Source organism: Triticum urartu, chromosome 4 (assembly GCF_003073215.2).
Source record: "Triticum urartu cultivar G1812 chromosome 4, Tu2.1, whole genome shotgun sequence".
NCBI classification, from domain to species: domain Eukaryota; kingdom Viridiplantae; phylum Streptophyta; class Magnoliopsida; order Poales; family Poaceae; genus Triticum; species Triticum urartu.
The window spans coordinates 603868103-603938486 of record NC_053025.1 but is presented as its reverse complement, the minus strand read 5'-3'; the positions used below and the strand labels follow the sequence as shown (position 1 = coordinate 603938486).

Sequence of the window (70384 nt, the reverse complement as noted above, 5' to 3'; positions counted from 1 at the left end):
GTCTTCCCCTTCTTGGACCCTTCGGCCTCCCCAGTTGGGGCGGCCTTCCTTTTCTTCCCTTCCCCCGCTGGAGGGGGAGAAGTCTCTTCTTCCTCCTCGTCTTCATGGGAGGAGTGCGCCTTGGAGTCGTCGGATGATGAATCCGACACCTCCTGGCACCGGGCACTCTTTCGAGTCCCCGTGGCCTTCTTCTTGGCCTTCTTCTCCGGCACCACATAGGGTGCCGGAACCAGCAGCTTCGCCAAGCGAGCGTCCGCTGGGCCTTCGGGCAAAGGAGCCAAATAGTTGATCTGTCCGGACGTCTCCTGCCAATCCTGTGAAAGGTAAGGGAGCTTAGATCCCGCATGGAGTCAAATTATGAAAAACTAATACCCTGTAAAAGGTAAAAACAGCTTAGCGCATGAGCATGACGCTGCGTGCTGAATCTGCGATCCTCGGTAGCGGATGCGGGGGCCTCGGCGCCCTTGAAAAGCACCTTCCAGGCATCTTCGTACGTCGTATCGAAGAGCTTGCTAAGAGTTTGGTGCCGCGCCGGGTCGAACTCCCACAGGTTGAAAGCCCGTTGTAGACACGGGAGGATCCGGCGGATGAGCATAACCTGGACTACGTTGACAAGTTTGAGCTTCTTGTCCACCAGGGTTTGGACGCATGTTTGGAGTCTGGTTAGCTCTCCTTTTTTACCCCACAACAGGCCTATCTCTTTCTAGGAGGCAAGCCGCGTAGGCGGTCCGGATCGGAACTCGGGGGCTGCGACCCATTCAGGGTCGCGCGGCTCTGTGATGTAAAACCACCCTGACTGCCACCCCTTTACGGACTCCACGAAGGAGCCCTCGAGCCATAGGACGTTGGGCATCTTGCCCACCATGGCGCCTCCGCACTCCGCCTGGGTGCCGCGCACCACCTTCGGCTTGACGTTGAAAGTCTTGAGCCATAGGCCGAAATGGGGGCGGATGCGGAAGAAAGCCTCACACACAACGATAAACACCGAGATGTTGAGGACAAAGTTCGGGGCCAGATCGTGGAAATCCAGGCCATAGTAGAACATGAGCCCCGGACAAATGGGTGGAGAGGGAAGCCCAGTCCACAGAGGAAATGGGGGAGGAACACCACCCTCTCATGGGGCCTAGGGGTGGGGATGAGCTGCCCCTCTTCGGGAAGCCGGTGCGCAATGTCATTAGACAAGTATCCGGCCTTCCTCAGTTTTTTGATGTGTCCCTCCGTGATGGAGGAGACCATCCACTTGCCTCCTGCTCCGGACATGGCTGGAGAAGGTTGAGGTGGGGTGTGCAGACTTGGGCGCTGGAGCTCGAGTGCGCGGAAATGGATAGGAAAAGGAGGAAGAAGGTGTGGATGAAAAGGTGGATCCTTATCCTCTTATATGGGCGGACGTGACTATGCATCCCCACTAGCCTGGTAAAACTCGCTTATCTCCCAAGCACCGTAATCAATGGCGCGGTTGGGTTACCCATGCCCGTATTGATGAGAATCTCGGAATAAGGGGACACGACCTCTGCTTTGACAAGACGTGCCAAGGAAACCGCCTCGCTAAACGCGCTGAGGTAGAACAATAAAATGATTTGAATAAAGACTTGGCCGTGGTGTGATGTCACGCTACGGAATACGTCAGCAGATTAGATTTGTGTAAATATTATTCTCTCTATAGCAATATGTGGAAACTTATTTTGCAGAGCCGGACACTACCTTTTTGTTCAAAATCTTCTATGAAGTACTTGGAGGAGGAACTCGCCTTGCAATGCTGAAGACAATCTGCGCGCCGGACTCGTCGTCATTGAAGCCTGGTTCAGGGGCTACTGAGGGAGTCCTGGATTAGGGGATGTCCGGATAGCCGGACTATACCTTCGGCCGGACTCCTGGACTATGAAGATACAAGATTGAAGACTTCTTCCCGTGTCCGGAAGGGACTTTCCTTGGTGTGGAAGGCAAGCTTGGCGATACGGATATGTAGATCTCCTACCATTGTAACCGACTCTGTGTAACCCTAGCCCTCTCTAGTGTCTATATAAACCGGAGGGTTTTAGTCCATAGGACGAACAACAATCATACCATAGGCTAGCTTCTAGGGTTTAGCCTCCTTGATCTCATGGTAGATCTACTCTTGTACTACCCATATCATCAATATCAATCAAGCAGGACGTAGGGTTTTACCTCCATCAAGAGGGCCCGAACCTGGGTAAAACATTGTGTCCCCTGCCTCTTGTTACCATCCACCTAGACGCACAGTTCGGGACCCCCTACCCGAGATCCGCCGGTTTTGACACCGACAATGATCATGTAGTTGACATAGTATTTGTGGCAAAGCCACCGTTCATAATTTCTTCATACTTGTCACTCTTGATTCATTGCATATCCCGGTACACCGCCGGAGGCATCCATATAGATTCATACTTTGTTTTAGAATCGAGTTGTAATCATTGAGTTGTAAATAAATAAAAGTGTGATGATCATCATTCAATAGAGCATTGTCCCGAAAAAAGAGAGAAAGGCCAAAGAAAAAAAGGCCCAAAAGAAGAAAATAAATAAAAAGGGCCAATGCTACTATATTTTTTTCCACACTTGTGCTTCAAAGTAGCACCATGATATAGCGAGTCTCATATATTGTGCTTCAAAGTAGCACCATGTTCTTCATATAGAGAGTCTCATATGTTGTCACTTTCATATACTAGTGGGAATTTTACATTATAGAACTTGGCTTGTATATTCCAATGATGGGCTTCCTCAAAATTGCCCTAGGTCTTCGTGAGCAAGCAAGTTGGATGCACACCCACTTAGTTTCTTTTTGAGCTTTCATACATTTATAGCTCTAGTGCATCAGTTGCATGGCAATCCCTACTCACTCAGATTGATATCTATTGATGGGCATCTCCATAGCCCGTTGATACGCCTAGTTGATGTGAGACTATCTTCCCCTCCTTTTTGTATTCTCCACAATCACCATTCTATTCCACTTATAGTGCTATATCCATGGCTCACGCTCATGTATTGCGTGAAGATTGAAAAAGTTTTGAAAAAGTTAGAGTATGAAACAATTGCTTGGCTTGTCATCGGGGTTGTGCATGATTTAAATACTTTGTGTGGTAAAGATGGAGCATAGCCAGACTATATGATTTTGTAGGGATAACTTTCTTTGGCCATGTTATTTTGAGAAGACATAATTGCTTTGTTAGTATGCTTGAAGTATTACTATTTTTATGTCAATATAAACTTTAGTCTTGAATCTTTCTAATCTGAATAGTCATACCACAATTAAGAAGGTTTGCATTGAAATTATGCCAAGTAGCACTCCGCATAAAAAAATTCTCTTTTTATCATTTACCTACTCGAGGACGAGCAGGAATTAAGCTTGGGGATGCCTGATACGTCTCCAACGTATCTATAATTTTTGATTGCTCCATGCTATATTACCTACTGTTTTGGACTATATTGGGCTTTATTTTCCACTTTTATATTATTTTTGGGACTAACCTATTAACCGGAGGCCCAGCCCAGAATTGCTGTTTTTTGCCTATTTCAGTGTTTCGGAGAAACAGAATATCAAACAGAGTCCAAACGGAATAAAATCTTCAGGAACGTGATTTTCTCACCGAACGTGATCCAAGAGACTTGGAACCTACTCCAGGGAGTCAAAGAGGAGGTCACAAGGGTGGGGGGCGCCCCCCTAGGGCGCGCCCCCTGCCTCGTGGGCCCCTCGGTGCTCCACCGACGTACTCCTTCCTCCTATGTATATACCTACGTACCCCCAAACGATCAAAACAGGAGCCAAAAACCTAATTCCACCGCCGCAACTTTCTGTATCCACGAGATCCCATCTTGGGGCCTGTTCCGGAGCTCCGCCGGAAGAGGGCCGTCATCACGGAGGGCTTCTACATCATCCTAGCCCCTCCGATGAAGTGTGAGTAGTTTACCTCAGACCTTCGGGTCCATAGTTAGTAGCTAGATGGCTTCTTCTCTCTTTTTGAATCTCAATACAAAGTTCTCCCCCTCTCTTGTGGAGATCTATTCGATGTAATCTTCTTTTTGCGGTGTGTTTGTTGAGACCGATGAATTGTGGGTTTATGATCAAGTCTATCTATGAATAATATTTGAATCTTCTCTGAATTCGTTTATGTATGATTGGTTATCTTTGCAAGTCTCTTCGAATTATCCGTTTGGTTTGGCCAACTAGATTGGTAGTTCTTGCCATGGGAGAAGTGCTTAGCTTTGGGTTCGGTCTTGCAGTGTCCTTACCCAGTGACAGAAGGGGCAGCAAGGCACATATTGTATCGTTGCCATCGAGGATAACAAGATGCGGTTTATTTCATATTGCATGAATTTATCTCTCTATATCATGTCATCTTGCTTAAGGCGTTACTCTGTTTTTAACTTAATACTCTAGATGCATGCTGGATAGCGGTCGATGAGTGGAGTAATAGTAGTAGATGCAGAATCGTTTTGATCTACTTGTCACGGACGTGATGCCTATATACATGATCATGCCTAGATATTCTCATAACTATGCTCAATTCTGTCAATTGCTCAACAGTAATTTGTTCACCCACCGTAGAATACTTATGCTCTTGAGAGAAGCCACTAGTGAAACCTATGGCCCCCGGGTCTATTCTCATCATATCAATCTCCATCACTTTAATCTTGCTTTGCTTTTTTTACTTTGCTTTTACTTTTTACTTTGCATCTTTATACCAAAAATACCAAAAATATTATATCTATCAGATCTCACTCTCGTAAGTGACCGTCAAGGGATTGACAACCCCTAATCGCGTTGGTTGCGAGTAGCTATCACTTTGTGCAGGTACGAGGGACTTGAGCGTGGCCTCCAACTGGATTGATACCTTGGTTCTCAAACACTGAGGGAAATACTTACGCTACTCTGTTGCATCATCCCTTCCTCTTCGGGGAAAACCAACGCAAGCTCAAGATGTAGCACTCGTCCGGTTTAGACCAGGGCACAACCGCAGTAGTTCTCCCTTTACTACCCTAGCCGATGGAGCGGAACATAGGATAGCAAGCACACGAGTCGGGCAACCCAACTATTGACCCAAGACAATGATTCGGAGCTGATGCATATAAGGCCAAACTTGCGACGCCGAAGTATGCTATAGAGTTGTTCGGACTTTTACTGGCAACTCATTTGTTCCCACGCCAAGCCCCTGGCAGGTTATGCCAAGGTATTTCTGTGAAATAACTGTAGGAGCCATATTTGTTGGGGAAACAATGTGTGTGATTAGTTCGAATATTGTTTAATGGGAATTGAGCGATATGCCAATGATATATATATATATATATATATATATATAAGCGATCCTCCCGGCTATTTGACATGCTCGGGGTTGGAGGCGGAGGAACATGCATAGTACAGGCTCGAGAAATAGAGAGTGCGGTCTACAAAAAGTTGTTTTGGACCTCCTATTGCATGTCCGCGCCACCAGTCCTCGGTGGGGGGAATCCTTGATGGAAATAGCCCCTTAGGTGAGTGTACGGATCCGGACTCCGATAGAGCCAGTTTCTAATGTTTTACCCTGTTCGTCACCTGTTTTTAAAGGATAACGAAGGAAGACATAAAAAGAAAATAAATAATAATAATAAAAGGTTACTGAAGTGCTTGCAGGCTTGTCAGTATTGTGCTTCCGCCAATGCCCATGGTATCTTGAGTGCGTAATGATGTATGCGCGGTACAAACTTTGTAGGTGTACGGAGTGGGTGGCAGAAGCCGGGTTGCTATTTCCATTCTAGGAGTAGTTGATCCTCGGGTGGAGACTGCTTCTGACCCCCGGTTTTTTGTTGTTGAACCTTTCCGTCATCCATGTCGCTTGGCGGCCTCCTCCCCCTGTGTTCGGTGTTGATCTTGCCGGCTTGTTTAAAGACCCAGCAGTTTCTGTTGGTATGATTAGCTGGTTTATCGGGGTGGCCATGAATCTGGCAAGGTCGGTCCAATATCCTATCGAGGTTGGATGGTTCGTCTTGATTCGCCTTGAATGGCTTCTTCCGCTAACCGGGCTTGGGGTTGCTGAATCCGGCGTTGACCGTTGTGTCGCCTGATCTTTCATTGTCATTGCGACTGTTGTTTTTGCTTCCTCGTGGCTTGCCATTGGCGTCTCGGATTTCGGAGGTGCCCTGGTTGCTGGCGCTATTGCTTCTACGAGCGAGGCAGCTGTCTTCTCCCGCGCAAAAGCGAGTCATCAGAGCAATGAGGGCTGTCATGGATTTAGGTCCTTCTTGGCCGAGGTGGCGTGCAAGCCATTCGTCCCGGACGCTGTGTCTTAAAGTCGCAAGGGCTTCCGCGTCCGGACAGTCGACGATTTTGTTCTTTTTGACTAAGAACCGAGTCCAGAGATCCCTGGCTGATTCTCCGGGCTGTTGGACAATGTGACATGGGTCATCGGCATCCGGTGGCCGGACATGTGTTCCTCGGAAGTTATTGAGGAAGGCCTCTTCCAAGTCCTTCCAGCTGCTTATGGAATTTTCAGGCAGGCTGTTTAACCAGTGCTGAGCTGGTCCTTTTAGTTTTAGTGAGAGGTATTTAATGGCGTGGAGGTCATCCCCACGGGCCATGTGGATGTGGAGGATGAAATATTCTATCCATACGCGGGATCGGTTGTCCCGTCGTATGATTCAATATTGACGGGATTGAATCCTTTGGGGAATTCATGATCCATTACCTCATCAGTGAAGCAAAGAGGGTGTGTGGCGCCTCTATGTTGGGCCACACTGCGACGTAACTCCAAAGGAGTCCCTTTGCGGTTTTCGGATAAGGCGTGGCGAGGTTTGACACATCCGAATAGGTAGCCATCGTCGCGCATCGAAGCATGCTTTTGCGATCCGTAGATCGGTCTTGCGTTTCCTGCTCTATTGTCCAAGTCCCTCTGCAGGTTGTCTGGGTAATTGTGACCTGCGTTCTTCTTGCCTTTACGGAGAGGTGGGGCGGTCTGGTGTTCGGCAACCTGCCGCATTGTGTGACGATGGTATGGGCTCCAATGCCCCGTCATCGGACTGGTATAACAATCTGTGCTTTGGGTAGCTTTTGGCTAGGCCGCTAAGGCCGTATTCTTCGGCGACCAGGACTTCGGTCCATCTGTCATTAAGTAGGTCTTGGTCAGCTTGAAGCTGCTGCTACTTCTTTTTCAGGCTCCTTGCCGTAGCTATCAGCCTGCGCTTGAAGCGCTCCTACTCGAGGGGCTCTTCGGGTACGATGAAGTCTTCGTCGCCGATGCTTACCTCATCTTCGGAGAGCGGAAGGTAGTTGTCATCCTCCGAACCGTCGCTGGGCGGGGCCTGTTCATCGGGGCTGGCTTGCCCGTTTTCCTATTCCTCCTGTCCGGATATTGCTCCCACAGGGTCTTCATTGCTTTCGGCACCGTCCGGAGTACTATTTTCTCCAGCGCCATCATTGCTGCGGCGTGACTTGGGGCGGCGTTTGGGGCGCCAGAACTTAGACCGTGTCTCAGGAGTTTTAGCTGGATCTCCCTTGTCTTTGCTGCGAGGCTTTTTAAGTGTATCGATCATGTACACGTCATATGAAGAGGTGGCCCTCCCATGCCTAATGACTGGCGGGTCTTGGCCTTGCTCCTTATCGGCATCGTCGTCTATGCCGTCAATGTCTTCGTAGCCAGAAGCGGGCATGTCGGTTAAGTCCTCGACAGTGGATATAAAGTGGGTGGCGGGTGGGAAGCGAAATTCTCCCTTGTCAGCCTCTAGCTCGAACCGGACATAGTTCGACCGTGAGTCTCCCATCGGGGTCAGGTTTTTCAACGAATTCAGCATGTCTCCAAAGGGCGAGTGTTGGAAGACATCTGCAGTGCCGAACTCGGTGATTGATAACCGATCCAGCTCGGTGTCCGGGAGCGTGCAAGGTTCGGAACTTATAGTCGGAAACGAGTCCGAAATTCCGTTGACGCTGATATTGCATGGTGTTGAGTTTGTGTGCGTCTCCAATGCCGCGAGCTCTGTGGCCTTGGATGTCACGATCTGCTCCGGTTCTAAGGCCGTTGCAGCAACAGGGACCATCTCCTGGATGTGATCCGATGATAGATTTAAGTCATGTTCATCGGGGCGAGGGGGAGCGATCGCTGCGGTCTCAAATCTATTGAAGATCAAGTCTCCACGGATATCCGCGACGTAGTTCAAGCTTCCAAATCTGACTTGATGGTCACGGGCGTAGCTATCGACTTGCTCCAAATGGCCAAGCGAGTTGGCTCGCAGTACGAAGCCGCCGAACACGAAAATCTGTCCGGGGAGGAAAGTTCCACCTCGGACAGTGTTACTATAGACAATTGAAGGGGCCATCAAACCTTTCGTTGACGGCACAATGGAACTCTCAATGAAAGCACCAATGTCGTCAAAACCGGCGGATCTCGGGTAGGGGGTCCCGAACTATGCGTCTAGGATCAATGGTAATAGGAGGCGGGGGACACGGTGTTTACCCAGGTTCGGGCCCTCTCTATGGAGGTAATACCCTACGTCCTACTTGATTGATCTTGATGAATATGAGTGTTACAAGAGTCGATCTACCACGAGATCGTAATGGCTAAAACCTAGAAGCCTAGCCTGTATGACTATGGTAATGAGTATATCCTTTCCGGACTAACCCCTTCGGTTTATATAGACACTGGGGAGGGAATCTAGGGTTACATAGAGTCGGTTACATAAGAAGGAATCTTCCTGGTCGGTCGCCAAGCTTGCCTTCCACGCCAAGGAGAGTCCAATCCGGACACAGGTACAGTCTTCGGCCTTCATGTCTTCACAACCCATCAGTCCGGCCAATGGATAACAGGCCGGATGCCCGAGGACCCCTTAGTCCAGGACTCCCTCAATAGGTTTACAAGATAATAAAGAGCACGTAAATAAAATCTAGGGGCTGTTTAGATAAAGACACAACTAAGTTAGTTTTAGTAGAGCTTTTGTCAACAAGAAAGTTATTTGTCCCTAGGCAATCGATAACAAGTACCGGTAATCATTCTTGTAATTTTATATGAGGGAGAGGCATGAGCTAACATACTTTCTCTACTTGGATCATATGCACTTATGATTGAAACTCTAGCAAGCATCCGCAACTACTAAAGATCATTAAGGTCGTGAAACCCAACCATAGCATTAAGTATCAAGTCCCCTTTATTCCCATACGCCATACCCCACCTACTCGAGTTTAAGTTTCTGTCACTCTCGCAACCCACCATAAGCAAACCATGAACATATTGCAACACCCTACAGCGAGGGCCCCTCACGTTTGCGCGAGACGAAGGGCATCGTAGGACAACACCATAAATAAAATATACAATCATACCAACCAAGATCACGATTAACCCATATGACAAAACGGATCTACTCAAACATCATAGGATAACCATAGATCATTAGGAAATAATATATGGATTTGAGCACCATGTTTAAGTAGAGATTACAACGGGGGGAAGAGGTGCTACACCGCTGCATAGAGGGGGAGAAAGTTGGTGTTGACGGTAGCAAGCTTGTTGATGTAGATCGCCGTCCCGATCGTTGCCCCGGCGGCACTCCGGCGCCACCGGGAGAGAGGGGGAGAGAGCCCCCTCCTTCTTCTTCTTCCTTGGCCTGCACCTAGATGGGAGGAGAGTTCCCCCTCTGTTCCATGGTCTCCATGGCGGCGGAGGGGCGGGAGCCCCTCCGAGATTGGATCTCCCTCTCTGTCTTCTTCTGTTTCGCGTCCCCCAGATCTGGTCGAAAACCGTTTCTTATATTTCCGGAGATCCGTAACTCCGATTGTGCTGAGATTTGAACATGGTTTTTTTTTCCGGATATAAGCTTCCTTGCGCCCGAAGTAGAGCTCCAACAGAGGTACGAGGTGGGCACAACCCACCACGGCACGCCTGGCTCCGGGACCGCGCCCTGGTGGGTTGTGCCCACCACGGGCCTCCGTTTGCGGTGATTCCAACTCCCAAAAATCACATATATTCCAAAATAATTCTCCGTGAAATTTTATTGCATTTGGACTTCCTTTGATATGGATACTCTGCGATACAAAAAACATGCAGAAAACAAGAACTAGCACTGGGCACTGGATCAATAGGTTAGTCCAATAAATCATATAAAAAGTTGTCAAAAGTATGTGAAAGTGATATAATATTGGCATGAAACAATAAAAAAATAGATATGACGGAGACGTATCAACAGACTGCAGTTTCTCGCTCGAGTACCGAGGCTGAGTTGCGAACCATGGCTATGTTGACGGCTGAGGTGATCTGGTTACGGTGATTACTTGAGGACTTTGGTGTGTATGCTGCTACCTCGACTCTCTTACCGTCAGACAGTACAGGTGCTATCAGTATTGCATGTGACCCGGTGAAGTATGAGCTCATCAAGCACATCAGTGTGGATGCCCACTTTGTGCGTGCTGCTGTGCAGGATCAGACTCTCGCCCTCCACTATGTGCCCTCTGAGTTACAATTGGAGGACTTCTTCATGAAGGCACAGACTCGAACGCAGCATGGTTTTCTTCTCTCCAAACTTAGTGTTGTTGATCCACCATGAGTTTGAGGGGGGGGGGGGGGGGGGTGTTAGATGTGTATAGTCCCTTTTCGGTACATCCCCATTGTATAAGGGGTTTCTTGCACTTTACCTCACATGTATATGTAATGGCATTTGGCCCTCAGTGAATACTAGTTGCTCATTATCCAACAGGGACAAATGTTAATTTGGCACAAATAGAACAAATCAGATGGTTTGCGCCATTTAAATACTATTTGTTTCTAAATACATGATTTTATAAAATCTATTTGTGTGATTCTTGGTTCGTTGTTCGCTTGGTTTAGTGAATGTATAAACCTAGTACAGAAATACCAACCATATGTTGATCGGGCCAGGCCGAAGGGGAGCCCAAATACTTTACCATCATGATTAGTTCTATATACTTGGGCACCCGGCTAGGTGCTTTGTTTCTTTGTTCATATATGTCGCCTGGTGCACAAGTATTGTCATGCAACAAGTCAACATTTTGACTTTTTCTAGACTAACCACAATGGGTAGTAACATAGACTAGTAACATGCCCATATTACTAGTCTATGTCACTACCTCTATAGTGGAGAGTAACATATGTGTCGTAACATGAAGCACTTCATTTATTAGGCTATAGACACATCTTGTCTTGATATGTGTGATATTACTCATATTAGTACTAACTAGCTATGTTACCACATTCATCTCTTTCTTCATTTATTAAATGCCACATCATCTATTTAACCTATATATGTGTGATGTTACTACCTATGTTACTCCCACTATGGGTAGTCTAAATCATCGATTCACTTTGAAAAAAGATGTCCAAAAAACAACAAACATGTGATAAAAGTAAAATTGATTTTGGAGGTATAGAATGAATCTCTCAATAACTCCGTCTATGCCTTCTAGGCATAGCCGATCCCAAACCCGGGTAAAGAAGTTGATAGGTTTGGCGAGCCAACGTAAAAACTAGCCAGTCCAATAGATATGAAACCCATTTGATCGAGAAGAGTACTAGGATGGATGACCTCCTGGAAAGTCCTCATGAAAGGGTTTCATATCTAAGGGTTGTGATAGGCTTGACATGATCTTTGCTTTCGTGCTTGATTATTCTATAGGGGCGAGCCGGCTCTATTAGCGGAGCGGTGACAGCGGCGCGTCGGCTGCTCGTTCTAGCGGCAGTAGTGGTCGTTCGATGGTCTTAGAATGTCAATATTTTTTTTGTTACATTTGAGGTGTTTTATACTTCCGATGAACTTTTATTAGAACTGATCCTTTTTGAAAAAAAAAGTATGAGATTTGATGAAGCAACTCAAATATGTGTTTGTAACGGCAAAATACTTCGATAGTTTGCCTTCTTATATGTCGCTGTAAGGTGGACCCGGGCACATATGGAAGTGCTAAGAGAAGGAAAAAAATGCATTGCTAGCGTGGCGATGCGCGCCGCCACTCCGTACTCCCGCCGGCGGAGAGCACGGGCCGGCGTGGGCGATGCGCTCGGCAAGGAGCGGCGGAGCGCCGTTGCCGTGCGAAGGCTCCTCTCGATGCCGTGCAGGGCCAGGCCACGGCAACGGCAGCGCCCAGATCCGGCCATCAGCGTCGATTTGGGGGAGGCGGCGGCGGCGTGGCGAGGGAGCCAAAGCAAAACGTGACCTGAGTGCGTTCGCCGCAGGTGAGAACTCCCGCTCATTCTCCTCTCCATACAGTAACAGTAAGCCGCAGCGCCTCGAATCAGACCTCTAGCTGGCTGTGTAATCCGGTATATATACTGGTAGTCGTCCACCGAAATTTCCCGATTTTGGGCTTCGGATTCTTGTCCGTGTCCAAGCTCTCCATGTCCTAGTCGGATTAGAGCACTGCTCCTCGACTCCAATACGAGGTCAGCAAAGCCTTTAACCTGCCGTTGTCGTGCGGGTGCAGGTGTGTGTTGCAGACGCAGAGTCGGACCGGAGATCCAGTGGCGTGGCGTGGCGTGGCAGGCAGTTAAATATTGGGGCGAACTAGCTAGGGATTTTGAGGAGCAACTACTAGAAACGTTACGAGCGATTCGTTTGTCGGGCTCAAATAACAAGGTTTCGAGCAACCATGGCCTGCTGTCGCCTCGCCCACCCCAAGGTCCTTTCTTTCTTTCTTTCTGTGTGTTCATCCCAGCTTGCGTTACTTTTGTTGCTCTGTTCGATCAATATTGGTGTTGATGAGGCTCTTGTATAGTTGTATATAAAAGGGACGATTGTTGTTCTTTCTGTAGTTGATTGATGCAACATCGGTGCTGAAACCCCGCAACTGTCGGCTTGAGTTTCAGATTGATGCCGGTCACCTTTTTTAGATGTGGGGTTGCTTGGTTTACTAGCGTTTTGGATTGGGCGTCAATGCCATGCCGCTTTACGGACTGCCAAATTGCTAGCCCTGCACAAATAACACCCTGTTCTGCAAGACTGAATCCGTGCGCGTGTTTTTGTCACAGGCTGCTGCGACGCATCGACCGGCAAACACGGTTAAAAGGGAGGAAAGCGCGACTCCTTTCGGAGCACCTGCAGCTGCTGCAGATGCAACCACTACAGGTGCAGGTATATATATGGTTTGCTTCTTTGCCCGACCCTTAAACTGCAACTTATTAGTGTATAAGACGATCTATGCATGAAATATTTATGTGGTGGACTTGATTTCCTGTTTTTGACTTAGACAGTTGTCATTCACTCTTTCATAAGTTTCTTTCTGTATACGTAGGTGGTGGTATGCTTACAAATCGACAAGATTCGCGCCCATCAGGATTTGTTGCCAAACTTAGGAAGCAGCTTGCACGTACCTTCTTGGCTTGTGGCTTTGATGGTTTGAAAAAAGAGGTGAAGGATTCTATTAGCACAACAAAGTTCAGTGATGTCAAGGGGGTGGATGACGCGAAAGCCGAGCTCGAGGACATTGTACTGTGCCTGCGGGAGCCCAAGCGTTTCGCACACCTCGGCGGCAAGCTTCCAAGAGGTGTCCTGCTGGTCGGCGGGCCTGGCGTGGGGAAGACAATGCTGGCAAGGGCGATGGCCGGGGAAGCCGGCGTCCCGTTCTTCACGTGCAGAGGCAGTGAATTTGAGGAGGAGTACGTGGGTGCTGGGGCTAAAAGGGTGAGGGAGCTCTTCAGTACAGCAAAGAAGCGATCTCCTTGCATAGTGTTCGTCGATGAGATTGATGCCATTGCTGGGAGCAGGAGCTCACAAGATTCAAAGTCGCACAGACACACCGTCAATCAGCTGCTCGTCGAGCTAGATGGCTTGGAGCAGAATGACGGGGTGATCGTGATCGCGGCAACCAACAACCTCGAGTCACTGGATCAAGCCCTTGTTAGGTCTGGGCGTTTCGACCGTCACATTCAGATTCATTATCCAAATGTCGAGGGCCGACGTCAGATCCTCGAGGCTCATATGTCAAAGGTTTGCACTCCATCCTTAAAAATATTATTAGGCGTCGTCTTGGCAGCCTCTAATGACAAGCTTTTCTCCATGAAATTTTCGACGCAGGTGTTGAAAACCAAGGACGTGGATCTTCTGACCATCGCGAAGAGGACATCTGGGCTCTCAGGAGCAAGCCTGGCAAACTTGGTGAACGACGCCGTTCTCAAGGCTGCCAAGGACGCGGCAGAAGCTGTTGCGACGCATCACCTGGAGTATGCCACGGACAGGATTCTAGTGGGCGGTGAGCGCAGATCGGTGGCGATGCCTGATAACTGCAAGAGGATGACCACGTACCATGAGGCAGGGCATGCCATCGTTGCTATCCACACGGATGGCGCTGATCCTGTCCACAAGGCTACCATTGTTCCCAGGGGTGATTTTCTCGGCATGGTGTGGCAGCTGCCGGAGGAGGAGGATGAGTTTATATATTCAAAGAAGAAGATGCTCGCGGGACTAGATGTTCTCATGGGAGGCCGGGCGGCTGAGGAGGTTATCTTTGGCGGGAGCGAGGTGAGCTCCCTCGCCCTGACTGACCTGGGCGAGGCGACCCAGCTGGCGACGGACATGGTTGCCAGGTATGGCATGAGCAAGCAGATCGGCCCTGTCTCCTACGACAACAACGACGGCAGTTGGAATGCCAAGACCATGAGCTGGAACTCGACAACCATGGTGGACCAGGAGGTGAAACAGTTGTTGAGCAAGGCTTACGAGAACGCAAAGACGATCCTCGCGGCGAACAAGTGGGAGCTCCATGCGCTCGCTGTCGCCCTCCTGGAGCACGAGACCCTAACTGGAGACCAGATCACGGCGCTCCTGAATGAAACTCTCGCCAAGACCAGACCATGAAACCGGCATCGACTGGCTGCAAGAGGAAGAAGAAGAAGTAAATGAATGGTCTACTCGGCAGAATCAGGAAACACGGCCTTGGTCATCCTAACAGTTGAGACACAAGACAAACAGTTTTGTCCTAGCAAGGATTTTCCTTCCTTTTTTTGGTTCATTATTTGTTGCATATAACATAAATGTGAAGATTTATGCTCTGGATTTCTCTGGTTTTTTCTCCTTTCCTACTACAGAATGTGTGATGTGTTTTGGCATATTATTGTTTTTCAAACCAGTATTTCTTTTGGTGGGAATCCTCCTGACTAAAACTGTTTTGAAACACAAACCACATCTTTCAAAATCTTGCAAACATCCCCCAACCCAAATCGGTTAAGTGAACAGGTTGCCCAACTTTAAGATCTCAGTGTGTACTTAATATACACCCTCTGTTCCAAAATACTTCAAGTTCTAAGTATGTTCTATGTCAAATTGCATAAGGTTTGACCAACTTTATGGAAAAATTGGTGAGTGCCTAGCTGTTGGATTTCAATTGTCCCAAGTCCGGAGCAAAATCGGCTTACACTCAATTTTTTTTCTACAGGAACCTTACATATAATCAGTCCCAATTACCCTCTTTAGGGAAAATCTTCATGACTAGCTTTATTATAATTTGATGAAAAGAGACACATTGTCCACAATTAAGGCTATTACATAATTTATAGGCAGATTCTCCATCCATGCACTCGGAGGATGAATCATTGCCAACTTAGCAAGCTCATGACCCACATGATTAGCATCTCACACACAATGTTCAGAGGTGATACATGTCCAACGTCCATCGTCATGTCTAGACAATCTTCAATTCACACTGCCGACGTGGACGAAGATCCTAGCCCAACCCTTGATACATGCAACAATCTCCAAGTGTGGCACCAAATCCTTTCACACTGCATTGGTCCATTCCTATTTAACGCATGTGCCACTTTAAATCTTGTGAACTCCTGCTCCCAGGATCACTTAGTTTCTGGCTGATGCGTGCCATGCTAGACGACGAAGAGGGGAAGAAGATGACGAGGCCAGTTGCATGAGGGACAGGCCTTTAAAAGGAAGACTTAAGGCCGCCACCTAAAAATACTTCTTGCGTATAAATTTGCCAAAGGTTTTCAAACACTTTCTCTCTATTTTTTACTAAAACATTTGAAAAAAATTATAAATCGGCACATAAATTTTTTAGTAGATTTGTTCTTTAACAAAAAAAAAGACGGCCAAAATGTAGCAAAATTGCCATGGTTTCTACAAAACAAAAATAATTTGTGTGGGACACATCACACATATTGATTTGCAATGGTATATACAATATAATACAACACAAAAATTGCAAGAGCTAGCAGAGAACGGCAAGGGGTAGAGCATAAATATGATTGTTTTGGGGGGGGGGGGGGGGGGGGGGCACAGCCCCCCCAGAAGTGCACATAGCTCCACCATTGATTGGAGCCACTAAGAAAAAAGCTCCGTCATTGATAGGAACACATTATTAAATTGATGGGGACACATGTTAAAAATTTAGCATTTCTTCTTCCTAGATACAAATTCAAAAATGCCATGTGGACACCCCTGTATAGCATGTTCAATCACATCCAAAAATGCCATGGAATTTCAAAAAACTTGTGTGAGTGGACTAATAATTTCTAAAACTGCAATGGTTTAAAATTCTGTATTCCAAAAATTGTCATGTCACCACTATCACAGTGTGTTCAATCGCATACAGAAAATGCCATCCTCTAACTAATAAAGATATCATGTTACCTTAAATAAAAACGTCATGTTCTCAATAGTAAAAAATGGCATGGTCTAATTACTGAAATTACCATGGTACCTATAATTAATTTGCACATGGCAAAAATAGCATGAGTCAACATTTATATGATGTTTTTGGTGATTACCTACAGAATTGCCACGAGAAAACAAATTTATCATGTGAACAATTCAAAACAAACAAACAAACAAACAACAACAACAACAACAACAACAACAACAACAACAACAACAAAGCGTTTAGTCCCAAGCAAGTTGAGTAGGCTAGAAGTGAAACCCATAAGATCTCGCGACCAACTCATGGCTCTGGCACATGGATAGCAAGCTTCCACGCACCCTTGTCCATAGCTAGTTCTTGGTGATACTCCAATCCTCCAGGTCTCTCTTAACGGACTCCTCCCATGTCAAATTCGGTCTACCTGACCTCTCTTGACATTCTTTGCACGCTTTAACTGTCCGCTATGCACTGGAGCTTCTGGAGGCTTGCGCTGAATATGCCCAAACCATCTCAGACGATGTTGGACAAGCTTCTCTTCAATTGGTGCTACCCCAACTCTATCTCGTATATCATCATTCCGGACTCGATTATTCTTCGTGTGGCTACACATCCATCTCAACATACGCATCTCCACCACACCTAACTATTGAACATGTCGTCTTTTTGTCGGCCAACACTCGGCGACATACAACATTGCGGGTCGAACCGTCGTCCTATAGAACTTGCCATTTAGCTTTTGTGGCACTCTCTTGTCACAGAGAATGCCAGAAGCTTGCTGCAAGTTCATCCATCTGGCTTTGATTCGATGGTTCACATTTTTATCAATACCCCCATCCTCCTGCAACACTGACCCCAAATATCAAAAGGTGTCCTTCTGAGGCACCACCTGCGAATCAAGGCTAACCTCCTCCTCCTCCTCACACCTAGTAGTACTGAAATCACACATCATGTACTCGGTTTTAGTTCTACTAAGCCAAAACCCCTTCGATTCCAAAGTTTGTATCCATAAACTTCATATTTACCCTCGTTCGACTATTGTCAACTAGCACCACATCATCCGCAAAGAGCATACACCATGGGATATCTCCTTGTATATTCCTTGTGACCTCATCCATCATCAAGACAAAAAAATAAGGGCTCAAAGCTGACCCCTGGTGCAGTCATACACAAACTGCAATGCGAACGTTTCCTAAACATTCATACTATTGGCCCATAGGAAAAGAGATATATACACTATATACACTTTACAATACAAGTTTTAATCGCAATAATTATGGAGCTACCATGGCAAAAAAACTGACAACGAAAAAACAGGATTTAGATCACGATAATGAAAATTTTGAGCTGACATGATAATATATTTGAGTTTCCATTGCAACATGATACTTCACAAAACAAATGCCATGTGGGCTCGAAATTATTTCTGCAAATTGCCTACAAATTCCCATACATCTTAATTAGTATCACATCTTAGTCATTTAAAGTTGCCACACACGCATCTCAACGAATTTGACATGTTTTGTGAATTGGATAAAGTAGACATTCAGATATGTGTCGTTAAATGCGAAATTCTACTCTAGAAAAACTGGAAAAAAAATACCCAGGGGGACTTGGATCATACCCACACCGTAAGCAGACACCGTTGATGCGCACTGCTGCCCGGTCTTTGCCTCGTTGTCCTCCACGAGCACCGATGCAGCAGTAGATGGTGACGTCGCGGTGCTGCGAAATCTGGGAACATGGCCCACGCCGGCTCTTCGTCTTCGACACCTCGCACACTACCGCCGCTGCAATCTCAGCCGAGACGCCAAAGCACGAACGTGCCCTGATATGAGCACGTTGTCGGCGATGACGAGCACGGTCGACTCCTCTTGGAAGCCACCCCAATAGGAAGGCGATGGAACCACCTTGACGACCTTCGCCATATCCACGCCACCGTTGCCTTCCCGCTGCAACGGTGCAAGCAACCCAACAGTGGTTGCTGCCGAGATGTGTTGCCGTGTCCACCTCTGGCTCGAGCTCCCCGCGGGAGCCAGTCCAACACGCTGAGGTGTCGCGCCACCATCACCCTGACCGCGGTCGCCGGCCAGGAGGAGAGCTGTGGGCGCGTGTGGGTGATAGTATAAGGTCGTGTGGTGTGACACTACGGTGTGAGAGCGTTCATGGGAGGAAGCACACAAAGCGAACGTTTGCTTCCGGCTGACGTGCCAAGCGGCCTACTTCAAGATTCGTGCAAAACGATCCAACGGACGTCGAGTAGTTCGCTGGGAATGTCTAAATATCATCGTCGATTTGGGGGAGGCGGCGGAGCCAAAGCAAAGCGAGGCCTGAGTATGAGTAGTTCCGGCGCAGGTGAGCGAGAACTGTCGCTGATTTCCCTGTCCGTACACCACCGTGTCACTCAGCGCTGGTGGTTCTTCACTGAGAATTTCCCGATTCTTGGTTGGATTCCTCTCCGTGTCAGCGCCGGCGGCGGCCGTCAAAGCTCCCGATGTTCGAGTCCGGTACGAGGTAGGCGAGCCTTTGGCGTTGCCGTGCGGGTGCCGGTGTCGGTGTGCGTCGCAGAGTCGGACCGGAGGTTCGGTACGCGGTTAGATCTTGGGCGTGTATATATATGCGAACTATATATGTTATTAAGGAGCAACCAAAAGCTTTCGAGCGATTCTTTTATTTTCTCTTCTCGGGCCGAGACAATTATATTAATCCAAAAGGTCTCTCATAACCATGGCGTGCCGCCGCCTCGCCCTCCCCAAGGTCCTTCCTCTCAATCTTTCGCTCATCATTTCATGGCTATTACTCTTCTTCCCAGCGTGATTCTAATTGCTTTGCCCGTCGCATCGATGGGGATGGTCTAGTAGTCTTTCTTTCTAAGCTGATGCTCATCGACGCTGAAACAGTGAAACTGCAACTGCTGCAAAGCTTTCAGATTGACGCCACCTTTTTTAGATTCGGGGTTGGTTGGTTAGCGTTTTGGATTGGGTGTCAATGCCATGCCGCCTTATGGATTGCCAAATTTCTAGCCGTGCTTGCTTCTCAGTTGCTGTCAGAATCAAATAACACCCCTGTTTTGCTGTCGACTGAATCTCCATGTGTTTGTGTCACAGGCTGCTACGACGCATCGACTGGCACTGGCGGAGAACGCGGTTAACAAGGAGGAAGCTTCTTTCATAGCACCTGCTGCTGCTGCAGATACAAGTACAACCACTACAGGTGCAGGTATGTGTGGTTGCTTCTTTGCCCACCGCTTAAACTACAACTTGACAGGGTAAATCCACTTAATTTCCTGTTCCTGAATTGGAGTAATACTAGTAGTACTAGATCTTATCGTATTCTGTACTAGCACCCATGCATTGTTGGTTGATTCTTGCCATTCCCAAGTTCCTTTCTATAAGCTGGTCTGCCTGGTGCATGCTTAACGCAGGTGGTGGTGTGCTTACAAGTCGACAAGATCGGCGCCGATCAGGATTTGCTGGCAAGCTTAGGAAGCAGCTTTCACGTAGTACCTTCTTTGCTTGTGACATTGATGGTTCGAAAAAAGAGGTCAAGAATCCAACCAGCACAAGGTTCAAAGATGTCACGGGGATCGATGGCGCGAAAGCTGAGGACATAGTACAGTACCCGCAAGACCCTGAGCGTTTGGCTTGTGACTTTGATGGTTCGAAAAAAGAGGTCAAGAATCCAACCAGCACAAGGTTCAAAGATGTCACGGTTATCGATGGCGCGAAAGCCGAGGACATAGTACAGCACCTGCAAGACCCTCAGCATTTGGCTTGTGATTTTGATGGCTCGAAAAAGGAGGTCAAGAATTCAACTAGGACAAAGTTCAGCGATGTCAAGGGGATTGATGGCGCCAAAGCCGAGCTCGAGGACATTGTGCACTACCTACGAGACCCTGGGCGTTTCACACGCCTCGGTGGCAAGCTTCCGAGAGGCGTCCTGCTCCTCGGTGCGCCTGGCACTGGGAAGACAATGTTGGCAAGGGCGCTGGCCGAGGAAGCCAGCGTGCCCTTCTTTGCGTGCAGCGGCAGCGAATTCAACGACGACTATGTGTTCGTTGGGGCAAAAAGAGTGAGGGCGCTCTTCGCCGCGGCGAAGAAGCGATCTCCTTGCATAGTGTTCATCGATGAGATCGACGCCATCGCTGGGAGTGGGAGCAGGAACTCATATAGTTCAGAGTCGCAGATGCATACCCTGAACCAGCTGCTAGTTGAGCTAGATGGCTTCGAGCAGAATGACGGGGTCATCGTGGTCGCGGCGACCAACATCCCCGAGTCGTCACTGGATAAGGCCCTTGTTAGGTCTGGGCGTTTCGACCGTCACGTTCAGATTCCTTATCCAAATGCTAAGGGCCGAAGGCAGATCCTTGAGGCCCATATGTCAAAGGTTTGTTTGTACTCCATCCAAAAATGTTAGGCAGTCTCTGATGGAATTTCTTTAACAACCTTTTCTCCATGACACTTTCGATGCAGGTCTTGAAAGCCAAGGATGTTGATCTTAAGACCATCGCCAATGAGACGTCTGGATTCACAGGTGCAGACCTCGCAAACCTGGTGAACGAAGCCGCTCTCAAGGCTGCCAAGGACGGGGCAGAAGCTGTCACGACACAACACCTCGAGTATGCTGCCATGAAAAGGATCATCATGGGCAGCAAGAACAAAACGGCGGCGATGCCTGAGAGCTGCAGGAAGATGGTCGCGTACCATGAGGGAGGGCATGCTGTTGTTGCCATCCACACGGACAGCGCTGCTCCTCTTGACAAGGCTACCATTGTTCCCACGGTGGATAATCTTGGCATGGTGACGCAGCTGCCAGAGGAGGACGATAAGTTTTTATTGTCAAGGGAGAAGTTACTGGCACAACTGGATGTCCTCATGGGAGGCCGGGCTGCCGAGGAGGTTATCTTTGGCGAGAGCAAGGTGAGCTCCCTCGCCTTGTCTGACCTAAGAAAGGCGACTAAGCTGGCGACGGAGATGGTCGCCAGGTATGGTATGAGCAAGCGGGTCGGCCCTGTTTCGTATGACAATGACGGCGATGATGACGGTTGGGATGCCAAGACCATGATCTGGCAATCGAAGTACCTGGTTAATGAGGAGGTGAGAGAATTGCTAGGCAAAGCTTACAATAACGCAAAGACGATCCTCACGGCACATAGTAGGGAGCTTCATGCGCTGGCCAACGCCCTCCTGAAGGACCAAACTCTCACTGGAGACCAGATCACGGCCCTCCTGAAGCACGAGACTCTCGCCGGAGGCCAGACCACGAAACAAGTATTGCCTGCCCGCCAAAATGAGTTAATCGTGTAGTCAGCAGAGTTTAGAAACATCTTTCTTGCTCCTAACAGAATAGAACTACTTTTTGTACTGTTGTTGGTAGCCTGTGGTTTTCACGGCGTCATGCCATTTTTTGGCTTTGCAAACTGCAAAGTAGTGCTGTAAAAAAACAATGCCTCCCTTCCTGTCTATGTATACTGTACCACACATGTAGATGAAAGTTTATTTAGATTCTGCAGATCAAACACTGCCAGAGTTTCTTCCGAGTTATATCAAGGAACCTCCTTGCCTAAAGTTTTAGTCATCTGTAATCTGTTATTGGTCTGGTGCTAAGTTACCACTTAATTTCCTGTTGGGCGTCTGAAGCCGTTTTGCCATAGATAACTGAAGTTCAGTATGCATTGTGTCACTAGAACTATATGACATAACATGAGTTTACTTGCTAAGCACAGCCGTACAATCTCTTATTCTGGATACTTGATCTGGTCATAGAGATTTGTTTTTAAAGTGATCTCTTTATGGAATTTCATGGTTAGATATGACCTATGGTAACATTACCTGAATGGTTCAGGCTAACACAATTTTCTGATATGGTTCAGGCCATGCAAGTCATTTTAGTTCTATACATAGAGTGAACATGATGTGAGCATTATGTATGTGTATGGTGTGGATAGGGATCAGCTCAAGTTTATTGGTGGATCTTCGGCTTATTTAGGATATTTGCAACATATGTATATATGTGCTTAAGGCACGTGTATGCCTTTACTGCAGAATACACCCATGGCCAAGAATATACACCCAAAATACACACATGTAACTTCAGGCCTTACGTTCACCGTCAACAAATACAAAACTTCGGGCCTTACTATAGTCAATTCCAATTCTTTTTTTATGGAAAGCCTGCACGGTGTCCTGAAGAGGCGGGCACTACAACATCCCATTGACAAATTCCGAAATATCTCCATGCACCACAATGTTCTAGATGGAATTGTAGTCGTGTCTTTTTTTTAGGGAATCATGACTTTCCATGGTGTGGGCGTCAACTACCACGTTGGATGGCACAACACGTCCGAACAGCACGGTCCGGACATTGCGGGCGGTTTGAGGATCGGCGTTGAAGATGCCCTTACACGGCTTGCTGGGACATGGGCTGATCTTGGCTCCGCTACTAACAACAAGGTCACCCACTTTATCGCGAATAATAGAACCACAAGATCGTGTATCGTCTTCATCACAAAGCATGAGCGTTCGATTTAGCCATACTGGCTGGTGGCTTCATCTGGTTTTTTTTTTGGTTATCGGATCTGCTACAGTGCTTTCGGGTGGTGAAGTAAATCCTACATACTCCCTCCGTCCGGTAAAGAGTGTATATTTGGCTTCAAAATTTGTCCACAAAAGAGTGTATTTCTATCTTCCCAATGCATTTTAAAGTAGAAAAAAATACTTCTCTCTCATCACACGGTAATCAAGACAAATAAAAATCTACACATGGTCTTTTTAATTTCTACATGCACTTAGCTCATTGGGGGTTCGTTAATTAAAGAGAAGAGAGATGGTGACTTGCACTTTTTCAATGCATTTTTTACTTGACTCCATAATTTGTTCTAAAATCTCTAAATGTACACTCTTCACCGGACGGAGGGAGTACATTAAGTGAAAGCGGTAAAGTTTACATTATCTATGGTACAGGCGGGGAAAATTGACACAGGAAGAAGAAGCTCATAGCGCATCTCAAGTTGGCATGGCAGTGAGATGCTTTGCAGCAAATTACATTATCTACTATACCTTGATCAGATGTTTGGTTGAAACCAAAATATGGTTATGTAAACTTAAGCGTGGGTGTGGGGTTTGAAAGTGACACACTCACAACATCAGTTGGAGCATTTATTTAGGACCATAATGGGAAATTTATAGCGGCCGTTAATGTAAAGATATATCTATCTTTTGACAGACTCACAATAGAGGTAATTGCGGTAAGGTTTGGCTTGAACCTTGCTATGGAGTAAGATTGAAGTGAATTCAGATAACACGAAGGTTGTGAATGTGTTGATCGATGGCCATTCATCTTCAGTTGCTTCTTCCATCATAGATGACTGATTTTTCATGTCTTTAGATTTTTCTCATGTCACTTATGATCATTTAATAAGGAGTGTAATCGAGTAGCTCATGAACTATCGAAAAAGGCTTTTGCCTTGCTTTATAAATAAAGCAACAACCAGTACATATGAGCCATACAAACACACACCAACACCAACTCTTTTCGGGATACCAGATATACAAGAGAGAAGCTCAGATAACCGAACCGGGAACTAAAAACAGGGATAAAGCACCCTAAACAAAAGGAGCTTGCTTGATCCTAGCAATGAGATGTAAGTCTTCCCGGAGCGCCACGACACCACTCATCAAGCAGGCCATTGGCCACCGCACCCACGACACAATCCAATTGTTGGGCCAGCAGATATAGGATGATACCATCAATTTGACAGAGGAGGGGTCCAAAGAACGACAGTTTCAAGAAAGAGAACGGCGTCTACGGACGCGACATCATCCGCCTGAGCAAGGTCAAGCATGACATTTGCCAGCACTCCACTAGCCAAAGGATATACTGCAGGCATGACATTTGCCAGCACTCCACCAGCCAAAGGATATACCTCAGGCCGCTGCTCCTGGATGGCTGCTGCTCATGAACTAGCCAGATTAGCTAGATTTTCTCCTCCTAGTGTTTGGATGGATGATGCTCATGCCCCTGATGAGGTCATCCCTCTCCTTGTAAAATGTTTCTACACTAAAGCCCTGTTCGGTAGTCATCAACTCTCGGAATCTATGAAGCGGGGAAATTGCAACTCCGCCAACTCCGTTTCCAGAGTTGTGGAGCGGAGCGATACCGAACAGCCGCCCGCCCAGGCCTCTGCTCCCAACCCTCGCAGCCGGGATGGTGGGCGAGGAGCTGAGGAGCGCCGCTGCTTCCGCTCGTGGCAGCCGGCCTGTGGGGAAGCCTCCCTGCCGGCCGGCCCTGCTCGGCCCAGATCCGGGAGCCGCCGACGTCCATCCGGGGAGCGGCCCGTCGCAGGTGAGTCTTCTTGTCCCCCAGCTGACACGGTGCGCGTTTCCAATGGCCGCAGCTGGAATGGCCTGCTAATCATCACCGAGATTCGTTGGTTCTTTCGGGGGTGGTGTGGTCCGAACCGAACTGAAACCTCGTCCGTCACTCCGTCCGGATAGGATACTGCGATGGCGGCCGTGTTGTGATCGATTACAACAGACAAAGATTAGCGAGTCGGATCGATCCATCTTCATATATATAGGTACTCCGATCATAACAACAGCAATCCATCGCCGAGCAACGAAACCAAATTTCAAGCGATTCTTCTTTTCTTATCTCCAGCACAGCAGCACGCCCTGTCCGTCATGGCATGCCGGCTCGCCCTCTGCAGGGTATTTCCCTCTCTCTTTTCTGCAGTATATTCTATATAAAATTTCCTTGTGCCACTCTTTCATCATCATCATCATCATGATCTCGCCCTCTTCGTCGATGATGTACTTCTTACCGACGCTGAAACCGCAGCACAGAACGCACGCACAAATTTCCTTGTACTTCTCTTTGTCTTACTTTTTCTGCGTGCGTGTTTGTGTCACAGGCTGCAACACATCTTGCAAAGCGTGGGCTGGCAACTGTGGTTTACGGCGAGGCAGCGGCGACCGCAAAATCATCTACTGCCGCAGGTATGTATGCATTGCTTGCTGCCCCACCCTCCGCCGCATTCAGGAACTACTACAGCTTCAATCGAATTACTTATGTGTCAACTGCCAACAACTAGCTAGTACTAATCCCCGGTCAAATCGAAAAAAAACACTGACAAGATTAGCATCACCCCCGCGCAAGGATGGCGCGCACAGAGAAATATAAGACTTGATTTTTCCGAATGTCCTGCTTTCGATTGTATAGGCATCATTACATTACTGAATTCTGCGCCTTGTTGGCCGACTCTTTGCCATGGAGGAACTAATTAAGTTTGTTTCTCGAATCCGATGCCTAATAACGCAGGCCGCATTCTTAGAAATCTACAAAGGAGACACGGATCAAGCTTTCTTGGTCAGAGGGTACGGGGCCACTCTCACGCAGCAGGTACCCGCCGTTTCTTTTCTTTTCGTTAACTCTTACTCCCTCTGCAAAAACCTTGTAAATAAAAGTTCACAAAGAGGGAGTACTATTTTCCCATCCCATTGCCCAAACAACGCACAATTTGCTTTACAACTTGTTTTCTGCAGGAGGAACTGCTAGATCAGAACCAGTCGACACAACGCACATTTTTTTCCGCAACCTGTTTTCTCGAGGAGGAACTGTCAAGTCAGAACCGGTCCGACATGTTCAAAGCGGCGAATGATCGAATGACAAGGGATTTTTGGATTTTCATGTTGTCCATGGGAGCTATCGCAGGTTACGGTGCGTGTAACAATAAAAGATCGGATAAGCTAGGCACTGTAACCTCTGTCAAGGGATCGGATTGGGAGGATCCAGATGAAGAATATCGTAAATTTTATGATGTGAAGAGAGCGTCGATTTATTCAACCACGGCGTACACTGATGTCAAGGGGGTCACCGGAAAAGGCCTTAACTTGGATGAAGTGAGCAAAGCGACCACAAATTCAAGCATGGATTCCAGTTATACTGACGCAAAAAAAGATACATTTAATGCAGCGAAAGACGTGTCCATGCAATCAACCACGAGATTCCGTGATGTCAAAGGAGTTGACGAAGCCAAAGCTGAGCTCGAGGATATTGTACACTACCTAAGAAATCCCAAGGTGAGAGATATCAACATCATCAATTAAAATAAACATGTATGCAGCCTGGTGTTTCAATTCAGCTCTCCTTTTTGTTTCCAGATTTTTATTGAATTGTTAACCTAGCATGCTTAACTGTTTTGCAGCATTTCACGTGCCTTGTGGGCAAGCTTCCAAAGGGTGTTTTGCTTGTTGGCCCACCGGGCACGGGGAAGACCATGTTGGCAAAGGCTGTGGCCGGGGAAGATGGTGTCCCGTTCTTTGCGTGCAGCGGCGGCGATTTCGAGGAGAAATATGTTGGTATTGGTGCTAAGAGAGTGAGGGATCTCTTCGGTGCTGCAAAGAAGCGATCCCCTTGCATAATATTCATCGACGAGATCGATGCGGCGCGGCGGGCGTGGCGAGCGCGGCCGACGCGGCGACGTGCTGGAGAGGAGCGGTGTTGAGGATGCCGGCCGCACCATCGACCGAGGAACGAGGGGAGAGGACGGGGTTGTCGTCCATGGCGGAAGCGGAATCGGCAACCGGAATAAAGGGGTTCTGGTCAGGGGTATTTGATACCATGTTAAGGAGAGGAGAAGGAATAGGATTCAATACTCATCGATTATGCTCAGAGGCTGGGTTTAAGTACAGGTTGCTATCCTCAGCCGAGCCAAGATCATGGGTATGCCACTACCTCAGGACGTGCACCACTAGCTATACAACTGCTGCACGATCCGTACTATACCGTATAGTAAACTATACAAGGTACATATAGTATAAAACTACCTAGTCTAACACGGGACTGTGATGTCCATTCTCACTTTGATCCGCATGAACAACGCTCCCGTGGAGTCGGCATTCTCGCCTCGATCCACCTTGAGAACCCTCCCAACCTGCTCGCCAACTAGCTCCCCGGTCTCCCTGCCCATCGACCCGCCCGGGACGCCGTACGCCCTGACCCAGATCGGCACCGTGTCGAAGCTGCACTCGTCCACGGTGGTGGCTCTGGGCGCAAAATCCTCCACCACCAACAGATGGCCGGCGAAGCTCCAGGGCCCGACATCCAGAGCCTTCTCCTTGTCGGCCTCCTGGCGGAAGGTGAAGAGGAACTGGTTCCGGCCGAGGTCTTCGCATTCGACGCCGGAACTGGGGCTCCAGACCGCCCCCAGAGGCGTCCCCACGTGCTGCGCTCTCGCCAGCTTATCCGAGAGGAGTTTGCCCACCGCCTGGATCTTGCCGCTCGCCTGCGGGGAGGGGCATGGCTGCTGCTGCTGCTTGCCGGTGATCCGAACCCCCTTCTTCTCGGCCTCGGTGAGCTGCAGGGTGCCCAGCTTCCCCTGCAGAAATGCTCTCCTCGAGCCCCCCATTGCCGCGGTGCTGCTACGAATCCGCCGCCGCCGCCACCACGCACCGGAAGCTAGGATTTTGGTGGTGGGTTCGCTCGGATCCCCGCTCGATCCCTAACCCTAGATTCGGATTTCAGATGGGGCAGAGGCGCTGGAACTTGAACACCTCTTGAGAGGGATGAGAGGGATTTTGGTTTTTTATTTAGGAAATCTTCCTGGAGGCTCGATGTGGGCCAGTGCAGTCCAACTCTTATGGGCCTTTTGTGTAAGGATGGCGCCTTCTTCTGGGCTAATTGGGCTTCACGTTGCCGGGCCTACATAGGACGAAAAGAAGAGAGGTTTTTCGGCCCAATCTTCCGAGCCCAGCTCCTTCCCCTTCTTTCATTCCCTCCCCTCTCACTCGTCTCTCCCCTGCCAGCCGCCGCCGCCGCCACCCGGCTCCTCCGCGACCTCCACCTCACCGCCGCCCAGATCCAACTCCGCCGACGAGCCCAACCGCCTCCGCCGTCCCCATCCGCGCCGTCGTCGCAGAGCGAGCCTCAACGACGGCCCCGTCGTCCTCCGCCTCCAGCGGGTCCCGCCGCCCCTGCTGCTCCGTCCCCCGACACCTCTTGCCACCGGAGTTGGCCCTCCAGGTAGCTTCCTCCCTTCACCACTTCTAGCGCCTCCCTCTTGGATCTCCAGTATGCATGTCCTTAGTAATCTCAGAAATCGATGCCTCTATCTATGTTGCAAACCTGGGCTGCTCTTCAACTTGGACCGGCGCTTCAGATTAGATTGATGCTTGACTGCCACTCATTTCGGATGATCAATGACTGACTGACTTCTCAGAGTATTAGATTGATGCTAAGGAATTAATTGATAGAATTCTAGTTCATCCGATGCCTGTGTGTGTGTGTGTGTGTGTCCTGGTGGCGATTGCTGTTTGTTTCTTCAGGAAATTGCTAGCCCGTGTGATGCTGCCATGTAAGGTTAAATGTGTAATGTTTCCATGTTCTGCACAGTGTTCATTTGATCAACTGGGCTACATGATGTACGTATAACATAGTGACACATTTCTCTTCAGAGTATTACAGTTGCAGTTTCGGTGGTTGCTGTTTTTTTAAGGAGAAATTGGTTGCCACAATTCTAGTTCATGTCATTGCCTAGGTGTGTGTGTCATAGTAAGGGATGCAAGCGGTGGCCCGCATATCCTGCCTGCAAAACTCTTCAATCTTCATTTAGCACATCACTAGCTGTAAAATTAAGACTAAGTTTGTGGTATTGTCCCCTGCTTGCATCCTTGGTCATAGCGGTTATTGCTGTCAGTTTATTCAGGAATGCTACTTCATATGATGCTTCCATGCAAGGTTAAATATATTGCTTTCTTTGTTCCGCACGCACAGCATGAAGTTGTTTCTCATTCTAAACGAATTTCATCTGATGAACCGAGCTAGATGATATGTATAACACAGTGACACATTTCTGCTTTGTGCAGCCAAGGTGGTGCAATGGCCTCAGGCATCATGTTCCGACGTCTTTCCAAGACACTCACCATGAGCCCAGCAACAGCACTGGCATCTGGTATGACCAGCCAGCACCACCAGCTTCAGCAGCGTGCACCGGTGAGTGGCACGTCCAAGGGCAAGGCGAAGCTCAAAGCTGGGATGCCTCTGAGGCGTAGCGTCATAGCCAAGAAGGGGGGCGCGCCTGCCACTGCTGGGAGCGGCGGCGCTGGCCGTGGTCGCCGTGAAGCCATGGAGCGTATTACTCAGATTGCAGAGTCTTGTCTGAAGTCCTCCACTCCTCTACGGCACCTGTCCCCCAAGGAGCGTCTCCGCGAGGCAAAGCGTGAGGAGCTTGGGCTCATCTCCAAGGAACGGCAACGTGAGCTTGACGCTGCCAAGGCTAAAGCTAAAGCTAAATCCAAGGGTGCCAGTGGAGGTGATGGTGACCGTGTTCTGATGGGTCCGCCGGGCCTTGACTATATCAGTCTTGGTCTGGTGGATGAGGAGGCTATCCCTGAGTATGAGCTGACAGTTGAAGATGGCCGGCGTCTTGCCAAGGAATACAGCCGTGTGCTAATGCGACGACACCGTGCACGTCAAACTGCAGAGTCAACGCTCTTGAGGCTCAAGAAGGAGGCCATTGCTGCACTCCCTGAGAAGCTGCGGGCTGCTGCTATGGTTCCTGACATGACCCCGTTCCCTGCAAACCGGTACATGGCAACACTCACGCCACCGATTGAAGGGTATATTGAAAAGGTGCGAGATGCTGCCAAGAAGTATTCAGTGAAGGAGAAACTTCGCTGAGTCCGATTCAACATGGGAGGAAAGAGTCTTCTCCATACAAGATGCTGAGAGTTTAGACGCTTTCTTATGCTCCTTTAATTAATTCTTGGCCTCTGTCTAGGTTTGGTGACTACTTTGTGCTATTTTGGTCTTAGATAATCAGATTCTGGTAATAAGCCGTCACAATTTTTATTTGCAAGATCCTGCCATGTTATTCTGACTGAACTGTTCACGTCAGTTTTAGTCCCTCCGTTTCTTTTTACCCCGCATATAAGATTTGTCTGAAGTCAAACTTTGTAAAGTTTGATGGGTACTTTGTGTTATTTTGGTTTGTGATGGTCAGATTCTGGTAATAAGCCGTCACAGTTTTTCTTTGCAAGACCCTGCCATGTTATTCTGACTGAGCTTTTCTACTTCAGTTTTGCTGTGTACTAGTGCATCTTGATATCATGTTGAGCTGAAAGCATTAAAGTGTTTCCCTTGAAATGATGCTTATGCTGAAAGTATGCTGCCAGGGTTAGTAGAAAAATGGCTTCAGGCCATAATACTTGTTATTGCTTCGGTTCTGGGTTGTTGCATCAGTCTGTTAAGTAATTACCTTGTTCATTAAACAGCGGCGAGCATGCCAAATAGGGGCATTTTGAGACATGGTAAATGCAACTGAAAGAACTCTGTTAACTCATCCCCACCTCTGAACCCTTTCTAGAATAGTAATCTGCCGTGATGATACCTCTTGTTTTGCTGTTCCTTTATCTCCTTTCATGTCTTCATATGCCCTGATGATTTCTAGAGAAATATCTAATGCCATGCCATGTTTACTTTGTTGAACTTCTGAGGGTCAGGTCTCGGGAGTGCGCTTTTGTTATGTGCAAATGGTAGTCATAGATAGATATATTTTTCTCTCTCTTTTGTAAGCTATTAATAAATGCCCAAAAAGATTTGGGCATCAGCTGCAATGTTCAGGTCATCTCTTCCCTAATCTGAACTTATGCATTCAGTTATTTTAACATTTGGCTCCGGTAGAAGTTCTCTTGATGGAGAGCTTCTCTCTACTTGATGCATTTGTTTTGAACCGAATCAAATTTGTCATATTTGTTCACTTGCACCTGTACTATGATTTCTCTACCGCCTTAAACATCTCTAAAGGGCCAGGTGTTATTTTTTCTTGAATATCAGTTTTGGTTGGCACCATTAGGTGTAGAAGGTATATTCATGCAAGAAACCTAAAACTCCATTGTGTACATTAATGAAAGAAACCTGAAATTCTCTTTTGCATGTGTTCATGCAAGAAACCTCTGAACTCCTCCCAGAGGCCACGTCAGATGCCAGAGTGTCGTATTTAGCCCCGTTGATCTGGACCAAATCTAAACCCACAAACCAGATGCCAGATGCCAGTTTGTGGAGCAGATTGAACATTATGAAAACATTTTTAGCGCGAGCCACAACACCCGTACAATTGTAAAATAAACAAATATCTATGAGCAATTATAAGACCACAATATGTCTATAAAATGGCACACAATCCTGTTATCTGTCTTTTTTTTTCTTTCTTATCTAATGTTATCTGTCTTATATTCTTGTTTTCTTCCACTCGCAAGGATAGTTACATAGTACACCCTCTATTTCTAAATATAAGTCTTTTTAAAGATTTCAATACATACTATATACGGATGTATATAGACATAGTTTAGAGTATAGATTCACTTATTTTGCTTCGTATGTAGTCAATATTGCAATCTCTAAAAAGACTTATATTTAGAAACGAAGGAGAGGAAGTATATCTCTTATAGGCAGCTTAATGCGCTAGCATCAAAAAGTCTAGACTAGCTATATATGTGGAGGGATAATCCACATGCCACCAAGTAAACTACCATGCTCGAAGTATCCGACCGACCTGATCCTCTTGAAGTCACCCCTGGCAACATCGGTCTTACCATCGTCTACCTTGTAGTACATCTGGTCAGCGATGCCATTTGAGATTGTCAAGAATACCTTATCACTAGGGACAACATCGTTTCGACCAAAACGACAATGGTGCGAGTAGTAGATGCAATTTCTCTCCACCCCTCCGCGCATGTTTGCTGGCACGTGAACCGCCTTAGAGAATCTCCTCCCCAAAAACAAGGCATGCTCATGCAAGCTTGTCACCTCGAGCCACTTGTGCTTGCACTGTGCCTCCGATCCGCCCGTGGAGATGTCAATGAGTTTGAACACCTTTAAGAAAGGATCGATGTTTGGCAACCATTTACGGATTGATGCCGTCGCAAGCTCGCCTTGCAGATCTAAGATGTATCTCGTGCCACCATCGTCGGTGTAGTCAAACCATTGCACATCTACCCGACGCTCAGCAACAATCACCGGTGCGCCGTCCTCGTTCAAGCCAATGTCGAACTTGGAGAGTGCCCTTCCGTAGTGTAGGCCATATAGGTCGCCGTTACAGAAGGCGATGTCGGCGAGATCTACCCTAGGGCAACCTTGTATTATCCTAGCTATAGTTGTATAATTAACAGTTTTGCTAAAGCACATAGTTACAGAAATGACCATAACATATCTATATCTATACCAATATAAAAAAACCTAAAGTGGGCAAGTGGCATATCCAATTAATCTCGGCCATCAAATCAATGTCAATCAAACGACCTGCACTGCTTTAATGTCGAGCGTTCATCACGTTTAGCATGCAGTTAATTTTCTGTCAAATATAGTGCTAATCATATAATAACACACAAATAATATCCTACTTAATATCCGCATACACTTAATATACTTCCAAATTAATGTGCATTGCACGTACACATTGACTAGAATTAACCAAAGAGAATACGTCCCTTGACTTCCCGAACATCCAAGAAGGTTCAAGACTAAAACGATCATATTTGTTTTGACCAAAAGCCGTAGGCATAAATACCGTAATGTAAACGCAGACAACCTTGTTATCCGCCTTATATTCTTCCACTTGATGGATAATTATATATTCTTACAGACAATATAATTTGCTAATACAATAAAGTCTAAATTAGCTATATATGTGGAGGGAGAATCCACATGCCACCCTGTAAACCACCCTTCTTGAAGTATCCTACCGACCTGATCCTCGTTAAGTCACCTCCGGCGACGTCTTTCTTCGTGTCGTCTTCCTTGTAGTACGTCTGGTCAGGGATGTCATTTGAGATTGTCAAGAATACCTTGTCGCTAGGGATGACGTCATTTGGACCTAGACGACAATGGTTTGAGTAGTAGATGCAATTTCTCTCCACCCCTCCCTGCATGTTTGTTGGCACGTGAATCGCCTTAGAGAATTGGTACCCCAAAAACAAGGCGTGCTCACCCAAGCTTGTCACCTCCAGCCACTTATGCTTGCAATGTGCCTCCGATCCGTCGATGCAGATGTCAACAAGCTTGAACACCTTGGAGAAAGGCTTGTGGTTTGGCAACCACCTATAAATTGCTGCCATCGCAAGCTTGCCCTGCAGATCGAAGATGTAACCGTCATAATCCATGTAGTGGTCCTTATGATTGCTGCGGTTGACCCTATGCATGGCTAACCGATGCTCTCCAATGATCATTGGTGCACCGTCCTCGTTCACGCCAATGTCGAACTTGACGGGTGCCCGTCCATAGTGTAGGCCATAGAGCTCGCCATTACAGAAGGCAATGTCGACAAGGCTTTCCCTAGGGCAACCTTGCACTGTCCACCCACCATCTGCACAACCAACTCTACATAGCGCGACGCCACATTTAAGTGTCATGGCGGCCATGATACAACTATCTGAGGTTGGCGGCTCTGAGAATACAATTTTCAAGGCATAGACCTTGCGGGGGCCATCACGACAGCCCTCGCAGATGACCCTCTCCTGTTTCTCAGACAGCATCACCTCGGCGTCGGAGAAGAGGTTCGCCACCCTGAATGAGCCCATCGTAGACGAGACGACCCAGTCGTCGTCGTGCCCGCCCGCCAGTCACGTTGACGGTGTCCTGAACTAGGGGATACTCACCATGTCGTCTCCCGATCTATTAGATTGGGCCGAGGACCCCCATGGCCGTATACTCATGGGCCAGTTCGGACGGCTACCGCATACAAGGAAGATTCCACAAGACTTGGCGATCAAGACAAGGACATCTCCCCACCGGCGTATTCGGCTAGGACTCTTCTTATTCTAGACCTCCGGTGCATTATATAAACCGAGGCCAGGCTAGTCGATAGATATACAATATATACAACAATCATACCATAGGCTAGCTTCTAGGGTTTAGCCTCCTTGATCTCGTGGTAGATCTACTCTTGTACTACCCGTATCATCAATATTAATCAAGCAGGACGTAGGGTTTTACCTCCATTAAGAGGGCCCGAACCTGGGTAAAACATTGTGTCCCTTGTCTCCTGTTACCATCCGCCTAGACGCACAGTTCGGGACCCCCTACCCGAGATCCGCCGGTTTTGACACCGACACACGTCCTCGCCCCCACGCCCACGCCAACGGGCTTGCTTGGTAAGTCCACGACGGTGCCGTCCTCAGGACAGTGGAGACGCTCTATCATGCTACCATCTTGTCGTGACAAGAGCAGCCATGGGAGCGCCGGGACGGGTGGTGCCCAGCGCGCTGCCGTCCGCCACGACCGGCAAACGGCGGCGAAGCGTGCACGGCCGCGTGGGGAGGCGATCAAGCTGTAGATGGCGACGAGGAGATCGTCCGGGAGAGTGGACGACCAGCACCGCTGCGAAGCCCTGGCTGCGACGCCTGTGCGCGCGGGCTTCGTTTCCTGTTCGGCGGCGGCCATCTGCGCCGACAACGTTGACGGACGCTACCTCTACCGATTTCGATCAAGTAGCAAACGAGTCGTAACAAACTTCGGGCACGAATCGTATCGCCACCAAAGTTAATTACTACTATTTTTTTCGGGGTAAAGTTAATTACTTTCTCTGTTTATTTTTATAAGACCTTGAAGACATTTCAAACAATGTACAAAACAGCTCATTTTGAGCTGTCTGAAATGACTTACAAAAATGAACGGAGGGAGTACTAATTATATACCGTAATAACAAACTTTCTGTTTCCTATGAAGGTCGGTCACCAATACTTGCACAAAAGTCCCTATGTTTTTTAATCAATCCGCAGTCATTGATTTTCTTTTTGGATGTTTTGATATTCATCTTTTTTTAGACAATCTCACGAAGTTTTATTTAAATCGTCACAATGTTTACAGGGATAAAACTGAGTACACCCTGATGTCCTAACCAAACATGACACGGTCCACCCTTAAATTTAAAGCGTACTTCGCTAAATTGTGAGCTTCAAAATTGGAGCTCCTAAACTCATTGACAAAACCATGAAGTAAAAGAACTATTGTAGCGTATAATTTTGTGCATGATGGCTCCATAACTAGCTAAACTCCGCTGCTTGATGTCGTCCACCACCACCTTGCCGTCGCATGCAACGTGAATCCTTTTGGGACTGTCTATTTGATATTTGACTGTTTTCCAATTCAACAACATTCAAATTTCCCAACCAATGAACAGATGATACATGTTTGTCCCGAAACCCCCCCACGGGCCACCGTATATTTTCTTATTTCGGAAAAAACGGGTTGGGCAAAACCCTGATCCGGTTTCAACTAAACAGGCACCACCACAAAACCTCGCTCGACCACCGCTAACAACTGGCCACAAACCTCCATGGATCCACAGCTAACGCTCGCCATCAATTTGCTACCCACGGAAAAGGCAAGCTCTTGGGAAATCTCCAAATCCTCCTACATAACAGCAGGGATCTCACCTAACATACACCATAAAGAAAGAAACAAATCAGGCGGACGACCATGGAAGAAAGGTGGGGCGAAGAACAAGGAGCAGACCAGAATCAGATCAGGCAGACAGACATGGGACAGAGGGGTGAACATGGAGAGGACGGTGTACCTGGAGACGAGCAAGAAGGAAGAACAAAAGCCAGACAATTGGGGAAATCCCAGGAAAATCAACAGGTCAGGAACAAAATCTACTGCTACACCTAGTACTTGAATTCTTCACCTGCTTCACCTCTCTTACAGGGAATATCTGCAAAACAAATGCGTCAGAGAAACTAGATACAGGTTAAGAAACAAACAATAGACAAAAACTAGATACTCTGGAAATAATTCATCACTAGCAGTAGACAGAACTTCGATAGTTGTATAAGTTACACTGCAAGAACACATTGTGCCTGAATGACACTGGAAAGAACAGTAGCACACCAAGAATTGCAGTGCAAATGATAGTTTGTATAAATGACACTGTGACATTGATAGTTGTATAAATTACACTGAAACTGGCTAAGAAAATGCACCGCAATAGACCAAGAATTACAGTGCAAATCCCCTAGTAAGTACATAGTAATTCCCAGCAATGTTGGAAAAAGCGGTAGGCGTAAGCGAGGCGGTTGGCCTTCCCCTAGTGCCTAGGTGGTGCTTAAGCGTCCTAGGCGCAGCCTAGGCGGTAATATAGATTCTACTATTAGTGTGTATTTATGGTTATTATATGTGTACTGATGTTAATTTAGGGCAGATAAATAAGTTAACTACCAGCTACTACCATTTGAATATGTGGTGTTTGGCATTTCAGTGCAATATGGCATGATTTCTTGCTTGGCTAAACAATTTGTTGCATGCACTGCCTAGACTACCATTTATGCCCTATGCGAGGCGTTTGGCCATCGCCTAGCGCCTAGGCCTCCTAGGCACTGCCTTTTGCAACAGAGATTCCCAGTGCAAATTGCATAGAAATTACAGTGAAAAGTCCATAGAAATTTCAATGTATCAATGTAAGAATGCATCAACTTACACCGGAACAAACCTACTGTATTTACACTGTTAAAATACAACTGCTAATTGTACTATTACTGACATTTCTATTCCAAAAATGCAGATTGGGAGCATGACGAGAACAATAAGTCTGGATGACATGCTTATACCTAGGACACATGCCATCAACTACCCCAGAGAAAAACTTTTCAGAATATCTGGTGAAGGTCGAACAAGTAGGGTAATCAGTAGATAGTTTCTGCCTCTACAACAAGCGAAAGGAAACAGAGATGAAGAAGTGAGAAAAATCAGAAAACAAAAATTAGATCATAAAAGCACTACCACATCACAAGAATAATGCACTCAAAACAGAAATAATAAGATGAACAAACTAAAACTGAATGAGAGCATCATGGCAAAAGGAGGAGGACGAAGCACACTTCCTCTTCAATGATTTTACTTCTGAAAAAACATAAAGCCAAAAGTCATCTCAACGAGAGAAAAAAAACCAACAACATAATCAACAAGCACAAGAAAAAGGAAAAAAGGAAACAAACTTGATTAACATAAAACTTGAAAAGAGCTTTGTCAAAGGATCCTTCATCACCAGAAAGATCCTGAAAAAAAGACAACACAGCCAAAATATATAAAATTGATAACATAATCTGAAAAAAATAAGACAGAAATAACTCCCATAGGCATCAGATACGATCCATCTTCCGGGACGTCATTAGGCACGAATGGCTCACGAACAAAATCCGCACTCTCAAAATATGATACTAACGGAACATCCTGGTGATAGACTTTCCGAAGCTTACCCATTAAACTAAAACCTATAAAGTACAGAGCTAAAAGCATGAATATTACACTGCAAATTAGGGCAAAATTTACATTGTAAATACATATAATAAGCGAGGCGATTACACGGTAAAACTAGGGGCACTGTAAAAATTGAGAAGAAAGACTACAGTGAAAATTAGCATGAGAGAGTAATACAAAAATAAACAAAAAAGCCAAAATCCAGGAATTACATAACTGAACCAAGATAAATACACTGCAAAAAAGTGACAAAATACGCTGCAAATACATATATATAAACAATCGTAATTCTAGGGGAATTTACACTGGAATCAGGGCCCATATAAAAAGTCAGGAATTACATAGCTGAAACGTTAAAATTACATAGTAACTCGCGTAAATTACACTGAAACTATAGGATGAATTACACAGTAATTATTGGGCAAATTACACAGTAATTATAGAGTGAATTACACTGAAGCTACAGGATGAATTACATGTAATTCTAGAGTGAATTACACTGAAACTACATGATGAATTACATAGTAATTCTAGAGTGAAATACACAGTAAAACTACGGCACGAATTACACAGTAATTGGATAGTGAATTACACTGAAACTACATGAAGAATTACACAGAAATTCTATAGTGAATTACACTAAAACTACAAGATGAATTACACAGTAATTCTATAGTAAATTACACTGAAACTACATGATGAATTACAAAGTAAAAAATCGGGCAAAATACATAGTAAATACTAGTAATTCTAGAGTGAAAACACTGAAACTATGGGGATTACACACTAAATCTGAGGCAAAACACAGAGTAATTCTAGTGTATATGATGACACTGAAACTATAGGGATACACAACAACACTCAGGCACTCAGCACAAGCAAATATACAAACCTGCATCACATACACAGTTCCTAGGGCATTAAAAGAAGGAGAAGCTTAAAGGAATTATATTGCAAAAGCACATAAAAAATCACACCAAGGCTAGTACAGGGCTACACCACAGAATGACACATCAAAAAATAGAGCACTGACGCGCTGGGTAACTAGGAGGAACCTAACTACATCTAAACCTACACTAAGAAGGATTTATGCACTCACAAGACAAAGGGGACCTGCGGCAGAGGGCAGAAGAGGAACCTAACTACATCTAGAAACATCTAGGAACCATAGAACCAACACGCCCAGGGGAGGAAACACCCATCTACCAGCGAACAAACAGACCACCTATGACTGAACCATACATCTATCTGAATCACAAAACTAAACATGCATGATCCTACCACGAGCAGACGAGGAACAAAAATGGCGGGCACCACGAAGCAGCAATGAACGATGGCGGACAGTGCGAAGCAGAACGAACCACTAAAACTACAAGCACCTACCATGAATCTACAACAACGCGGCCCAGGATCACAACACACACCTAACACGAACACTAACTAAATCACATCAGTAAGTGACCCCTAGATCTGGAAGCTACACACTGAGAAATGAACAAAAATCACGCGCTCAAGAGAGAAATTGAGAGAGCAACCAACAGCAGGAGGCGAGAATCCAAGAGAAATGAGAGAAATCAAGCTCCACTGATGGGGGATCTCGGAATCGAAATGAACAGAAAGGAATCGCATCCACTGCCCAAGCGCATGTTCCTCTATCTGCCTCGCTATCTCCTCTCTCCCTTATCTACAGTGCCGCGGACAAAACCTGAAAGAGGGGGAGGGGGCGGAGCGGTAACGGGCTGGGACAAAAAAACGGACCCGACAGAAAAAACAAGCCTGAAAACCAGACAACCAAGCACGAATCTCCACGCAACAGCGGACGGCCAGCAATTTGAATGTTGGCGAATTGAATAACAGTCGACTGTAAAATAGCAAATCCGATCCTTTTCCTTTGTTGGTTCAAATCCTCGGCGAGGCTAGTGCCACCCGGACAGCAAGCGCCTCCAACATCGCCGGATCAGTTATACCTCTGAACTCGATCACTGAAACTCCCATAAATTTTACATCATACTCTCGCCAAACTGTTGCAGCAGCTATATTCACCTGACTTTCAGTCTGAGAGCTCGCAGACCGAACGAATCGTTCGGGGAAATAATACTACACACACGAAAAGAAACAAATGGAGTCCCCCCCACCCCCTCAATTTTCACCGGTGGGCTCGCCTCACTTGACCAAATCTCAGCCAATCAGCTCTAACCACGTCGTCAATCCCCCGTAAACTGCGTGTGAGTCCAGCATTGCTCCGTTCGGGGCTACAACCCAATTCCGAGCAAACAGTTCCCGTTTTAGCCATCATATTCGTTGTCGCTATTTCTCCTAGCTTATCCTGTACAAACCTAGTTGGCCCAAGCTGAAAGAAGGCCAGGTACAGCCCATTAGCCTAGTGTTGCACAAAAAAAATGTCCAAAACCAAAAAAAAATGATAAAAGATAGAAAGCATAGAAAAATACGGAAAAAGGTTATGTTCACACAAACTTTGCATGTTCAATTTTTTTCTCTGAAGTAACCAAAATTAAATTTCTGAATTTGCCGTGTTAAAAATATATTTCAATGGTTTTTTTAAATGCCACATGTATTGAAAATCATAGAGATGCATATTAATGTAACAAAATTCAAAAATGCCGTGTTTTGGTAGAATAGTGCTTTGAAATTGACCGTTAGAAAAATAAACAAAAGTTGCCATGTGTCACATAAGTAAGCTAGTACTACCTCCGTCCTGATATTTTTTTAATGACATGTATTAACATGCTGTCAGTAAAACTATGGTTAAATTTTAGCATAAAATACGAAAAGAACGAATAGACTAGGACGGAGGTAGTAGCTTATTTTCTTTTTTGACGATCGGACGGAGCTTAATGTAAATCGTTTTAACCGTGGTGTGATTCCACAGTAATTTGGAGGCTGTTAATAAAATGTGTCTCGAGTGAGTGAGACGTGGGCCCATCTGTCAGCGTCACATGGAACTTCGTTCACATCCACATCCTTCGTACTCCAAGTGTGATATCCAAGCAAAGAATAAATAAAAAAAGAGAAATTAATAAACCTCGCTTAAACCTCGTCCGTTCGGTCGTTCCGACGACCGATGCTGCTCCCGCACCGGAGACCCAGCCACCGTCTTCTCCGGCAGCAGCCGCCCCCGCCCCCGCCCCCATCCCAAACGCCGCCGCCTCCTCGCCGGCGCGGCCCTCCCCCGGAGGCTCCGCCACCACCTCGCCGCCGCGCCCCTCCCCTCGACCCGTCGGCCTACGCGGGCCTCCTCCGGGCCGCGTCGAGGGGGCGGTCGCTGCCGCTGGCCAGGCTGACCCACTCCCACATGCTCCGCGCCGGCTTCCATCCGGGCCTGTTCCTCCGCAACAACCTCCTCGCCTCCTACTGCCGCGGCGGCGACATGCGCCACGCCCGCCTCCTGTTCGACGGAATGCCGCGCCGGGACGCCGTGTCCTGGAACACCCTCATCGCGGGCTACTCCAGCCAGGGCGGGTCCGGCGCGCGCCTCGCGCTCGCCGCCTTCCGGGACGCGCGGGGCGGCGGCGTCCGGGCGGACAGGTTCACCTACGCCGCGGTGCTGGCGGCGTGCGGCAGGGCCGGGGACTGGAGGCACGGCCGGGCGGCGCACGGGCTGGCCGTGGTGAGCGGGCTTGCGCAGGACGTTTTCCTGACCAACTCCATCATCGACATGTACTCCAAGTACGGGTTGATTGACGAGGTGAGGCTGGTGTTCGACCGGGCTGAGGAGCGGGACGAGGCGTCGTGGAATCTGCTGCTGTCGGCGTACGTGCGCATGGGATGGCCGGAGGTGGCTGTGCACGTGCTCGTCTGGATGCACCGGTCAGGGGTGAAGCTGGATAGCTTTGCCTTGGGTGGGATCCTCAAGGCTTGCTCCGAGCTCCAGGGCTCCGAGGATGTCCGGAGGATGCTGCACGGCTGCGTGGTTAAGGTTGGTTTGGACTTGGATATGTTCGTCGGGAGTGCCATGGTGGACATGTATGCCAAGAACGGTGGACTTGAGGAGGCGATCAAGGTGTTTGACTGCATCCCGAATCAGAATGCGGTGGTTTACGGTGCCATGATCGCGGGCTTTGCTCGCTTAGGTAATGACCCTTGCCCTGAGGTTAGAATCGAAGCTGTCAGGCTTTTCTCAGACTTGCTCCGGATGAGTGTAAAACCGTCCAGGTTTACTTTTAAGAGTGTGCTCGAAGTCTGCAATTTGACCAATGCGCTGCACTGTGGGAGGCTGATACACGCTCATGTTATATTCAATGGGTTTCAGGACGATGAGTTCATAGCAAATGCGCTGATCAACTTGTACTCCCAAGCACGGTCAGTAAGTGACAGCCTGAGATGCTTCCAGATGACTCCCAGGCAAGATGTCGTCACATGGACATCCATGATTACAGCATTCGCGCATGATGAGAATTTTGAGAAGGCGCTAGGCCTGTTCCTAGAGTTTCTTTCTGTTGGAAAAGAGCCAGACCAGTTCACCTTATCGAGTGTGATGAATGCCTGTGCTGCTCTGAGTCTACCAGCAACCTGTAAGCAGATACATTGTTATACGGTCAAATCTGGACTCGGTCAGTTCACTGTGTGCGGCAATTCTCAGATTTCTATGTATAGGAATATAGGTGATGTTGAGGCTTCAAAGAAGACATTCGAGCAGATTACATGTCTGGATATATTCTCATGGTCTGCAATGATTTTGAGCTACGCGGTCCATGCCCATGAAGGCAAGGCTCTAATGCTCCTGGAGAAGATGAAGGATTATGGTGTCGTGATAAATGATATTGCTTTTCTTGCCATTCTCATTGCTTGCAGCCAGCAGGGGCTGGCAGACGAAGGTTTCAGGTACATACTCTTGCAAAGTAATGATTGACCTGACTGTTTTGTTGTTTTTCAAAAAGTGCTTTGTCTTCCTCCTATGAATTTTTAGTATCCTCATGTGTATTATATATTTATATATGCTAGTAGCAACTTATGAAGGACCTTTCTAATTTACATTAAATGTTCAATATTCAACTCATTCTACACAGAAAGTATATGCCATAGCAAGGGAGATATGATAGTCTGGGAATTGTGTTGTGCAATGCAACATAGCTAAGTGTAGCTCCAAAAATCGATTTGCCAAATGCCCCACATTCTTGCTCCAAAAAGACTTGTTAAATTAGCTATTTACTTGCGCCAAACCTAGGGGTTACCTATATTGTGATATCATACCTACCCTCCAGACTGGAAATGTAGCTTGCGTTCAGTTTCTCATGTGAACTATATTTATACCTTTCCTAATTACCAATGTCCAGGGACTGGTAAGATCACCAGACTTGAAGTAACACCGCCAATGCCGGTCCCAAGCCCGGATGCAAAAGGTGGAGGGTTCAAGTTTGACATACCCTTCCTGAACAAAATTATGTATGCTCAGAACTAAAGTGTATGATGCTAATTGAAGAATGTGCTATAAAGGAACGTTAGAAATAGGGCAGTCTCCTCTATTTCTGGCACTTCTATCCAATTTCTCAACAATGTTCACAATTCATCAAGTATCTGTCTTTTTGTAATGCAGGCACTATGAGAGCATGCTATCAGATTATGGCTGTTTCCCAAATACGAAGCACAAAGCTTGCATAATTGACCTCCTTGGCCGTGTTGGTAAGATATCCGAGGCTGAAGATTTCATAATGGGTTCTGGGTCAGAAAATGACCCAATACTTTGGCATGCATTGTTGCGTGCATGCAGAATCCATGGGGACAAAGAGAGGGGTATAAAAACCGGAGAGAAATTAATGGAACTCGAGCCCTTCGCTGTTACTTCATATGTGGTGCTGTACAACCTCTACATGGATGCAGGCAAAATCTCAATGGCTATGAAGACAAGAGGCCTAATGAGAGAGCGAGGCATGAGTAAGGAAGCCGGGATTAGTTGGGCCGAGTTTGGGGGATCCATCCACCATTTTACTGACGGAAACAATTCCTGCCCACACAATAATGCAGTTCATGCCAGATTAGAAGAATTGTTGGTCGGTGTGAAACAGAAGACCGAGCGTGGTGGAACGGACATTTGGGAATTAGGATTCCAGAGCAGAAAGGATGGCGAGACCTCACTCACCAGACATGGTGAGCTACTGGGTGTGGCTCTTGGGCTGTCCACTTTGCCATCTGCTGCTCCTGTAACAATTATGAAGAACCAGAGGATATCCTGGGAAAGCCATGAAACACTGAAGTTGCTATCAGCAAGGGAAAACAGGGGAATAATTGTCAGAGATCCGACTCATTTTCATCATTTTGATCAAGGTTCGTGCTCTTGCAGAGACTACTGGTAGACATAAGCGATTTATAACCTTGGGAGTACAAACCTTAGAAGGGTCAGCGGAGCAGTCTGGCCGTTCTTGGAGCTGAGGTTGAAACTGGTGTCTGGCAGTTGGGATCAGAGGAATGAGAGGATTACAGTAAAGGGTACAGTGGCATTCCACTGAACAGAAGCTGTGAACATGTAGCATACGATTGTGCTTGATGATGTCCAACTCCAGCCATGCATCACTTTGCGATTAGGCGTCACACGTGCCGAGCTGTTCATCTCTGCTGAAATCGTAGGATTGCTGGAGATGTGAAGGCAGAGCTGCTTCCCTACATCTCAGCTAGCACTGTGGCTTAATCGTATATACTTGGGGCATTTTTGTGAGCAAAATGTGCTGACCTGAACTGTCGGCTGCTGCTGTTTTTGCGCCATGGTCGAATCTGAGGCCCATCTGCAGCACGTACACTATAGTCACACTGCTGTAGAAGCTGTGGTAGAAGTGTTAATATTGAGAAGTTCCTGATGGGGAGAAAAGCTCATTGTGAAACGAATGATGCGCTACACTCTCACCAAGATGAAAGAATTAATTCACTGGGAATTTTTTTTGCACAGGCTGACGTAGGTTACAGGTATAGTTGGAAACACATGCTACGTTTATGCAAGTAACTTATGATATTTTTACATAGCTATTGAGCTGAAATTGCATTTATATACCCTTGTGCTGAATCACAGAAATTCTAATAATAAAATCCTTGGTGTACATTCGTGTTTTAGATACAAATGCAGGAGTTTTCACTGATTCAAAACACATCATTCTCTTCAGACTTAAGAAACAAAATTCATACATAATAAAAAGAAAATAATCTTCTTAGGTCAGAACTATTTAGCCTCTCACCTTTTAGGGTGAAGGAGGTGTTTCTTGATTCTGCCGACAATTGTTAAAGGGTCGCGCTAACTGCCATACGTGTGGCAGGAAGGGAGACGCACCACGCGTCTCTAATGTAAACATATTGCCACGTCATCGCATGCATGCATGTAGGAATCTTTTTGGATTTTCAGTTTTTAAAATGTTTTATCTCTTAAACGAAAAATCCGATTGAAAATCCGTTTTCATCATTAAATCCCTCGCGATGAGATCTTCGAAACTAGATCCCATGTTGATATGTTTTGATGAAAAAAAATTTGGATTAAAAGTTGCCATGTCTATTGCATATGAATTGCCATGATGTTTACACTGAAGTTGCCATGATATGTTTCAGCTATTTTCTTCTACATTTAAATGTAAATTTTGACATTTATAAAACGGGGAATTAAGAAACTAGACTTGCCATGAACCATAAACTAAAATTGCCATGATACATGCACGTAAAATTGCCATGGTTCATACAAAAAATAATTTTCATGGTCAAAGTACTGGAGTTGCCATCATCAAAATACTAAAATTGCCATGATCTACAAACTAAAATTGCCACATGGCAACTTTAGTTTAAGCCCTATGGCAACTGCAGTGTAAACATCGTGGCAACTTCTGGCAAAAAAAAAATCGTCGAAACATATCAACATGGGGTCTAGTTTTGAATAAAATTGCCATGATCTACAAACTAAAATTGCCACATGGCAACTTTAGTTTAAGCCCTATGGCAACTGCAGTGTAAACATCGTGGCAACTTCTGGCAAAAAAAAAATCGTCGAAACATATCAACATGGGGTCTAGTTTTGAATAAAATTGCCATGATCTACAAACTAAAATTGCCACATGGCAACTTTAGTTTAAGCCCTATGGCAACTGCAGTGTAAACATCGTGGCAACTTCTGGCAAAAAAAAAATTCGTCGAAACATATCAACATGGGGTCTAGTTTTGAAGATCTCGTCGAGACGGATTTAATGGTGAAAACGGATTTTTAGTTCGCTTTTTTATTTAGGAGATATAACATTTTTAAGCCGAAAATCAAAAAAAAATTCTACTGATGTCATCTATTCATACGTGGCAAAATGAGTGGTGATGGAGGCATGTGGGCGATGTGCAAACACTCAGATGTGTGGGCGTTAACATTTCCGTTGTTAAAACCGTTTACTTGCCCGTATACTAGTTTGGTGATCTGTGTTAGAAGTTAGAACACGGTTGTGTTGTGTGTGTAGTTATCATATTGTATAGGGGCTTCTTTGCTTATTTCCCTTTTGTGTGTATGTACTGGCTGTTGGCCCCGTTCAATACAAGAAGCTCATTTTGTAACAATCTGGTCTCCGGTGAGAGTTTCATGCTCAAGGAGGGCGCTGGCTAGCACATGAAGCTCCTTACAGTGCGGTGTGAGAATCGTTTCCGCATTCTTGTAAGCCTTGTCCAATAGCTGATTCACCTCCTCATCGACCTGTGCAGTCTTCTGCCCCCTCATGGTCATCCTCTTCCCACCGTGACTTTAAAGAACGCGGGGGTTAGCTATGACACACAGAAGATTATTCTAAAATGCCACTCTCTCCGTTCGGAATTAGTTGTCTCGGATATGGATATATCTAGAACTAAAATATGTTTAGATATATCCATTTCTGCGACAAGTAATTCCGAACGGAGGGAGTAGTAGGTAATTATTTTTTTGCACCTATAATACACATGGCACCCCCACTAGATCCACCCCTGCCGCCACCACAATCGTCGTCGTCGTAGGAAACAAGGCCGACCCACCCACTCATAGCATACCTGGTGACCATGTCTATTGCCAGCTGCGTCGCCTGGCTTAGATCAGCCAATGCACCAGCAGTCACCTCGCTCTCACCAAGCTGAATAACTCGGCAAGAATTATTTTGCACAAGCTGACAGGTTAGCAGGTATAGTTACAAACACATGGTACGTTTATGCAAAGCACCTAATGATATCTTTATACAGGCTTTTGCAGCTGGGAAAATGTATGTAGCTAGGACTGAAATTGCAATTATTTATCCTTATGCTCAGTTGCAGAAATCCTATTCAACTCTGAAATACAAATCTCAAGGGGCGAAGGGGAGGGTGTGTGTGTGTGTGTGTGTGATAGTAGCAGTTTTTTTATGATTCATTCAAAGTTTCAAACACACAATATGCAAAAGTGCAAAACACTTCAGACTTGTCTGAAACAAAAAGTCAGAGAACATCTCCTTTGCATTTGTTGTCATGCAGCTAAAGGATCAAAAGAAGAAGAAAAAACTTGTTAGGACAAAACTGTTTTGCATCTCTGTTGTTTTCTCATTTAATTAGTTGACGATACAAGTTCATTTATCTGGTCTCCGGTGAGAGTTCCATGCTCGAGAAGGGCATTGGCTAGCACATGAAGCTCCTTGCTGTGCGCCGTGACTATCTTCTTCGCGTTCTTGTAAGCCTTGCCAAGCAATTCTCTCACCTCCTCATCGGCCAGAGCCATCGTATGCCCACTCGCAGTCGCTGCCTTCTTCCCGCCACCACCATCACTGTTGTTGCCATAGGAAACAAGGCCGATCAGCTCGCTCATACCATACTTGGTGACCATATCTTTTGCCAGTTTAGTCGCCTCGCTTAGATCAGACACGGCGCCAGAGCTCACCTCGCTCTCTCCAAATATAAGCTCCTCAGCCACCCTGCCTCCCATGAGTATGCCCAATTTGGCCAGCATCTTCTTCCTTGAGACTTTGTACACATCTTCTTCCTCCGGCAACTGCGTCACCATGCCGAGAGTGTTCCCCCTCGGGACAATGGTAGCCTTGTGGATTGTGTGAGCACCGTCCGTGTGGATAGCAACAAGGGCCCTCCCTCCCTCGTGGTACGCACTCATCTTCCTGCAATTATCAGGTAACACTGCCGATTATCGCTCGCTGCCCATCATGATCTTGTCCTTGGCGTATTCAATGTGATCCATTGTAACAGCTTCTGCCTTATCCTTGGCAGCCTTCAGGGCAGCGTCATTCACCAAATTTGTCAGGTCTGCACCTGAGAATCCCGGTGTCCCCCTCGCAATGGTCATCAGATTCACACCCTTGGCTTTGACCTGAAAAGAAGCATCATAGAGAAAGGTCAAAGTCTTGCAACTACGAAGACACCTTATCTTTTTGGACAGAGTCTGTACCTTTGCCATACAAGCCTTGGGGATCTGTCGTCGACCCTCGACATCTGGACTAGGAACCTGAACATGACGGTCAAAACGCCCAGGTCTAGTAGCAGCCTTATCCAGCGATTGGGGGAAGTTGGTCGCCCCGAGAACAATGATCCCGTCATTCTGCTTGAAGCCATCCATCTCAACAAGCAGCTGGTTCAGGGTCTGGCTCCGCGACTCTGCAATGTCTGAGTTCCAGCTACCAGCAATGGCGTCGATCTCATCGATGAATATTATGCAAGGGGATCGCCTTTTTGCTGCACTGAAGAGCTCTCTCACTCTTTGAGCCCCAACACCCACATACTTTTCGTCGAATTCGCTGCCGCTGCACGCGAAGAACGGGACACCGGCTTCCCCGGCCACAGCCCTCGCCAACATGGTCTTCCCTGTGCCTGGTGGGCCAGAAAGCAGAACGCCCTTTGGAAGCTTGCCACCAAGGCGCGTGAAATACTGCGAAATCAAGCAATGATAGAATCAACATCAAGAAAGAAAAGAAGGAAAGTTGAATTGACAACACCAGCCAGGCTGCCTGCATGCAGGGGCTTTTGCTAGCTGATGATGGCAACGTGTCGCTCCCACCTTGGGATTTTTCAGGTACTGAACAATGTCCTCAAGCTCAGCCTTGGCTTCGTCGACTCCCTTGACATGACTGAATCGCGTGGTTGGTTTCGTGGACACGTCATTCGAGTCATCCAATCGGTCGAATGTGCCCTGCTTAACCAGTCTGTCAGCCAGACCATTGCCGTAATAGATCACAAGGCCGGTGGCCGCAATGGTCCGCAGGGTAGGCCAAAGCTCCTTGATCAACTGATCTTTGAACGCCGTGTCAAATGATGATGTCTCACCTGCGGGCAAAAAAAAAAAAAGCAAGCTGTGGAACAAATGGTATGCGGGATCAATCAAAAAGAAGAATGGCAGCGAAAGAAACCTCCAGTGTGCAGCTGAAGGGTGACGAGGGCTTTTACGTAGTCGGAGAGAGCTGGAGACTGCGTCGGATTCTTGGCTTCGAAGTCCTGCACGACCCCCTGTGCTCTCCGAAGAGCAGGCCCTGTTCCGTATCTCCTCTGTAGGTTTCCATACCCTGCGGACGCCAATGGTGCTTTTTGCAGCAGGTACCCTGGAGCTGGAGGAAGGAACAGCAGCTGCCGCACCGTAAACCGGCCTTGCAGCCTGCGACAGAAACACGTGCAGAAATCAAGACGACAGGAGAACATAACCTTATGGCTTCCAGCCCCAAAATCACTCTGAAAGAAACGCCGGAGGACAGTGCGGTGCGGTTTCAGGCAGCATTGGTAAGCCATCAGGTACATATATCAATCAAAGGAAACGAAAGCCTGATGAAATTGGACGAACAAGGCGAAATTCATGCTTGCTCGGTAGAGATGAAGAAGACAAGGAGAGAAGGAAGAAACACGTACCCTGGAGAGGGCAAGGCGGCAGGCCATGTTGCTGTCGATTTTCGGCCTGGTTTCTGCTGCCTCATCTTTGTCGCGAATCTCTAGACTATATTTATATGGCCCGATCGATCACATCATGTGGCGTGTGTCTATCTGTGCAGTCCGGCTCTACCACGCAGGCCTGCAGCCGTGCAGGCAAAGGAGACACGGACTATCGACCTGTGCAAGCCCGCGGGCGTCTAACGACGAACAGGAAACGAAGCGCGTAATCACGGCTGCAGCCATGGCTACTACGGCGGTGCGCCGGATCCGGCGGTGCTGGTCCTCGGAGTTCCAGGACGACCTCCTCATCGTCATCTACGGCATGGTAGCCTCCCCGCGCGGCCGGGCATGCTTCGCCGCCGTCTGCCGGTCGTGGCGCGCCGCCGCGCGCGGGGCGCCACCGGTCGGGCCGCTCCCGTGGCTGCTACTGCCTACTGTCGCCGCACGACGACAGCAGGTTAAAGCGCCTCCACTGCCCCGAGGACGGCACCGTCGTGGCCTTGAGCAAGCCCGTGGGGCTGGGGACATGGCTCGTCGGCGGGTACGACGGTGGCTGGGCCGTTAGTTCACGCTGGCCTCCATCAGGATCGCCAACCTCTTCTCTGGCGCCGAGTGGATGCTTGCCAAGAAACAGACGACGATAGTCTGCGAGGGCCAGGGCCATGGTCACGTGGTCGCCTTCAAAATTGTATTCTCCGAGCCGCCAACCTCAGACAGTTGTATCCTCGCCGCCATGACACTTAATTGCGGCGTCGCGCTCTGCAGACTCGGTGGCACAGACCGTGGGTGGACGGTACAAGGATGCCCAAGTGTACAGCTTCTCGACATCACCTTCAGCAACGGCGAGCTCTATGGCCTACGTGATGGAGGGACACTCGTCAAATATGACATTGGTGCGAACGAGGACGGTGCGCCCATGATCATCGCGGAACATCAGCTAAGCCATGCAAAGGATCTACCGCACCCGTCATGGGACTACCACATAGATTATGCCGATTACATCTTCGATCTGCAGGGCGAGCTTGCGATGGCATCCCTTCGCACGTGGTTGCCAAACCTTGAGCCTTTCTTCAAGGTGTTCAAGCTCATCGACGTCTGCACCGGTGGATCGGACGCACACACTACAAGTACAAGTGGATGAAGGTGACAAGCTTGGGTGAGCACGCCTTGTTTTTGGGAAACAAATTCTCTAAGGCGGTTCACGTGCCAGCAAACATGCACGGAGGAGTGGAGAGGAATTGCATCTACTGCTCACGACATTGTCGTTTAGGTCCAAATGATGCCGTCCCTAGTGACAAGGTATTCTTAACAATCCCAAATCAGATCGGTGACCAGACGTACTACAAGGAAGACGACATGAAGAGAGACATCGCCGGGGGTGGCTTAAAGAGGATCAGGTCGGTAGGGTACCTCAACAAGGGTGGTGCATTTCCTGGCATGTGGATTATCCCTCCACATATATAGCTGGCTAGACTTTATGATATTAGCACATTAAATTGTCCGTAAGAACATATAGTTATCCATGGGAGTAGAAGAAAAGAAGGAATGTAAGGCAAATAATAGAGATGTGTGCATTTTATAGACATATTGCAGTCTTATAAATTGCTGAAAGATAGTTTTCTTTTACTATTGCAGCCGTGTTGTGTCTCACACTTTTTTTCGAATCACGAGGAGAGCTGCATGTATTATATTAGAGATAGAGATGAAATACAACACGACCAGTACAACAATCCGCAAGTCCGAAAAAACAGAACAGGATATGACTCCCAAACTCAACAAGACGATTAACACTACTATCAACTAAAGAAGAATCAGTCGTCCTGAGCTTGCCACCTCCCACTGCCTAGCCTTCACGCTTTGATCTGATTGATGACACTTTGCAAACCCGTGAATTGATTGTCAAACACCCTTCCGTTTCTCTCACGCCAAATTCTCCATACGATCAGATGCACTAACGAGTTTAGGGACTTCCTCTTATATCCTTGAATTGTCGACCTTGCACTCAGCCATCAATCCTTGAGCGACTGGATATCCCGGGGCACAACCTCGCTCAGTCTTGCCCACCGGAGCACCGTGTTTCCAAATTATCCGCACGACCATGCATCCTATGAAAAGATGATCAACATTTTCTTGATAACTATGGCAGAAACAACATGCATCCTTATGTGGCAAGCCAAGTTCCGCGAGGCGGTCAGCAGTCCAAACACGACCTCTGATGACGAGCCATAAGGACAGTTTAATTTTCAACGGCGCCCAAGAGTTCCATATGCTGCAGGCTGTGTTGCACTTAACCGCAGCACAAAAATGTGCATTGTAAGGTGACCTCGCCGTGTATTCTCCTTTCGCTTCCCATAACGAAGTCCACTTATCTTTTACAGTGGGAGAAAATTAGAATACGGCTCAACAAACTTGGCGCGATGGTCAAGTGTATAATCCACAAAGTAATCAAAATGTTAAATTGGCTCCCCAAACTTAGGTTTTCAGGTTGGGAGCTGCCGTGGCCTCAGCTTCAGATTTTCGATAATTTCATTGATATGAATATTCACAACAATGCATTACGCATGGGACGTTATCTAGTTTCATTGAGAAACCACTCTCATCACTGTAGTCTAAGATCTGATTTTCATACTACAGGCAATCCAACGATACTGCTCCACTCAATGGACGTGATGGGTGGCGGTGCTCGATTGTCGTGTAAAAATTCTACGTCTAGCAAGATTCATCAGTTTATACATGGCCTCGCCGTAATTGTGGACATGGCAATGAGAAACGATGGATTAAGCGTATGCCCTAGACAGGGACGCGTGCGTGTTAAATAGGGCAAGAGGCCATCGAGATTACAGAGAGAGGTTTCGGGAGGTTAGGATCGATCTCATCTATCTACAGGATAACTACAACATCAGGAGAGATCGATCCTACCTGCCTAACCAACACGCAAGACACACGCACGCCTACAACGTAATATACACGGTTTATACATATACCGTGTATATACAGAGAATACAATGTTTAACACCCCTCCTCAATCACAACTATCCAAGTTGAGATTGTGCCTGAAAGCTTCTAACTGCCGCAGAGTGAGTGGCTTGGTAAAACCATCTGCTACCTGATCACCAATAGGAATAAACCTGATATTCAACAGCTTGCCAGCCACTCGTTCACGGACAAAATAATAATCGATCTCGATATGCTTTGTCCTGGCATGAAAAATAGGATTGGCAGATAGGTATGTAGCACCAAGATTATCGCACCAAAGTGAAGCTGCCTTTGGATGATGAATACCCAATTCTGTCAACAAGTTCTGAACCCATATTACTTCAGCAGTTGCATTAGCTAAAGCCTTATACTCTGCCTCTGTGCTTGATCGAGAAACAGTGGGTTGCTTACGAGCACTCCACGAAATCAAGTTACTGCCAAGAAAAACTGCAAACCCCCCTGTGGACCTTCTGTCATCAGGACAACCTGCCCAATCTGCATCTGAAAAAGCACTTACAAGCATTGAATCTGATTTGCCAAGTCTGAGTCCATGATCCTTAGTTCCTTGCAGATACCTGAGGATCCTTTTTACTGTAGTCTAATGTACAGTAGTAGGGGCATGTAAGAACTGACAAACTTCATTGATTGAATAAGAAATATCTGGTCGAGTCAATGTCAAATATTGTAAAGCTCCTACAATGCTCCTATACCTGGTAGCATCCTCTGCGCTAAGTACCTCCCCATCATGAAGAGACAATTTTTCAGAGGTAGACAATGGTGTGGACGACGGTTTGCAACCTTTCATCCCCATCCTCTGAAGAATTTCTTGCACATACTTCCCTTGTGAAAGCACAATACCATTTGGCACAATCTTCACCTCAATCCCGAGAAAGAAATGAAGACTACCCAAGTCTTTGAGAGCAAACTCCTTATTCAAGTCCTTGAGAAGGGCCTCAACTGCTTTAGATGATGAACTTGTAACAATAATATCATCAACATAAATGAGCATAAAAATAGTAATCCCATGACGATGGTAATAGAATAATGATGTATCACCCTTGGAAGGAAGGAAACCTAGTGACTGCAACTTCAATGACAGGCGTGAGTACCAAGCTCTAGGTGCTTGTTTCAGTCCATACAGTGCCTTATCAAGCCTACAGACATGACGTGGAAATTTTTGATTTTCATACCCAGGAGGTTGTCTCATAAACACTTCCTCTTCGAGAACACCATGCAAGAACGCGTTCTTAACATCTAGCTGTCAAATGCACCAATTTCTAGACACTGCAACTGAAAGGATCAACCGAATAGTAGCAGCCTTTACCACAGGACTAAATGTGTCCTCGTAATCAATTCCATACCTTTGCTTGAACCCTTTGGCTACTAGGCGTGCCTTGTACCTGTCAACAGTACCATCAGATTTCCTTTTTACTTTATAGACCCACTTACAGTCAATAATGTTCCTCCCTCTAGCTGGTGGAACAAGATGCCAAGTTCTGTTTTTGATAAGGGCAGCAGATTCCTCATCCATGGCCTCCTTCCATCGTGGGTCACCAAGGGCTTCACTCACACTTTGCGGTTCACCCGTGGCACAAAAAGAACCCCAACGTACACAACCATCATTGTAAAGTTCAGGTTTAATTATACCACTCTGTGATCTGGTGCGGGAGTGTTCAGGAGGTGGCGAAGCCGGGCGAGAAAGGTGCTGTTGGAGCCAATTGGATGAAGATGACACATCAGATCCAGTAGCCGCAGAAGATCCGCGGGGGTGCAACTCCTGTAGAGATGCGCCGACACATCCAGGCGCTTCTCCCACGCTGCCAATTGGCGCATCCAGGGACGCATCGGAGGACGCGGCCCCACCTGGGCCACGCGAAGAGCCACGTGGCCCAGAGCCACGTGCGAGGGGCCCGCCTGGCCCGACCGCGGGAGCGGCCCGCTGAGCCGAGGCGTCCAGCGCCCGACCAGAGCCACGTGCGGGAGGCCCACCTGCCCCCGCCGTAGGGCCGTCCAGCCTGGGCGACGAATCGAAGGCGGGCGCGGATCCCACAAGCGATCCGCCTGCGCCTGACACGGTAGATCCCGAGGGGATTCGCCCGCCTGAGTCCACACGGGGATCAGAGCCGGGATCATCTGTGGCTGCCCCTGTGGAGTCCGAGTCCAGCATAAAATCATAGCCGGTTTCACCTGTTGCTTCCATATTTTCCTGCACACTTTCAGCAGAGGCATTATGCGACATGGACACATGATCATTAGGTTCTTCTGCACCCCAGGAACAAATTGTGGAGATGGGAGAAGGTGGGAGGGAAGAAGAATAAGCTCTTTTCGGAGTTGGGCGCCGGCGTTTGGGTGAAGTTGTACAAAAGCAAAAACTTGGTCATCGAACACCACATCTCTAGAGACATACACACGGACAGTAGACACGTCCAAACATTTGTAGCCCTTATGAAGGCTACTATACCCTATGAACACACATTGCTTAGAGCGAAATTCGAGCTTGTGTTTATTGAAGGGGCGTAGGTTTGGCCAAACGGCACAACCAAAAATACGAAGGAAAGTGTAGTTTGGTTTTGTGCCGAACAAACGCTCTAGTGGATTTTGATTATGAATGACTCAACTAGGGACACGATTGATAAGGTAGACAGCCGTGAGGAAAGCCTCGTCCCAAAACTTGAGAGGCATATAGGCATGAGCGAGCAAGGAAAGGCCAACCTCCACTATGTGCCTGTGTTTGCTTCAGCGGATCCGTTCTGCTGGTGTGCATGAGGGCACGGCACATGGTGTGTGATGCCTATGCGCTCAAAAAATGAATGGAGTTTTTGGTATTCGCCACTCCAGTCCGTTTGCATAGCAAGGTTTTTGCGATCAAAAAGACGTTCAACATGTTGTTGAAAGAGATGAAACTTCACAAAAACATTAGATTTATTCTTAAGCAAGTAGATCCAACTGAACTTACTAAAATCATCAATAAAGCTAACATAGTATTTTTCCTGCCAACAGAGACGTCCAGGACCCCAAACATCTGAAAAAACTAGCTCTAAAGGAGCTTTTGACTCACTAGTGGAACAAGCATAAGGGAGCTGATGGCTCTTGGCCATTTGACATGAATCACACACAAGGAGGTGATCTTTTTTATTGGACACTGGAAGACTAAAATCTCGAAGAATTTTCTGGACCACCGGGAGAGCAAGGTGCCCTAGGCGTTTGTGCCATCTTGATGTAGATGGTTTGACCACACTGAGAGCTTGTCGGGTAGGTGCATCATGGCGACCAGACACAGGAAATAGGCGACCTCTACTCTTGCTTTGAAGAACAGTTCTCCGGGTGGCTCGGTCCTTAACAAAGAAAATTCCAGGGTAAACTTCGAGAAAAGCATTGTTATCTCTAATAAGTTTGTAGGCAGAAAGAAGACTCTGATCAGATTGTGGTGCATGAATGATATTGTTAAGTTTTAAGGATCCATGAGGGGTGGTGAGAACCGAATGATCAATGTGCGCAATGTCCATACCTTGTCCACTTGCAGTATGGATTTGATCTGTGCACTACCGGAATAACCCTATATGCCTACGGCCTTATCTATGCCAACGGCTTTTTGTCGGGGTCGTCGGCATACCTTCATCTATGCCTACGGCAGCCGTAGGCATAGTTAGGCCGTCGGCATATATCGATCTATGCCTACGGTGGCCGTAGGCATAGTTAGGCCGTCGGCATAGATGTGGCCCTGGTGGCCCAGGGATAAACGGTGGGCTGACGCCGTCAAATCTATGTCGACGGCCCTGACGGTGGCCGTCGGCATAGATATTATCTATATTTTTTTACTAGGAGCTGCCACGTGGCAGAGCTATGCCGACGGCAAAGCCGTAGGCATAGTTTTCCATCTATGCCTACGGCCTTGCGGTAGGCATAGCCCCGCCACATGGCGCCTCCTGGCAGCCCCTGGCCGAGAATTATGCCTACGGCATGGCCGTAGGCATAGATATTATTTGTTTTTATTTTAAATTATTTTTATTTTTAAGTTAAATTTTGTTTAATTTAAATCTAACTTATCTAAACTTAAACATACACAAATATACATCGATTTAGGGTAGAATTTTCCATAGATTATGAATATCCAGTTTGTTTTTGTTTTTGAGTATGTTAGAAATGTGGCCTCATGTACTTTTGCATGTAGGTCCTTCTGCTTTATTAAAATCATAAGTAATTGATACTTGGATTGATTTTGACAAAATTTATATGGTTTTTTATCAGAATCTTGAAAGGATCATGTGTTATACTATGTTTCAAATTTGAACGAACTTAAATCATGTTTGCTTCATCAGATTGTTTCAAGGACTGTGGTGGCGGGTGCAAAGGCAACTGGCTCAGGAGTGTGACCCTTCATGGATGCCGATGCCGCTGTCACTTGGAGGGAGGAAACAGCCATGTCGGGTTGACACGAAGGGAATCTTATGGTGGGTTTGTCCCAGACCTTGTTCTCAAGTGTTCCTATGGGCCGACCTATCACAACCAGGTGAAAACGTCCATTGGTCAAAGCTCGTCCGGTGAAAGTCAAAGGCGTAGATTTCCGGGTCAACTTGTCCAGGGTTCGGCTGACCGGGGACCGGTTCGGCTGACCGAGTCCTCATACATGCCGAAAGATGTGGTGCCATGTCTAAAGAGGCAATATGCGGCTCCGGTGTGAGGTTCGCCCTCATGAATGGCGATGCAATCGAAGTAATCCTTCTGCGGTTTTGGCGTTGCATGAATATTCCTGAACACTTGGAGCGTAATCAATTCATGAGATTTTTACACAGTGCAGACACATATGATATAATATGTGTGGCAATTTCTTATATTTTTGTAAGATGCAGGAGTATGTGAAAAAATCCCCCACCATGGATTGTTCTTCGCATGTCTACGAGTGTGGTCGGGGGCCTTTGGGGGCTAGCTTTGCCATCAAATCTTGCGCCAGGTCCTCTTACATGTCTGGAAGTGTGCTGTCAGGTGCAAACAAACGACATGCGGCTCTGGAGTGTGACCCCCTTCACAAAAGGCACTGCCGCCAGCACTTGCAAGGGGGGGGGGGGAATGGCCGCATCGGGTCGACACAAGGGGGTCCGCTGGTGTGTTGGGCCCAGACCTTGTTTTGAAATGTTCCTATGGGCTGACCTATCACAACCAGGTGGAAAAGTACGTTGGTCAAAGGCCGTCCGGTGAAAGTCAAAGGCCTAGATCTTCGGGTCAACCGGGCTAGGATTAGGTCGGTCGGGGGCCTTGGGGGTATCAATGGTACCCAAACTTGCATTGTGTCTTAATATATGTATACAAGTGCGATGGAGGGTTGAAATAGCCAATGGAGGAACGGGTAACACATTTCATTCACAAACCAGACACGTTCTCTCTCAATAGCTAGATACTAACTCGGAGATGCTGCAGTTTACAAGCGGCCTCCGGTCAGGCTTCTGCGAAACGCACTCAAACTTTTACCACACCCTACAAGGGGCATATGAAGACACTGTGCCGGGTCCCGAGGATTTCCGGCATCGTATGATTTTCCACAGATTTTTATGGCTTGATCTGGCATGCCACCAAGGTACATTCCCCCCCGGTTGTGGGGCTCCTCCTTCTTTGGTTGCACTAGGCCTATGCATGCTGCAAGACATCATATGTGATTTTACAAACCACTTCTGGACATCATTTTAGGTGGTCGTCGTGCAGATCTGCAATTCCCCGCATTGAAACCCTACGGATGTAGTAAATGTCTCAAATAATCCAGGCAGGCCCGAAAAATGCCATGTCCTGGCACGTGTCATGAAATGACCCCCTTTGAGAGCATGAGAATTTTTGAGGTCAACGGAGCAACAGGCAGCGCAGTTCCTTCACAAACCGAAGCATTCTCTCTCTATAGCAAGATACTAACTCGAAGATGGTGCAGTTTACAAGTGGTCGCCGGTCAGACTTCTGCGAAACGCGCTCAAATTTTTACCACACCTTACAAGGGCCATATGACGACATCGTGCCAGGTCCCAAGGATTTCCGGCATCGTATGATTTTTCGTGGATTTTTACGGCTAGATCTGACATCTCGTCGAGGTACATTCGCCCCTCCCCGTGGTGGGGTTGCTCCTCCTTTGGTTGCACTAGGCCGATGCATACTGAAAAGACATCATATATGATTTTACAAACCACTTATGGACATCTTTTCAGGTGGCCGCTGTGCAGATATGTGATTTCCCGCATTGAAACCGTACGGATGCAGTAAATGTCTCAAATATTCCAGGCGTGCCCGAAAAATGCCATGTCCTGGCACGTGTCATGAAATGGCCCCCTTTTGAGAGCATGAAAATTTTCGAGGTCAACGGAGCAACGGGCAGCGCAGTTCCTTCACAAACGGAAACATTATCTCTATATAGCAAGATACTAACTCAAAGATGGTGCGGTTTACAAGTGGCCGCCGATCAGACTTCTGCGAAACGCGCTCAAATTTTTACCACACCTTACAAGGGCCATATGACGACACCGTTCCAGGTCCCGAGGATTTCCGGCATCGTATGATTTTCCGTGGATTTTTATGGCTAGATCCGACATGCCGCCGAGGTACATTTGCCCCCCAGTGGTATGGCTCCTCCTCCTTTGGTTGCATTAGGCCTACGCATACTGCAAAGACATCATATATGATTTACAAACCACTTATTGACATCATTTCAGGAGGCCGCCGTGCAGATCTGCAATTTTCCACATTAAAGCCCTACAGATGCAGTAAATGTCTCAAATATTCCAGGCGGTCCCAAAAAATGCCATGTCCGGGAACGTGTCATGAAATGCCCCCCTTTAAGAACACGAGAAGTTTTGAGGTCAATGGAGCAACGGGCAACACACTTCCTTCATAAACCGGATACGTTCCCTCTCGATAGCCAGATACTAACTCGAAGATGGTGCAGTTTACAAGTGGCTGGATCCGGCATGCCGCTGTGATCCTCCTCTCCCCTCATAGATCGTCGGCAGCCGGGTCCACCGGACCTCATCCTGCCGCGTCCATCCATGCGTCAGGATCCGCTCCTTCCGTCCACCCACAACCCTACCTCGTGGCTGTGGTTTCGGTGGCCTCCACCTCTAGCGCTGCTCCGATGGCGGCGAGGCCAGAGGACGCCAGACCCTTCACCGGCATGGACGTGGTTAGCATTTGCCTTCCTTCAGCGGTCCAAGAGAGTAAAAAAATTTAGAAGAAAAACAAAAGGAGAACACAATTGCATGAGCTTGATTCCTATTGGTGGAAACGTTTGTGCCACGGATCGATGACGTGCCGCATATCCATCCATCTAGCTCTCCACCCCACATCCATCCAGCCATCCATCCATCCATCTAGAGAAAAGAAGAAAAAAAGAGCCCACGAGATAGAGCCCACCCAACTCCACCGAACGCCTCCTCCCTCTCTGTCTCGCGACCTCGCTCCTCTCTCCCCCACGAACCCTCCTCCCTCGCCGCCACCACCACCCACGCCGGCCTATTTCGGTGATCTCCGGCGACGGGAAGCACTCCCCCCGAGCTCCCCAAGCTCCACGCCTCCTTCCCCTCCGTCCAGAATCGGCGCTCCCGCCCTCCATCATCCCCCGTGCTAGCTAGGGTTTCGGCCGCCACCTCACCTCCGGCGACGGCGAGGCCAGCGGGCGGCGGGTCAGGCACCGGCGAACTCCCGAGCCCCCCTCTCTCGATCCCGAGCCCCTCTCTCTCAATCCCCAGCCCCTCTCTCTCTCTCTCTCTCTCTCTCTCGATCCCGAGCCCTTATCTCTCGATCCCCTTCTCTCTTTCGCCGCCTCACATCGCCGCCTCGGTCGCCGGCTGATTCCAGCCTATTCCGGCGAGCTCTGTCGCTGAGCTAGCTACCCAGGGCTCCCCGTTGAGCCACTCTACCTCCTCCACTCATTTGATTCGCTTCTCCCTGCCGCCCGTGGTCGCCCCCATCAGTTCTCCCTCTCTAGGGTTTCGATGGTGGGGAGAGGTTTGTCATCGGCGTGCTCTTGCTCGTGGATCTAGTCGCCTGCGCCACCTCCCGTGCCTCCTTGTGCACCAGCGCCTCCTGGGTTTTGCCTGTGGTGCTACTGCGCCAGATCCGTCAGCCTCGACTACCTTATCGCATGCCACCGTGCGACGGCGGTGATTTGGCCACACCGCAACTGTGGTGGTGGCGTTGCTTATGGTAAGCTCCTCAATCCCTCTGCTCCCCTGCTCGTACTACTCTCTTCGGGCATGTCATGGTCGATTTGATGCTGCTCCGCGTGTCCTGTTAGTGCTTGGTGAAGGTTGGCTCACCTATTATTAGCTCAATTGATTACTGTGCTATCTTTATGGATTTGGCAATGTGGACTTTGGTCTACTTATGCTCCTGCTGCTTTACATGTTCATATTCTAGTTCTAGTTCATGTCTATGGACTGATTACAAGAAATTCTATGCTACTGTTGGTCTATCACTGCAGTTATCTTGGTCTTATAGATGTTATTGTTCCTGTCATATAGCACATGCTAGTTTCTTTATTAGTTGGCTGCTGGTTCTATTTATTCATATGTACAAGTGCTACTGTTTCTTTGTTATCGTATAAAGGATATAGTCCTTCATTTTTATATAGCTGTAACGTTCTTATTGATCAACATATACTGATTCATCTCTTTACCGCAATTACTCTGTGTAGTTCATGATTTGCTCCTGTAGTAGTATAAAATTATAGTTTCTCTTTCAAGCTGGTATGTGTGTTTGATATATACTAGTCTTTATCTAAATACCATGTATTGGTATTTCTTGTATGGTTTAGTACATCATCTACTGGTGGTTTACTTGTATATTGTACAAGATATAGTCCTCATGGTTGCATGTAGTGTTAACTCTTTCTTTGCTTTAGCTATTTCAGATGTTTGAGATGATTTAGATGCATGCTTATACTCCTATCTATACCAGGTCCATGTGTTGTGCTTGTGTACCTATATACAGAATAGTACCCATGGGTAAGTGGGTGTATGTTTTCTGCACTTCTTCTTACGACAGATGTTTAGTAGATGTGCTATCAATGGCCTATTTATTCTTGCAGGTTATGGAATGTATCTTTCCTTGCCAATTCCCTCTCTCTTAAATCTGATTTGAACAGATGCTACACTGGTGTCTTCACTTTCTTTCTCTCTCTCACACTCTCACTGATAAGAACAGGTGCTCCTTAATCTTGCCATGCCAATGATGGTGTCCTGAGGCTCTCACCGTTACTTAACAGCAGATGCTGCACTACTTGATCCAATGATGCAATAGTCCTAGCACTACTAGGTTGCCTGAGGACAATCCCTACTTCAAACCCTACCTCTGGGTTAGTTGGTTAGTAGTGGGTTAGTTGGATTTCATCTGAAAACTAACCCAAGCTTAATCGAGGGATCCCCTAATCATGGAGTTAGTGCTAATTTGAGTTGATCTTTGGGTCTAGCTTTGATCTATACTTTGCTGGCTTTACTTCTCTATTGGGTTATTCCTTACTGCCAATTGAACCTGTTCCTTTTGGCCTTGCTGGTTACTATTTCATTGCCTCCATTTATGCAGTGTTGGCTCTCTTCTAATGTTTCTTTTATCAACTTAATCTGATTGGGGTTTGACTAATGTTTCCAAACTCCTAAGTGCTAGCTCCTACAGCAAAGGAATTTCCCTAAGGGGAATGCTACATTTTAACCTTAATCAAGTTTTTCCTATTTGTTGTTTCTTATTTTGCAGGTTGATGAACTAGAAGAAAGAAGCAGAAGATGAAGTAGATAGTTTAGTATAGGTTTAGTTTAGGACTTTTCCTTTCTTCTTTTATTTCCTTTTCCTCTAAGTGTAATTCCTGAATGCTTGTAGTTGACATTCATATTAATAAACTCTATTGTTTATTATTCAGGCCAAATAATTGCAATGCTTCAGTTATTATGAATATAGTTTCTTTTATTCAGTTTTTGCAATATCACTTGTCTTATTTATTCATGAATATATGGTTGCACCTATGCCTACAGCAAAGCCGTCGGCATAAATACCATGTGGTAGCTCCTGGCCGAGGACTATGCCTACGGCAAAGCCGTCGGCATAGATCATCTATGCCTACGGCTTTGCCGTAGGCATAGTACTCAGCCAGGAGCAACCATGAGCTGCCACGTGGCAAATCTATGCCGACGGCAAAGCCGTAGGCATAGTTTTGCCATGTGGCAGCTCCTGGTTGGTTTTACTTAGCGACGGCGCCGTGAGCTACCGTCTTGTCCTTTTTTTGCCGACGGTGAAACTATGCCGACGCCTGTACGGAAGCCGTCGGCATAGACAACTATGCCGACGGCCTGACAGAATACGCTGACGTATTCTATGCCGATGGGGGAATGCCGACGGCAACCGTAGGCATAGGCCTATGCTGACGGCATTGTGGCATATGCCGACGGCCTTGGGCCGTAGGCATAGCCCCTGATTTCGGTAGTGGTGCCGGTGTAGCGGTCGCGAACGACGAGTTTCTCCAACTCTCCGGTCACGTGGTCGGTTGCACCGGTGTCAAGGTACCGGTTCGTGTCCACCCCATAGGAGTGAACAGAATTGGCCGAGCGGTTTCCACCTCCACCTCCTCTGCCCGCAGGGTTGCGAACGTTGTTGTTGAAGCCGCGGTCGAAGCGTTTCTTGCAGCGCCACACTCCATGTCCTTCCAGTTTGCAGATCTGACACTTCTCGCAGTCACCGCGGTCACCACCTCCTTGCTGCGGCGCACCGCCGCCGCCCGGGTTGCAGCCGCCCGCGTTGTTGTTGTTGTTGAAGCCGCGGGCGCCACCACCACCACCGCCACAGTTGCCGCCACCGGAGCAGCTGTTGTAGTTGCCACCGCCGCGACCACCGCCCCTGGCCGCGAGGTTGGCGGAGTAGGACGCAGTCTGGGCGGCGATGCGGGCTTCTGCCGACATCATCATTCTTGCAGCGACCAACTTCCTAGAGTCACTAGATAAAGCCGTTACTAGACCTGGGCGTTTTGATCGTCATGTCCAGGTTCCTAATCCAGATGTCCTGGGCCGGCAGCAGATCCTCGAGGCTTGTATGTCAAAGGTACATACTCTCTCCAGAAATATAAGGCGGCGTTGTAATGTTCAATGCAAGACTTTGGTTCCTTTTTCAGGTGCTTCCTCTATGATTGTTCCGAGGGGGACACTGAGACTTTCAGTTGCAGACCTTACAATCCTTTCTTTATGATTCCCTTTTTCAGGTCGAAGCCAAGGGTATGGATCTGATGATCCTTGCGAGGGGGACACTGGGATTTTCAGGCGCAGACCTTACAAACTTGGTGAATTTTGCTGCTCTGAAGGCTGCCAAGGATGGGGCAGAAGCTGTTACGATGGATCATGTTGAATACGCCAAGGAGAAGATCATGATGGGCAGCGAGCGTAAAGCGGCAGTGATACCTGATAGCTGCAGGAAGATGAGTGCGTACCACGTGGGAGGGCGGGCCCTTGTTGCTATCCACACAGACACAGATGATGCTCGCCCTATCTACAAGGCTACCATTGTCCCGAGGGGGAACGCACTCGGCATGGTGACCCAGCTGCCAGAGGAAGAAGACGCATATAAACTCTCAAGGAAGAAGATGCTGGCGAAATTGGACATCCTCATGGGAGGCAGGGTGGCTGAGGAGCTTATATTTGGAGAGAGCGAGGTGACCTCCAGCGCCCAGTCTGATCTAACCGAGGCGACTCAGTTGGCGACAGACATGGTCACTAAGTATGGAATGTGCCAGCGCATTGGCCTTGTGTCCTACAGCAGTGACCGTGGGATGAAGACGGCGACCTGGAGCGGGCATACGATAGTCCTGGCCGATGAGGAGGTGAAAGAATTACTGGGTAAAGCTTACAAGAATGCGAAAAAGATTGTGACGGTGCACAGTAAGGAGCTTCATGTGCTAGCCGATGCCCTCCTTTTTCATGGAACTCTCACTGGAGACCAGATCGAGCAGCTAGTATCGCCAAGTAAAGATAAATGATTTTTTTAACAATAGTTGGCATAATCAGGACTTCAGGAGGCATCCTCTTCCTCCTAATCAGGAGGAATTTTCTTCTTGTTTTGATTCTTTAGTTGCATGCACATAAGAAATGTAAAAAAAGATGTACGATCTTAATTTCTGTGATTTTGGTTTTGCCAAGTCTGTATAGTCGAAGGGAATGCATTGAGTTTTGTTATTGTGTGTTGAAATTTCAATCACTAGACTCCTGCTCTGGATCTCAAACATGATATGGTACCCAAGATTTGTATCAGAAGTGAGATTTCTGTCATGAATAGTGTTTCTGGATCAAAGTTTTGTTTGAATTCGGCGATCGAAATATTCTTCCCGGGTAACGAATGAAAGCTTTGGTTCAATTGCTTGGGGTTAATGCAAGCTGATTTAAGGAGAAAATATTTCCTTTTGATTATGTAGTTCAATGCACAAAAAAGTAACCTGGATTTGTATGGCTGTTGTCTATCAAGTCTAAAGAGAATGCAATGTGTTTTGCATCTTTGTGTTGTATATCAGCTTACAGAAATAGGGTACCCAAAAAAGTGTTAGGACAGGAGATAGAAGGTTTTATGGCACCAGAAATTTTTATGCCATAGTAGATGATATAAAACTGGTGCCCTAAAACTTTCAAACATGATCATTTTTTAAACACTATGAAATGTTCAAACTTAACCATGAGTTCAAACTTTAAACACGAAAAATAACAATACTAAGGGCGAGTTCTTTTGGCAGCTAAAAAAATAAGCGGCCTCCTCCCCATTTTATCTCATAAACCGTCTTTGTTATTCATTGGGGCTTCTAAACTAGTTATGGTATAACTAATTTAGAAGTCTCAACAAATTTGAGGAGCGGCTTAATTTTTAAGCTGGGCAGAAGCAACTTATTTTTTAAGCCACCCAAAAGAACTGGCCATAAGATAGACAAAGTACTCGTTAATCATCATCACTACTCTCAAGCTCGAGGGGTCTGCCTCGTCCTCCTTCTTGATCTCTCTCGCATTCTTGCGCTCCCCCCCGGTAGAATTCCCGCTCCGCCGCCACAAGGCATGGATTGGCCTTGGCGAACCTCGCCACAGCCGCCACATCACTCTCATGAGTGGTGCACTGCTCCACGACTAGGAGGTTTTTCTTCTCTTTGCGGGACATAAACCGCACATTGGGAGCGATGAACTCCTCCTCCTTGATGCTCGAAAACATCAGGAAGTTGAGCTCGGACCTCAACTGGCGGAAACTCCAAGCCACGTGGTTGTACACACGTGCGACGAGCTCCAACGCGGCTTAGGTGCCGAGCCACATCCGTCGCACGCCACATGAGATTTCGATGGCGTAGCGGCCGGAGTACTGAAGCATGTGCTGCTCAGTGCTCACGGGCTGGCGGCGTGGCGAAAGCTTGTGCTGCTTGCGGGACGGCGGCATGGCGGAAGCTTGTGCTATTCGTGGGCCGGCAGCGCGGGGGCATCATCGGCTCGGTTATCAATGTGGGAAGATGAATGGGGCATGGTGATCGAATTGGACGGCGGTGGGAGTGACGACCGTGTTGCAGACGGACGGTGGGAGTTGCGGCGAGAGAGGCCGAAGCAGGATCTCGATGGCGCGGTGGTGGACGGAATAGGCAGCAACGCTGGTTGAGCTTTGGATTGTTGAGCTTTGGCTTGTGCAGAGTCCCCGGTACTAAGTGTATCCTGGAGTTCCACGAGTGGAAGCAGGTTGAGCCTAAGGGAAAGCCGCTTACGCAGGTCTGGTTGCGGTTTAGAGGGGCTCCATCTAAGCCTTTGCAGGATGCTCGAGTGGTGGCTAGTATGGGCATCTTGGTTGGGAAGATAGAAAAAGTGGATATGGCTTTCACACGTGCCCATGGGGTGGCCCGGCTTTTAGTGAGTGTTCTGGATATTGAGTTCGTGCCTGATAAGGTCAACTGGACCTATAGGGAGAGGTGTTCCCGCTAGAGATCGAGTTTGAGGACACTGATTTATTTGCTGATGCGGTTAATGGTAACGATGTTGACATGCACGACAGTGATGGAAATGCGGGGGCCAAGGGGGCACCGTTAGATGAGCCCACGCGAGAGGGGTCTCACGGTTCTCACCCAGCTACTCAGTTGCCTGGGGATGGGATCGGGGTTGAGCCCACAGCATCACCAGCGGTGCCCATGACTACTCTGCGTTTTGGGTCCTTTGAGCCAGCCTCGGCACCTCCCAGACTATGGAGTGACCGGGTAGATTCTGATGATTATCTTGAGCACACGCTCCCTCCGTTGGAGTTCGAGGGGGATGCTGGATTGTGTGCTGGACGGTCGGCAAGGACATTAGTTGGAGCTACGGAGAGGAGGCCGGAGGGTGCTTCTCTTGTCCTGGCGCCTCACGTGGACGCGACTCCGGTGTCGGCGACTACGGGCGAGATGGGTCGTGGGGGAGGGGGTTCGGGGCAGGTGGCCTCGCCTTCTCCCATTCGCATCCCGATCTCGGTGGCGTCGGTGACGCCGGCCTCGAGGGGGTCGGCCGGTGCTGGGAGAGGGAGCCCGAGGCAGGCGGCCTCGGCTCCTGCTACTCCGGTGGTGGCGGTAACCACTGCGGCAGCAGCTGCGTTGGGGGGTGCTGGGGCAGGAGGCCCTGGCTCCTCCTTCTTCCCCGACGGTCAGGAGGACTGCTTCTCCTTCGCCGATGGCTCATCCGTCTAAGCTGGCGGGTGGGGTGGGAGGAGGGCGCGGGCAGGCAGTCCCCGTCATCCCCTCTTCGCTCATACCCATGGCTGGGGTCCCTGGTGTGGGGCACCCATCTGAGGGGCTTGGGAGCCCGCAGACGCCTTCTCTAGTAACCTCGGTAGACCCTTTGAGGGACTCTGTGCCAGGTTTTACTAGGGAGGAGGTTGTCGCGTTTGGCGGGATCCAGGACCCTATCTCCGAGGGGAGACGGATGAGTGCTCGCATCCTCGACATCCCGGAGGTGGATGATATGCAGCAGCGGTGCGCTATGAGGGCGGCCAAGCTTCAGGAGGCTGCATTATCTTCTGGTATGTCCGTCAACTTATCTAATTCCTTATTGCATTTTTCTAATGAGGAGATTATAAATAATGCAAACCAATTAGGAGTTTCACTAGGTGCTACGGATAGTGAGATTACCAATTCGGTAAATGATCTATTAGATTTGGAGGCGGAACGTGTCTTAGAGACTATTCGTAATCTTGCAGCAGTTAAACCAATGAATGATGATGAGATTGATGCGTTAGGGGTTAGAGTGCTCGATAATTTGTGTGCGGATCTAGCAGCCCCCAATCATGACTCTGAGGAAGATGATGTACCTCTGGAGAATGATGCTAGTAATATATGTGAACCTGGTTATGAGGACCGGGCGACAGAGCCTAGTAAACCTAAGCGTCAGTGGAAAAGGAAGATCTATCCTGATTCCGCAGTTCGTAGGAGTGCTAGGATTCGAACCACTAAAACATTCCATGATGAAATATGAGAGGAATTTTTTGGAATAGCAGAGGTCTGAAGGACTTGGCTAAAAGAAGATTCCTAGCTGAGGCAGCTTTAGAGCAGAGGTTAGATTTTGTTGCTCTATCGGAGACGGGTAGAGATAACTTTGCGCCCCAGTTTCTTTCTTTTCTTGTGGGTGGTATTGATTTCGATTGGCATTGCCTCCCTCCGCGAGGAAGATCGGGTGGTATCTTACTAGGTGTGAGATGCGATTCGCTTGAAGTCCGAAGTGTAGTGATGGGCGACTTCACGGTGAAGTTTCGAGTCAGGTCTAGGATAGATGGTTTTAACTGGGCTTTGGTGGCGGTTTATGGTGCCGCACAGCCCGAGCTTAAAGCGGAGTTTCTGGCGGACCTTGTTCGAATCTGTGGGTCAGAACAGCTTCCAATTTTAGTTGGAGGTGATTTCAATATCATCAGGAGAAGAGAGGAGAAGAACAATGATAACTTTGACGGCAGATGGTCGTTTATGTTCAATACCATTATTGAAAGTTTGGATCTGAGAGAGATAGAGCTTTCTGGTAGAAAGTTTACCTGGGCTAATGCTCTGCCAAACCCTACCTATGAAAAACTTGATTGAGTTCTTGCGAGCGTGGAGTGGGAACAAAAGTTCCCTCTGGTTATGGTGCAAGCTCTTTCGAGGGGAATATCTGATCACACCCCATTGTTCGTGGACTCAGGGGAGCCGAACCACGTGGGTAACAAGAACACCTTCTCTTTCGAGATGTCATGGTTTGAACGTGAGGGGTTCGTGGACTTGATCGCCAGGGAATGGGATAGAGGTGTAGGAGGCAAGAATGCGATAGAGCGTTGGCAGAATAAGATTAGGCATTTGAGAAGTTTCTTATGGGGTTGGGCTAAGCACCTCAGTGGTGTGTATAAGATTGAAAAGGATAGACTCCTTACTCTTATACAGGCCCTGGACATACAGGCCGAATCCACTATTTTATCGCCAGCTGAGCTTCAGGTTAAAAATGAGGCAGAGAAGAGGTTGAAAGAACTGCTCCGCGAAGAAGAATTGAAGTGGGCTTTGCGTGCTAAAGTCCGCAAAGTGGTCCAAGGGGACGCGAATACTCAATTCTTCCATTTGATAGCTAATGGCAAGCACAGAAAGAAGTGTATCTTTCAGCTTGAGCAAGACGAGGGCACTATTTTAGGTCAGGATAACCTAAAAACATATATTACCGACTATTATAAGCAGTTATTTGGACCTCCGGAAGATAATTGTGTGTCCCTCGATGAGTCCAGGACTGAGGATGTGCCCCAGCTATCGGCTGACGATAATGATATTCTGGTTGCCCTGTTCTCGAAGAAGGAGGTGTTTGATGCTATTGCACAGATGAAAAACAATAAGGCTCCCGGACCGGATGGATTCCCGGCAGAGTTCTATAAAAAGTGCTGGCACATTATTAAGGGGGATTTACTACCTATGTTCCATGATCTATTCTCTGGACAACTTCAATTATTTCACTTGAATTTTGGGACTATCACACTGCTTCCCAAGAAAATGGATGCTGTGAGAATTGAGCAATTCAGGCCGATCTGTCTCCTCAATGTTAGTTTCAAAATTTTCACCAAGGTCGGGACTAACACGCTCACACAGATTGTGCATTCTGTGGTGTAACAGTCCCAAACTGCTTTCATGCTGGACAGAAATATCCTTGAAGGGGTGGTCGTCCTGCATGAAACACTCCAAATCCATTCCCTAAAATTAGATGGAGTAATTTTTAAGGTGGATTTCAAGAAAGCGTACGATAAGGTCAAATGGCCATTCCTCCAACAGTCATTGTGTATGAATGGTTTTGATGAAGCCTGGCGCCGACAGGTTGAATCATTTACGCAAAAAGGTAGTGTGGGAATTAAAGTTAATGATGACATAGGTCATTACTTCCAGACACATAAAGGCCTAAGACAAGGAGATCCGATGTCCCCTATACTGTTTAACATTGTGGTGGATATGTTAGCAATTTTGATAGGAAGGGCTAAGGAAAATGGTCAAGTAGGTGGATTGGTACCTCATCTTATTGATGGAGGTGTATCCATCCTTCAGTATGCTGATGATACAATCATCTTTATGGAGCATGACTTGGCCAAGGTGAGAAATATGAAGCTTGTGTTATGCCTATTTGAACAATTGACCGGGTTAAAGATTAACTTTCATAAGAGCGAGCTGTTCTGTTTTGGTAGGGCCAAAGACGAACAGGATGCTTATAGGCAATTGTTTGGGTGTGAGTTGGGAGAGTTACCCTTCTCTTACCTGGGGATTCCAATCCACCATCGTAGGCTGACAAACAGAGAGTGGAAGTGCATCGA

The 70384-nt window shown here is 47.4% G+C and overlaps 5 protein-coding genes, 1 non-coding gene and 1 pseudogene across 7 annotated transcripts; 6 read left to right on the top strand and 1 right to left on the bottom strand.

Annotated features, from left to right (window-relative positions):
• The first annotated feature begins 11899 nt into the window (after positions 1–11899).
• Positions 11900–15013, top strand: LOC125553098 (ATP-dependent zinc metalloprotease FTSH 4, mitochondrial-like). Its single transcript, XM_048716861.1, has 4 exons — positions 11900–12155; positions 12948–13050; positions 13211–13905; positions 13993–15013. The coding sequence occupies exons 3-4, from the start codon at positions 13219–13221 to the stop codon at positions 14770–14772; spliced, it is 1467 nt and encodes a 488-aa protein (XP_048572818.1). The 5' UTR covers positions 11900–12155; positions 12948–13050; positions 13211–13218; the 3' UTR covers positions 14773–15013.
• A 4272-nt stretch (positions 15014–19285) lies between these two features.
• On the top strand, positions 19286–21864 carry LOC125554952 (ATP-dependent zinc metalloprotease FTSH 4, mitochondrial-like). Its single transcript, XM_048718306.1, has 5 exons — positions 19286–19315; positions 19371–19514; positions 19666–19777; positions 19983–20944; positions 21031–21864. The coding sequence occupies exons 1-5, from the start codon at positions 19286–19288 to the stop codon at positions 21862–21864; spliced, it is 2082 nt and encodes a 693-aa protein (XP_048574263.1).
• A 3375-nt stretch (positions 21865–25239) lies between these two features.
• Positions 25240–64586, top strand: LOC125554951 (ATP-dependent zinc metalloprotease FTSH 4, mitochondrial-like). The gene is made up of 9 exons (XM_048718305.1): positions 25240–25266; positions 25470–25554; positions 25890–25957; positions 26101–26461; positions 26537–26637; positions 26763–27007; positions 61880–61947; positions 63489–63658; positions 63816–64586. The coding sequence occupies exons 1-9, from the start codon at positions 25240–25242 to the stop codon at positions 64584–64586; spliced, it is 1896 nt and encodes a 631-aa protein (XP_048574262.1).
• LOC125555058 lies at positions 25645–25750 on the top strand. Its single transcript, XR_007304512.1, has one exon. It is a non-coding gene; the product is annotated as a U6 spliceosomal RNA (small nuclear RNA).
• Positions 28182–30593, top strand: LOC125553096. Its single transcript, XM_048716858.1, has 2 exons — positions 28182–28579; positions 29422–30593. Exons 1-2 carry the CDS (start codon positions 28197–28199, stop codon positions 30233–30235), a joined length of 1197 nt encoding a protein of 398 aa, XP_048572815.1. The 5' UTR covers positions 28182–28196; the 3' UTR covers positions 30236–30593.
• On the top strand, positions 40844–45633 carry LOC125553095 (pentatricopeptide repeat-containing protein At3g13880-like). 2 transcript variants are annotated; one of them, XM_048716857.1, is made up of 2 exons: positions 40844–41898; positions 42078–42213. In XM_048716857.1, the coding sequence occupies exons 1-2, from the start codon at positions 40890–40892 to the stop codon at positions 42083–42085; spliced, it is 1017 nt and encodes a 338-aa protein (XP_048572814.1). In that variant the 5' UTR covers positions 40844–40889; the 3' UTR covers positions 42086–42213. The 2 variants fall into 2 exon arrangements, with proteins under 2 accessions (XP_048572814.1, XP_048572813.1); XM_048716856.1 differs by adding an exon at positions 43362–45633 and having other exon boundaries at positions 40846–42649.
• On the bottom strand, positions 46317–49489 carry LOC125551171 (annotated as a pseudogene).
• Positions 64587–70384: the final 5798 nt, after the last annotated feature.

What these genes read in the sequence shown, in the direction of transcription:
- LOC125553098 (XM_048716861.1), top strand. Translation starts at nt 13,219, where the DNA reads ATGCTTACAAATCGACAAGATTCGCGCCCATCAGGATTTGTTGCCAAA. An exon ending in TCGAGGCTCATATGTCAAAG is followed by an intron (nt 13,906 to 13,992) that starts GTTTGCACTCCA and finishes TTTTCGACGCAG; the next exon opens with GTGTTGAAAACCAAGGACGT.
- LOC125554951 (XM_048718305.1), top strand. Translation starts at nt 25,240, where the DNA reads ATGGCATGCCGGCTCGCCCTCTGCAGG. An exon ending in GCCGGCTCGCCCTCTGCAGG is followed by an intron (nt 25,267 to 25,469) that starts GTATTTCCCTCT and finishes TTTGTGTCACAG; the next exon opens with GCTGCAACACATCTTGCAAA. An exon ending in GACGAGATCGATGCGGCGCG is followed by an intron (nt 27,008 to 61,879) that starts GCGGGCGTGGCG and finishes CAATAGTCCTAG; the next exon opens with CACTACTAGGTTGCCTGAGG.
- LOC125553095 (XM_048716856.1), top strand. Translation starts at nt 40,890, where the DNA reads ATGCTGCTCCCGCACCGGAGACCCAGCCACCGTCTTCTCCGGCAGCAG. An exon ending in CTGGCAGACGAAGGTTTCAG is followed by an intron (nt 42,650 to 43,361) that starts GTACATACTCTT and finishes TTTGTAATGCAG; the next exon opens with GCACTATGAGAGCATGCTAT.
- LOC125553096 (XM_048716858.1), top strand. Translation starts at nt 28,197, where the DNA reads ATGGGCCTTTTGTGTAAGGATGGCGCCTTCTTCTGGGCTAATTGGGCT. An exon ending in CACCGGAGTTGGCCCTCCAG is followed by an intron (nt 28,580 to 29,421) that starts GTAGCTTCCTCC and finishes TGCTTTGTGCAG; the next exon opens with CCAAGGTGGTGCAATGGCCT.
- LOC125554952 (XM_048718306.1), top strand. Translation starts at nt 19,286, where the DNA reads ATGGCGTGCCGCCGCCTCGCCCTCCCCAAG. An exon ending in TACAACCACTACAGGTGCAG is followed by an intron (nt 19,778 to 19,982) that starts GTATGTGTGGTT and finishes TGCTTAACGCAG; the next exon opens with GTGGTGGTGTGCTTACAAGT. An exon ending in TTGAGGCCCATATGTCAAAG is followed by an intron (nt 20,945 to 21,030) that starts GTTTGTTTGTAC and finishes CTTTCGATGCAG; the next exon opens with GTCTTGAAAGCCAAGGATGT.